The following is a 71,881-nucleotide window of genomic DNA, read 5'->3' on the forward strand; positions in this document are numbered from 1 at the left end:
TGTGTTTTTAACTTGCTTGACAAGTTGGGCATGCGTGACATTTTTGCTCCAACTTGAGGGGAGTGTTACAAGTTATATATTTATATATTAGTTAAAGTGTACATAGTAGTTTGTTATCCCACATTGACGAAGTGCATATGTAATACCAATTGAAACTTCTATATATACTCCACTTTGAAGATTAATGAATATATAAGAAATTCTCAAATATTGTCATATATATATATTTTTGGTATTTTACCATATTTTATTGAACTACACATGTGTATATATTCAGTGACGGTACATAAATCGACCTTCTTCATATATTAAATGTTATAATCCATCAACTAACATTTATCATGATGCAACGGAGAGATTATGGCGGCTCGTTATCAGTATCAATTTACATAAGATTTTCTTCATATATTAGCTTACGATACGCATCTACGTAAAATAACCGAGAAAAGAAAAATCTAATCAAAACTCCAACTAATTTCAAGGTTAAAGTATGCAACACTAAACTTTCTGCTAGAAACAAGACTCAAAAAGTTAGTCAACAACTAATTTTTGTGAATGACAGTAATAATTTATGTCAAATACTATAAAGTGGCCTCTTCTTATTTCGTTGGATGCTCATCTCTTTTACCTATAGCGTTATGAGTGTGTCTTATTGTTATCGTTTATTGTGTCGAGTGGAGAAAAACAACCATAAATTCAAGAATTTTTATCAACTAGTTATGATGGTTTCCAACTCAATTAAGTCCCATATTAAACTTCAGTTGAGCTCCCTAAAATCACTCATTCTGCTGCTAACTCTATTTGTGGTAATGGTTTGGTCCCATTAATTGGTAGTTAGTGTGCTTGTTTCTTGCCCTCTTCTAGGGTGCTTTGATGCAACTTTGGTGACGAAGGTAAATTGGACCAATCAATATTATTGAGTCTGGTTTGATCTTATTTAAAAGTTAAGGCCTTGTTTGACATGTCGTATGGCGCATCAGATATGATTATTAATACAGAAGCATTTGTTTGGTATATTCTCGTACTAAATAAACACTTGCTTCGTTAACCGATCCATCAAATTTTATAGGGTTGACACCGGACTATTAAAACACCCCAAAAGCTTGGGATAATTAGTCGGGTCCTTTCCATCTTCACGAAGCCACCCTTAACGACTTCTCAAAGTGGGCTTTCGAACTCCGGCTTCCTCTCCATGTCCCTTACCCTCCAACTTGTGTCCAACTCTATCGAATTCAAATCCCCCATTGCCACCATCTTCGCTCCGCCGGACGCTGCCTTCATGCCCTTGGGCCAACCCTTTCTCCCACTCATCTTCTACAACATCTCCCCGAGAAGAATCTCCGTGAACAAACTTCAAGTACCTCGGCCCCAATACAAAGATCCTGACTTTGTTTCCCCAAATACTCCCTCACTGTCACTGTCTCCCCAAATTTCCAAGGCTATTTGTCGATCAACGATTTGGGTATTAATCCTAACACCGTTCTAGATGATGGGTTAGTGATCATTTACGCAATCGATGAGCTTTTCAATTTGTCCTTCTTGGCCACCGACGCCGCTCAAGAACCGGTGGCAAATCAACCATCAATGAGCTCTGTTTCGCGTGTTCAAAGGTCGAGCCCTACTCCGAATGCGATCGTGAATTACAACATGGAGGCTGAACCGTACCGTACCGGCCCAGTCCAGGATCTTTCGGTTTCGTCGTCAATTTGCTGAGATCTAAAAGGTACTCAGTCTTTGCCGCATTTCTTGATACACAGCTGGTGGGGAAGATGAAGAAAAAAAGCCACACTGGGTTTCCTTTTTTTTTTTCCTAATTTTTTATATTAATTTTCTCCTTTTTATTCATTTTAACAACAATTATTTGGTGATTTTTTTTTGAAAATTATTATAGTCCGACGCATTATCCGATGTATAGATTAATTCGACATTCCATCAAACGCCTGATTAATTTAGTCAGTACAATCCGATGACTATTTATCATATCTGACTGAAATAGTCAGTACTATCTAAGCTATCAAACGAGACCTAAATGACCATTTACTATTGGCACTATTCTAAAAAAGGGCCTAGGCGGCGCTTAGGCGCTAAGCGGTGGTGAGTCGAGGCGTTTTCTTGCAAATCGGTTAGAAAAATAGAATTGGCTCTAGGCGGGCTAGGTGGGGCTAGACGGAGCTAGGCGGTTTTTTTTTATATATATATATTTTAAATGAAATTAAAAAATCAAATAAAAAATCCTATCTAAGTCTAAGTGGTTTAAAATTGTGAACTTGTTGTACATTTGTCATCCTACAATACTCCTCACTATGGTTATATGGCATATATGTTTAATGTGTTTTTAAATTTTGGACTTATTGGATACTCTTTTTGCATTTTATTATTTTTTTATTATCTTATCCATGAATTTCATGCAAGTATAGTTTTTTTGTTAGTGTCAATATGCACTTATTTACAATTGGATTAGGATTAGGATCTAACGGTGGGTACAATTTTCTTGGACCCTGGTATCTAGGATAAACAAGTTTGCAATATTATTTGACTCTATTTTAAAGTCTAGTCTTGTTTGTGTGAAATCCCATTCTTGGATTTCACTGTTATAATCTACGTACTTGTATTATTGAGATTTATATTATTTTTCGAGAATTTATATTAATTTATTTGAAATTAGATTTCAATTAAACTAGTTATGAAGAGTGAAGTTTGGAAAAATGTTATTTACTCGTTAACCTTTCGAGGTCACAAGTAACGTTTTCGAATAGGTCTTGAAGTCACGAATGCATAGGCAAAAACAGTTTGCGAGTTCGGATTATAACGGTATAGTTATGGATGTTTGAAGTTGTGTTGCTTAAAAAAAAAAAATGCGCCACAGAAGTAGCGAGAGAAGAAAAGAAAGGGGGGAAAGGATTCCCCCCCCATTTGGTCAACCCGTGCACCCACAAAAAAAGGTTTCGACCCGGCCAATTTCAGGCCAAAATCCTTCATTTTTCAAGCATTTTGCACCTATTCATCACCTGCAACCTACTCAGTTACCTTCCTCCTTCCATCTCCACCAAAAATCAAGGGTTTTTAAGGTCTAATTCGGGTAGAACTCCATCGGAGAATCGGGGGTTCTCGACGACGATTCGTCATTCCAGTGAATATCACCATTTACCATCACTCTTAATCAACTTCCCTTGGACCCAGAAACAAGACCCAATCGGTGGTTGGGGCGTTGGAACACCAAGGGAGACGAATTGAAGAACACCCACTTTAGGGTTTCGACGGGTGCAAGCCAATTTGAGGCTCTTCCCGGCCAAATTGGACTTGGCCACAGGTATAAAGTTTGCTCTACTCCTAGAGATCTTCATTTCTGTAATTTTTTGTAATTTTTAAAAATAGTTAAATTTTTCTAGCGAATCGGGGCGGCCGACCGCCACCCGCGGCGGCTCATGCGAAAGCGCGTGACCAATGGACCTATGTTGGTTAGATAGTGACTTGAATATATGAGATATGTTTATTATCTTAATTTCTTTTATTGGTATCAATTGTGAATAAGAATTGGTTTTATAAATATGATTTCTATTGAAATGTGATTTATATATATTTAGCCATCCTATGCTTATTAAATAGGATTTGGCTTGTGCACTGATGAAGGTTGTGATATATATGTGTTTAACTATCTTTTTAATAATGTGATTGATAATTATGATGAATGTTATGACAATTATGGGATTTAAAAAAATTGTTTGATAATATTTTGGATATGATTACCAACTGAATACCTATTGAACTTGGCATTACTACCTAGCATGAGATGGAGATGGAAGTCAGGAGATGAGTTAGGTACTTTATTAGATTTTTAGTAGAAATAGTAATTAAGGGAATTCCTTATGTTGTGCTCCATATGACTAGATGCTGGTTAATATGTGGAATTGATAGCGTGTATTGTATAATTATGTATTATGTGTGATGATGAGATTACACCATGTAGTAGTGGTACATGGATGGTCCTGCTTGGTATATCCGCGATGGGAGACCATACGCATTCTAAAGGTGATGATGATTAGTTGTACTTGGTCCATTTGATAGGCGATCATATTTAGTTTGGTTCCGTTGAGTGGTCAGGAACCCGAGGTTGTGGGATTTCGTGGAGTTGTCTAAAATCTCATTATTTGGAGAAGTAGGCTTGGCCTAACTATGTTACTCTAGGCTTAATTTTATATATATTGTGACAATGGTTCTGAGAATCATGTGAATTGATTCAGAAAAGATGTTGGACGTCTGGTGACTCCTTCAGGATCTTCTACAATTCGATTATGATTTAATAAAGTATGAATTTAGAAGATATGGAAATGATTGTTAGTGTTTTGATCAAATTAGTTAACTAATGTAGCTAAAGAACGGTTTGTGCTTCGTCAGTTCTTTAATATGATATATGTTGTGAATTGCGATATCATGTTAAGACATAATGATTTATTTGCTGGATGGAAGAGAACTCGTGATTCTTTATGGGGGTTTGCTATGTAGCCTTGAGTCCAGAAATTTATGTTGGTCAGGTTCTAATAAATGATCGAGGAATGCTATATTTTTCTGCTTAAACTCAATGTGATACATGTCTGTTTTTGTGAGAGACGAACTATGAATGGCTTGATCCCAAATGAGGGTACGTATGTAGTCTAACGAGGAGGTTAGATGCAGCCATAAAGTATACAAAAATTGTAAAGCAATTCGAGTATTGAATTAGGCTTTGTACATATCTCGGAGGCGAGGTATATCAGAGATACGGGTATTTGTTGGTGTCGCGTGTCGATCTTGAACGTATGTTGGGATCGGGGCATGACAGTTTGAGTCTATGATTGTATTGGATAATTCACTAAATTCAACTTGAACAAGTAATTCATTTCAACTCCCAAATCTTATCCAAGTTAAAGGTAGAAAATGAATTAGTGAGAACGGAAACTTCTCCCTTTCAATCCTACCAAGTTGGAAGTGACAAATTTCCTTCGTATCTAATCCGTCTTATACCTTCAACAAGGTAGAAAACTTATAACTTCCAACTTGATAGGATGGAATTAAAGCTAACGAGAAATCAAATCCAATCCAATACTTGCAGTGGTGGATCTAGGATTTTTTTTGGGGGGGGGGGGTGGGAGGGGGGGAGGGCCACATGAAAAAGTTTGCAAACATTTCTTAGACATATAATAACCTTAAAAATTAAATCATAGTTTCATCATTCATAACTTATAGAACAAATAACAATACAAGTTACAATAGTCCCCGACGTGTTTTCATATTTTGAAAACGTTGCATTATAGCTTCATTGTCAATGGAAGAAAAAACATTGCTCTCAATATAAACCATCATGCTATCAACCATTGATCTCTCATTCGGTTACGCAATGGAGTCTTCACAATATTCATAGCGGAAAAAGATCTCTCCACTGAAGCAGTAGCAACTGGTAGAACCAAAGCCAATGTAATTAGCAAATACACGTGATTATATACTCTATTCCTCCCCGTCTCCACCATTTTTTTTTTGCAAGTCTACCAATTTCTTTCAATTGAAAAAATTCACTACTCGAACTTATATCAAGAATATAATGCCCAAGTTGATCTTCAAGTGCCAAGAGTTGACGTAGTAATTCATTTGGATAAAATTGTACAAAACAAATTAGCTTTTGTTCATCAAGAACCAAGAATGAATAATTCGGGCTCAAACTTGCCAAACAAAGAAACAACTCTGTATTTACCTCATCAAAGCGACTATTTAATTCCACAAGTCGCTTATCAACGATAGCAACAAAGAGCTCCACATGATAATGATGGAAGGTTGTGATTCTTCGAGCTCCATGCCGTGATCTCCCTCGAGTAACATATCCATCTACATGCGTTTATTTTTTTGGCTCTTGGTGTTTTTTTTTTAAATTTTTTTTATATTAAACTAAGGGTCCAAAACTATGTCTTTTTGACAAAGTAATATTTATTAAAAAAATTAATAAGAATTGCTACTCTTACAGTTGGAGGGCATGTATGAAGCCAACTCCAATCTACAAAGGGGCACCATCCAAGTTATCTATGGGTATTCACCAAAGTTTGGGAAGTCAACACTCAAGTTATCCATACATTCACCAAAGTTAGGGGGGTCAGCTAACCCCCTGCCCCCTCAATGCATCTGCCTCTGAATACTTGTAAGATTATGAATATGAAGCATATGTTAGAACCGGTTATAGTGTTTGAGATTGATGTGGAAAAGTCTTGATTAAAAGCTATTAGTTATCCCTAGTGTTTTGGGATAACAGAATTGAGTGCAGTTCAATACTTTTGGGATTAGAACTTAGTACTGGAACTCTTATTAGATTCATAGATCTTTATGGTTTGTATATTCTGATAGGGAATAGTTGGAGGAACACTATATAAAGTTCAAACCACTGCTCTTGCAATCACCGGCTTATTATTTGTTCCAGAACCTATTGATTGAAAGAGCTATTGTTTTTGTAAAAGAGAAGGTTTGAGCACAAGAAGCTGCAATGGCTTCATCATCTGGATCGAATCCGGCACGGAACTGTTAAAGGTATTCATTCTTCGGTTTGCTTGTTGATTGTTTGATATGAGTTGTGGTTGATTGGTTGAATCTATATTCCTTGAATGAGAATTTATAAACTGTTCTTACAATACTAACCACCAAGCAAGGCCAAAAGTGTGCACCAAATGTTGCATTGTGAATGTCATGAAAGCCAAGTTTCAGCAGACCTGTGACATTACATTCATTAGAAGCATTGTTCATTACGGGTACACATGCAACATTACATTAAAAAAGTGGTACACAACATGAAATTATAATACAATCTTCCTAGCATTGTTCATTACGACTACACATGACATTATATTATAAGCAGCAAATGCTGCCATAGTTTTATTACCAATCACAAAGAGAAAAATTTCGACAGAAAATAACATACCATAATCTTACAATCATTTGTTCATTCAAATCTAGAAGAAATCGCACAAGACAGCCCCCCACCAATCTACAAATAACAATCCTTTACTAAGCATCCGCAAATCTGCAAAAGAAAAATGTTACACGAGTCAAATTTTCAGATTTATAAATAAATTGAAATACTCGAGAATAATCAAAGGAAAAACAACAAAAACTAGGGTTCTAAGTTTCCAGTACTCACCCAAGCTCGGAGAGTTTCAAATGTGCTTCGGCATAATCAGCAAAGAAGGCGTCTTCGTCCTAATTGAAGCAAAACCAAAGAAATCAAAAGTTGGATCAGACGATCATCAATGTGGCAGAGCATATGCATACACTGCATGGTAAAACCATAAGTTACTTAGATTAAGTAGAATTGCACAATTAGATACAAACCGCAGCATAAGTCTCTACAAGAGGGCGAAAGACTGGATCCTCGAGTAGAGCTTTATCCGATGGCAGCTGAAGAAGACCTTCTTTCTCCCCACTAAGAAGTTCCCTGTTTGGAAAAATGATGGTAAATCAGGCAGACAATACTTACTCTTTACAAATAGTTAGTAGTACCAAAATTAACATATGCACAGTATAAAAGGGATAATTAGATGACTTGCAGCGCAAGGTTCCATTTAATCTGCAAAGTGCTATTAATTCAGCAAAAGTAAAACTGAATGGAATGAATCTTTACTTGAAATAGGAGTTGTCGAAGATGAGAGGGTTCGTTGTCCAGGGTCCCTCAAATCCAGAACGCTCCTTGTGGCACCTACCCTTCAAAAAAAAGATCCCAAATACACAATACTTCAGTATTACATACTCTTATGGTAATTAGACAGAAGGACGAATGTGACGGTCATGCACAGACCAAGGTGTGTCCACCGGATAATGCAACAATGTCCTTGTCGCTAAGTCCCATGTGTCCAAAGACAGCCCTCAGATGATCCGAACCTAGAGCACATACCAACACAGAAAGAAATAATTAAAGACATTCGTCTTACAATCATACACTTGAAATTGCTAGATTTAGCAGCTACTAACCTTCGGTGGCATTTGGCAAACGACCTTCTGGTGGTGGTTCTTGTTTATCCTAAAATTAGTACACAAGGTTAGATGATTCTAGGAAGGAAAACAAGTTCGACCAATGATTATTATCTACTCTATCCTAAAGTCTGGCCTCGTTTAGTGGTTTGGATAAGTCACTAGATTAAACTTGAACAAGAAACGGTTGTCTAACTCCCAAATCTTATCCAATTCGAAGGTAGAAGATGAATACCTCTCCCTTCCTCACCTTCCAATCCTACCAAGGAGGAAGGCCTTTATATATAATCCATCTTCTACCATCAACTCAAACAAGGTCTGGGAGTTGGAATCCACTTTTTGCTACATACATTAAATCTAGCAAGCTATCAAATTCAATCCAATACAATATACCAAACGATGCCTAAGAGTGTAAACCATATATTGCATTGTGAATGTCATTAGAGCCAAATTTCAGTCGACCAAATCCTTTAATCCTACCAAAACTTCTGATTATTACCAAGGGGAGAAAAAATTGGTAAAGAAATCATAGTGTATAAATTATAAATAAGTCCACTAACAAGTTTCCATTCACAATACGGGACATTAAGTGTCATAAAATAAAATAAAAAAAGTTAAAGTTGCGGAGAAAAACAAGGGTTTACTTACTGGTCTACCAGGGTGGAAAGGGATCTCAGGCCCTCCTGTTATTTCTACGGCAACAACTCCAGCCAACTTCAATTCACAGCAAAACACATCAAATTTCATTAAAATAACAAAACTAATCACATCAAATAAAAGATTAGGATTCGATGATTAATTTAGTGTCGAACATCGCTTTTATAAGACGAATTCCCTTAATGGATATGTACCTGGTAGAAGTCTGCATATGAGAGGATCGGAAACTGCTCCTTGGTCGGCTCCAAAAGCCTAACCGCAATATCAAGACCATTGTTTGCTTCATGAGCGAGCTCCTCCGGGTGCCTGATGGTCCCAAATGGTCCTCCAGTCTTCGTTTCTATGTCAAACGTACCAGCTGAGTGCCATCTGCGCCCATCATTCAAAACATCCAACACTAAGCACCCACTCGATCATTGCCAACGACAAAAAGAGTCAGATCAATAAATATATAAATAGAGGTTTATGAGTTCTTACGCTAATCGGAGAATTATAGGAGCGCAGTTCTTCTCAGTGATGAGCCCTCGGAGTTTTCTTTTGCATTTTTCTACTGCCTTCTGGTATTCCTCGCTCATAGTCGGGTATTGTTTCACCATTTTGACGATCAATCCTTCCACGCATTCAAATTATACAAAGGTAGGTGTATTATCAAAATCAAATACTCATGAACATATAGATGGAAGTTTAATCACATATCCATTACGTAACGACCACATATCGATCAAATACTGAAAAACAATCATTTCAGCAATCGAAATTTATAAGAAAATAAGAAATAAAACTTACGATCCAAACAATCTAGCTAGAAAGTAGAAGCAAACGCTTCGGATTTGAGCACAGCACAGGTCTCAGCAGTGAGTTTCAGACACAGCAAAATGGATATATAGGAAGCGCTTTTCGGGGACGAAGGTTCTAGCGATGGTTTTAGTCTTCTGGTGCTGAACCAACGGCCAAGATCGTGCCCAGTATGCGAGGGCTGAGGTGTGGACTAGAGGCGGGAAAGGAAACAGAAATTTGCAATATGTTGGGCCACGTGTCGGATGGAGGGTGGTGTAGAGTGTGGCTACTTGGACGTACATGGATGATTGGATCATTAATTTTTGTTTTTTTCTTCATAAAAGGATTGAATCAATTGAGCAGTAGCTTCTAGAGACCATAACAATCAAAACGGAATTGGATTCCATCCAGATTCATTTTGTCGTGATTATAAGATTCTCACATCTTAGTCATTCATCGTGTATCGGGCAATAAAAATTTTTTTTTTTTTATTTAAAATTAAACACAAATAGTATCTAACGAAAAATGATCGCACAATCTACGATAAATGACTGAGATGTAAAGATCCCTAGAATCTTCACAAAATATATCCGAACAGGATCCACTTCCAATCAAAACCATCTTTATCAAAATATTAAGGTGGTTTAGCACAACACAAATCTAGCTTCACTCGTAGCAAAGTTGCAAACCCAAGGAGGCCACACAATCAACTAATTATAGTAATGCGATTTAAATTTATTTTTAATGAAAATATAAGATGTCTGTAAGGCCATCTCCAATCGAATGTTGGCCAGATAGCTCATTTTAACCATCTAGCCCTTCAAGATATTAATATTTTAATGAACAATACAGGGCTATATTTACCTCTATCTCCAACTAAGGGCCAGAGGGCTCATTTTAACCCTGTCACAAAAAATCATCTCCAACCGAGGGCCAAGGGGCAATAATATGAAATGTGAAGAATTGAAATAAAATGAGGTAAGACAGTATGAAATGGTGAAAAAATATGTGAGAAATGGTGTAGGAAAAAATTAAAAATTAAAAAATAAAAAACTTCCAAAAAGTAAAAAAAAGTGGGCTGATAAGAAAAAAACAAAAAAAATGGGCTGACACCAAAAAATTGAAGGCCCTAAAATGGGCTGAAATAACAAAAACACAAAAATGGAACCGGGCTGGGCAAGTGAAAAGAAAAGAAAAAATCAAAGTGGGCTGGCCAACCTTCTGGCCCTCTGGCCCGTTCAAATTTCGTGAGGCCCACGAGTTCTCTGGCCTAACCCTCAGTTGGAAACGATTTTCGAACTATTTTTAGATCTCTGAACCATTCGGTTGAAGATGGCTCATTACGTGACGGGCAAAAAACCACCAAAAAAGGCTCTTTACTTTTCCCAACCCTCAAACCCCGCCCCTCTCTCTCTCTCTCTCTACTTTTCCGTGCTTTATCCTGTCCAGCTCTTTCTTAGGCTCTCTCGAGTGGTTCATCACCTACACTTCATTTCCTGTTTCTCGTCTCCTCCTTCTTCGTCCCACGCTGTAAGTCTGTAAGTCTTTGCTTCAATGCCTCCGAGGGACTTCGTTTGGATAGTTTTGGATTTGAATAGTACATTATCAATGTCGATGTGCGATAACTGCTTTGTTTGGGTAGTAGTGGTTATGGCATTGTTTGTTTCCCAGGAAAATCATGAGTGAAATCGAAGAGAAAACGTGTCTGATATGTGCCGAGGAAATGGATTTGACGGATCAGCAACTAAAGCCGTGGAAATGCAGTTATGAGGTCTGAGCGAAACACTAAATTCACTTGCTAGTTTTATTTGTATGTAATTTCTTTGTGACAATGTGTGTATTTACTCGTCGATTATAGTGGAAATAACTTTGATATAAAAGTCTGGATGAATGAATGTGTAAATTTGATGACATTGTAATTCGTATAATTGGCGAAAGATTTGATTTCTTCGGGTAGTTTTTCATGGTAAGTAAACTATGTATTCAGATTTATGTGGCATTTCTTTGTGGACTTCCTCTAATCCTCTGATTGTTCGCCATTTGCTGGGGTAGGTATGTGTTTGGTGCTGGCATCACATTATGGAAATGGGAGAGAAGGATGGAAAGGAGGGCCACAGTCCAGTATGTCGTACACCTTATGACAAGAAATTGTTGGAGTGGCAGCACATGGTATCGTTTCAGGTTAATGTATGTTGTTATGTGACAACTGACAAGTTGAGGATAGAAACTGTTTCCCTCCTTGAACGGATTGGTGACTGAAATTAATGTGAAGCGGAAACAGAAAAAACCCAAGGGATCTGAAGTAAAGAAACAGCATCTTACTGATGTTAGAGTTCTCCAACGGAGCCTAGTGTATGTGATTGGAATACCTCTTCACCTTGCAAGTGAAGACGTGAGTAGTTATTATCTCATTGCTCTCAGAGTATTTAAGTTGGGACCTAGTTCAACATAATCTGATGTCTTATGGAATTTGTATAATACTCTCATAAATGTAGATCCTGAGATTTGTTTTTCTTTTCTTCGGTTTTACTAGCTTCTCAAGTGAAGGGAGTATTTTGGCTAGTACGGAAAGATTTTAAAGGTTTCTATCTCTTGTACAGCAAATGGGGCTATCCAACAGGCTCCAAACAACAGTTGCTATGTGTAAGTGAGGTTACCACTTTCAATGTTCTATAAGGCAGGGAGGTAGTTTACTATCTCTAGACAAAGAGCTGGGCACCACGTAGTGCTCTCTCTCTAGACAGATAGCTGGGTGCCATTACATAATCTCCCACTCTCTCTCATAGAGAGCTTGGTCTTCAGCCGCCACATAATTTCACCATTTTCATGCTAGTTGGGTCTTCAGCCACCGCATAACCTCACCATTTTCATGCTAGCTGAGCTTTCAGCCATGGCAACATCACCTATCACAGCATCACCCATCACCTCAACTAATGAACCATCCATCCCCTGAAAACCCAAAAACTTTGGCTGCTTATTTCACAACCCTGCTTGCTTGGGCTGTTGTTTGCTATTGGTACCAGTCCTCCAGGTACCTTTGTGATTAATGATGCCCACAAAAAGTTGGTTTGGGTTGTCGGTTTCTCTTTGGGTTCTTTTTTTCTACGAACTGGTATTCTTATCTGCAAGATTAAAATACCCTATTTACATATGAGCTGGGTTATCCCTCACTTGGATAATATTCTGGTTCGGCGTCCATCAAGACGGTCATCCCATGAAAGACTTCATCCGGATAGTGGAAGTCTTTCATAGGATGAACGTCTTGATGGACGCTGAACCAAAATGTTATCCAAGTGAGGGATTACCCAGCCCATATATAGAGATGGTATTTTAATCTTGCAGATAAGAATACCAGTCCGTAGAAAATAGAACCCATAAATCGACAACCCAAACCAACTTTTTGTGGGCATCATTACTCACAAAGGTACCTGGAAGACTGGTACCAATAGCAAACAACAGTCATCCAAGAGCAAGCAGGGTTGTGAAAGAAGCTACCAAAGTTTTTGGGTTTTCAGGGGGATGGATGGTTTAGTGGCTGAGGTGATGGGTGGTGATGTTGCCATGGCTGAAGACCCAACTAGCATGAAAATGGTGAGGTTATTTGGTGGCTGAAGACCCAACTAGCATGAAAATGGTGAAATTATGTCGTGGCTAAAAACCAAGCTCTCTGTGAGAGAGAGTGAGATTATGTAGTGGCGCCCATCTCTAAGTGTAGAGAGAGTACACTAACTCACTGCCCTCCTCCAATCCTCTTGGTCCTTTTAATTTTGTCCTATTATTCTTTTGAGCCAGATGCTAGGCTTCATATGCTGACAGACAACTTCTACCGCGCAGAACTTAGATTTCAAGACCATTTCAGGAATAGTTACTCTTACCTAAATGATGCACAAAGAATTACTCCACAGCAGCCAGATCAATTCCAGCCCAACAACCCATCTTCATTTGCACAACCCCCAATCAACACTCCAGTGATATGAATTTATCAAATAATGATTGGGCGCAATGGAATGGGGTCAATAGTGTTACAGTCTTGGTTTATCAAATCTACTGAGAAACAATCTACTGGCATTCAACAAGCTCATTTCCTGTTATGAGAATATGCCTTCTCCAACAAGTTACTTTAGTCATATAAACAACAGATCATTTGAAATGTGAGATTTTCTGTAGCTGGAGCTTCTCTTTCACGTTTGACTGGGGTCAAGTGTGACTGAGTGGATGACCTGGTTGATGTTGATTGTTTCTATGTGATGGAGCTTCATCCTTTGTCTCTCTTTTTGTTGGAATTTGATGTTTCCTGAAAAGACAAAGTAATGGGTTCAAGGATCACTGCATTGACAGAATGGAACAATCAGCTAGAAGGAATTTTATGCATTCATTTGCTAGTAAGAGGCCTCGAGTACCGACATTCCTGGTCTGTCTTGTAACTGTCAATGCAGTTAAACAGTCTCCATGTAGTGAAGCCACATGTTACCTAAGCAAGGATATGGATATGCTATCATTGATATGAGGGAACACTGATGGGCCGCTGCAACTTCTAAAAGCAAGGTGAGATACGTTATACATACATCACATATATTGAAACAGATAATGCCCGTTTTCAAGATTTATGTTAATTAGGTTTTGAATTGACCAATGATATGCATTGCAATGTGTTATAGACTATAGTGATTGCACTTACAGCATATGCTTAGTTTGTGCTAAAGAAAAACATAATACAGTCCAAATGTCTGAAAAATTGCCACTTATTTTTGTAAATTTGGATAGTTTGTGTTTGCGGAGGACAAATTAAAGTTCGCATGTCCAGAAAAATGCTTCTCAACATAGTAATTAGTTATTTGTGTTGTTTTCTTTTTGCAGGCAGAGTTGAGGGCACTGGTATTAACAAGTCCGTCCGTTTGTTTACTCAATGGATGAATCTGATGGTACCCAATATTGACCTTTGTTAAAGATTTATTACTTTCACTAGTGAGCAAGTGTATAATTGTCACAAATGAATGCTGAATTGAAAGTTAAGTTAGTGGTAGTGATTTGGCCGACTGTTATGGCATATACTATCAGAGACCGCTAAGTAGGGGAGAACCTTAGCTATTCCTGAGTGTATACACCCGATTACAATTAAGATTTTCTCTATTCAGTAGTACAACAACAACAACAACAACAAAGCATTTTCCCACTAAGTGGGGTCGGCTATATGAATCCTAGAACGCCATTGCGCTCATTTGTGTCATGTCCTCCGTTAGATCCAAGTACTCAAGTCTTTTCTTAGAGTCTCTTCCAAAGTTTTCCTAGGTCTTCCTCTACTCCTTCGGCCCCGAACCTCTGTCCCGTAGTCACATTTTCGAACCGGAGCGTCAGTAGACCTTCTTTGCACATGTCCAAACCACCGGAACCGATTTTCTCTCATATTTCCTTCAATTTTGTCTACTCCTACTTTACCTCGGATATCCTAATTCCCAATCTTATCCTTTCTCGTGTGCCCATACATCCCACGAAGCATCCTCATCTCCGCTACACCCATTTTGTGTACGTTGATGCTTCACCGCCCAACATTCTGTGCCATACAACATCGCTGGCCTTATTGCCGTCCTATAAAATTTTCCTTGAGCTTCAGTGGCCTACGACGGTCACACAACACGCCGGATGCACTCTTACACTTCATCCATCCAGCTTGTATTCTATGGTTGAGATCTCCATCTAATTCTCCGTTCTCTTGCAAGATAGATCCTAGGTAGCGAAAACGGTCACTTTTTGTGATCTTTGCTAGATTGCTCCGGTCATTAGTGTGGATAAGTATATAAATGGATAGAGATAGGAAAGCAAACACAAGATGTACGTGGTTCACCCAGATTGGCTACGTCCACGGAATAGAGGAGTTCTCATTAATTGTGAAGGGTTTACACAAGTACATAGGTTCAAGCTCTCCTTGAGTGAGTACAAGTGAATGATTTAGTACAAATGACATTAGGAAATATTGTGGGAGAATGATCTCGTAGCCACGAAACTTCTAAGTACCGGAGTGTGGTATCGTCTTGACTTGCCTTATCTGTCTCATAGGTAGATGTGGCATCTTCTCTGGAAGTACTCTTCCTCCATCCAGGGGTGGTATCTGTAACTGGTGGAGATGCACAAGGTAATGTATCAATTTCACTTGAAGCTTACTTGTAGTTTCATGCTTGGTCAAGCGAGATACAAACCATGTAGTAGGAGTCCCCCAAGTCGCCGAGCTGGGGGATCTACTGAAAGAGGTGACAGACAAGGTAAGCAATCAGAGCTCCGGCTAATTGTTCACATTCTCCCTATCTTGCAGGCAGCATGAAGGATAAAGAGAAGAAAAATGAGGAGAGATGATATGGGATACTTTTGCTTTTGAAGAAGTAACTTTCCACAGGCTTATTCTTGAACTGGGCTGGAGGGTTTTCTGGTTTCCTCCAGAGTATAAGGCCGACTGAAGAATTTGAGGGTCAAAACAAGTCCATCAAATCTAGAGTACGTTCGACCCTGCTGATATGGGATACTTTTGCTTTTGGTAGAGTAGTGGATGTATCGGCACGTGTGCTGTTACGCTTGTCTCCACATGCTTCCTTGTATCCTTCTCACTTGCCCTATCTGTTCCTCAGGCAGATGCGGTATCTTCCCTGGAAGCATAAGATGTTGAAGATGAGTACTCGAGAGCAATGCCAGGTAAGTAATCAGGTAAGGGGTTCCAGGCAGTCAGTTCCTGGCTGGAAGCTTGATTCCAAGTGCTGACTGATTGCTCTCTTTCTCCTTGTCTTGCAGGTAAGAAAAAGGCCAAAGGAAAAGACAGGGAAAAAGCATGATATGGGATACTCTTGCTTTTAACCCTGATGATATGAGATATTCTTGCTCTACTATAGCTTGTTTACAGAGGTATTATCGGGGGGAAAGAAAGCTGAATATTTCGAAAGGCTTTGTTGGGAGTGCCCTCTCAGATAAGAGAAAGGGTTGAGCATTTTTGCAGGTATGCCTGTCCGTTAGGGATGGAAGTCGACATATATAGGAGTCTCCCTAACATCAAGTAATAATGCTATTCCTTTACCCTACTTGGTTATAGCACGGTAGTGGGAGCTGCCAGCTTCACATGTTTTAACTCTGTCAGAGCACTTTGAAAAAGTGGTTTGTGGTATCTGGAAAGCTGATGTTGCGTGTGAAGATTACAGACCTGTCGGGGGTCTGGCTCTCGAGATTCGGAGAACGATGCCTCTTCGATTTTTGAGAAAGCAATCCTGCTGGGGGTCTGGCTCTCGAGATTTGGAGAGTGGTCTCTTCAATTTTTGAGAAAGTAATCATGTTGGGAGTCTGGCTCTCGAGATTCGGAGGGTCGTGCCTCTTCGATTTTGGAGCAAGCAATCTTGTTGGGAGTGTTTTCTCGAATGTGAGTAAAGGTTGGGCATGTTTGCTAGTCTACCTTGCCACGAAGCACAGAGGTTGACACACAGGGACTTTCCAATTATCCAGCAGTGGTACTGTTCCTTTACCCTCTCTTCGATTTTGAGAAAGTAATCATGTTGGGAGTCTGGCTCTCGAGATTCGGAGGGCGGTGCCTCTTCGATTTTGGAGCAAGCAATCTTGTTGGGAGTGTTTTCTCGAATGTGAGTAAAGGTTGGGCATGTTTGCTAGTCTACCTTGCCACGAAGCACAAAGGTTGACACACAGGGACTTTCCAATTATCCAGCAGTGGTACTGTTCCTTTACCCTCTCTTCGATTTTTGAGAAAGTAATCATATTGGGAGTCTGGCTCTCGAGATTCGGAGGGCGGTGCCTCTTCGATTTTGGAGCAAGCAATCTTGTTAGGAGTGTTTTCTCGAATGTGAGTAAAGGTTGGGCATGTTTGCTAGTCTACCTTGCCACGAAGCACAGAGGTTGACACACCGGGACTTTCCAATTATCCAGCAGTGGTACTGTTCCTTTACCCTTGTGGGTAATAATATGGTAGCTAGACCTTCAAAATTTATGTGTCTAAACTTTGTTAGTGTTGTTTCTTTGCAATTCTTTTACCCTTCTTGGTCAGAGCGATGTAGTGGGAGCTGCAAGCTTCACGTGTCTCAACTTTGTCAGAGAACTTTGGCAAAGTTATATGTGGTACCCATGAGCTACTGTTGCGTGTGGGAAGTGGGTGATTGAACAGTACGATTCATGTGCTTTCTACTTCGCCAGAAATCTTCAACAGAATGCCCATAATTTCCGCAAAGCTGAGTGTGCGTGTGACAGGTGCTGACAAGGCTGGAAAAGTAGGTGCCTCTTCGATTTCTGAAATCGGCCCTCGTGGTCTCTGAGCAGCCCAGCTTTTGAGAAAGCAAGCCTCTTCGATTTCTGAGATCGGCCTTTGTGGTCTTTGAGCAGCCCAGCTTTTGAGAAAGCAAACACCTCTTCGATTTCTGAGATCGACCCTCGTGGTCTCTGAGCAGCCCAGCTTTTGAGAAAGCAAACGCCTCTTCGATTTCTGAGCAGGCGCCTCTTCGATTTCTGAAGCTTCGTCGAGTGCAGATTTTTATAGGGGCTGACATTAAGTTCCAAAGCACACTTGAATATCCACCAGTAGAAGCTCCATTCTTGCACTTCTAAGATCTTGATTTGTCCGACCTCTTCTCTCTTCAACACCTTTGAAAATGTCTGGCCCCTCCGACCGTCGTTTTGACTTGAACCTTGTTGAAGAGGCAGCCCCGCCTTCTCCAGACAACATATGGCGCCCATCCTTCGTCTCCCCTACTGGTCCTCTTACCGTTGGGGATTCCGTGATGAAGAATGATATGACCGCTGCGGTAGTGGCCAGGAACCTTCTCACTCCCAAAGATAACAGACTACTTTCCAAACGGTCTGATGAGTTGTCTGTTAAGGATTCTCTGGCTCTCAGTGTTCAGTGTGCAGGTTCTGTGTCTAATATGGCCCAACGCCTATTTGCTCGAACCCGCCAAGTTGAATCATTGGCGGCTGAAGTGATGAGTCTCAAACAGGAGATTAGAGGGCTCAAGCATGAGAATAAACAGTTGCACCGGCTCGCGCATGACTATGCTACAAACATGAAGAGGAAGCTTGACCAGATGAAGGAATCTGATGGTCAGGTTTTACTTGATCATCAGAGATTTGTGGGTTTGTTCCAAAGGCATTTATTGCCTTCGTCTTCTGGGGCTGTACCGCGTAATGAGGCTCCAAATGATCAATATCTGATGCCTCCTCCTTCTAGGGTTTTGTCCAGTACTGAGGCTCCGAATGATCCCCCTCCGGTGCCTTCCCTTTCTGGGGCTCTACCGACTGCTGAGACTTCTCCTAAGCAACCTTTGTGAAGGCTCCCTCTTGTTTGTTTATTTTGACTCAAGTATATGTACATATTTGTAACTTATCGGGAATATCAATAAATAAGCTTTCCTTCATTTCAACGTATTGTGTTAAATACACCAAAGCCTTCTTCGCTAAGTTCTTTGAATTTTCTTTTGTTGAAGTTTGTATGTTGAAGCTTTGTGAGTGGAGCATATAGGTTGAGGTAGTGTTCCCTTAATTTCCCGAGTGAGGAAAACTTCTCTATTCAGTAGTACGCTCTAGAAATTTTATTTCTTTGCATCTTGGTGTTTTTTTTCCTCGTGTTTTTCTAGTCTCTCATCCATTTGTAGTTCATTTAGGTCTTCGTCCTTTTGTTATAGGCATTTTTGCTTGCACTAATCTAATTTAGGTTTTGCTTTTCTAGGGTTGGTCCCAAAAATTCACCTTTTCTAGGTCACTGGGGATTGTGCATGCCTATAAAAGTCCCAAAACCAAGTAGGACGAGCCTCAACAGGAAGATTTTGCCACCTCATATGAACATCAGAAGACAAATGGCCAACACTAGTTAGAGCATCCACCACAAAACTAGATTCACGAAAGATATGACGGAATGAAATGTCTTGAAGGTAGCAAGCAAGTTTCTGAATTTCGGCTTCCAAAGTAGATAGCTGCTAAGGATAGAGGAGTTCCCATTCAAAGCATCAACAGGGACCTTAGAATCACCATCTCCACATCCAAGCAAGAAAATCCCCTTGCGAGCAGCCTTCAGACCATCAAGGAGAGCTTGACCTTGAGCGATAAGATTGGTGGTCGATGTGCAGTGAAGTATGATGAGCACTCCAGACGTAGCAAGTTTCTCATGAGTTACTGATACATGTACAATGTAGCATATTAGAACCGACGCGGAAAACCGAACCGTTTGATCCCCATAATACAGGAGCTTGACGGTTAGCATCTCAAATTCACTATTGCCTTGGCATGATCAAGGTGAAAATAATTGTCTATACATACAAATTTAATGAGCACAACGCAAGCCTCGGCGATCACAACTTCTGGTCCATGAAGAAGTTGGACCAATGCACCGATTATCGTTGTTTCTGATGCCTCAAATGTCTTGGCCAAATTCCCAAGAGCTTTAATGCAGGGGATGAGGAGCTCCCCATTTGCTGCCTTCCCAATGAAAGGGGTCTCGTGTAATTGATCAACAACAGATTAAGAAGAGGGAGAATTAGGACTCGAGGCATATGTTCTCATACCAATATCTTTCTCTGCCATTTTTGCAATAACCAAAGCATTTTCGAAATACTCCACCTTCCTTTTGAGAACAAACCAATGCATTTTTTTTTAGAACAAATCAATCTAATTACTCCATCTTTCTCAATGGTCAATCACCATAACCAAAGATCCTGCCCCGGAAACAAAAAAATAAGAAGCAGTTGCTGCAGCAGATTGGTATTCGAGGGGAAAATTATTGCTACGATGAACAGCAATCAGTTTCACAATCGTAAAAAAAGTTACGTCGTTGCGTCCTATCGGAGGCAGCTCCTCGTGGGTTTTTTTTAAAAAGAGGATGTGATGCAATTGGATTCTCACTATTGATCATCCAAAAGATTAAATTATACCAAGTCATCAGTGTTAAAATCCATATGTCATTGCTAAAGTTTTCAACTATAGTTTTAGAGGAAGCTAAATCCGATGCCATTATGCGGAAATCGGACAAACTGGGAAGAGTAAGGTATCTACGCTAAGTCCCTAATATAACTTTACCGCCCATCATAAACAGTAGTGGAGTCAGAATTTTGTGTTAGTGAATGCATGAGAAGATTCTAATTCTTATTCCTATCTCGATCCACTTAAAACCACGAGGTCTTATAATTACATCCCTAACTCTCATAAGCTAATAAAATGAATCAAAACAGACCACTATAAGCACCGTCAATGGAAAAATTGAAAGTTAAACATACAACCATAAAAGACGGTTATCAAAGCATACATTAAAGTGGTGACGTTGTGGGTTGTTTCGGTTAAACTTAAAACTTGAAACGGAACATACACTCACACATGCTCATTATCATTTTGTTTCTAATTTTGTTTTTTTCCCAACTGATTCTGTCACCCCCCCCTCCCCCCCCCGACCCCGATATCCCCAAATACCAGGATGGGCAAGGCTAGCCGACACCCGAGGGTGACGAAGCCATATTAACACGCATACAAATAAAATAGGTAATTAGAAAGAATTATGCCAGTGCGGAAACATGTTCAGAGCATACAACTAATTAAGAATAATGTGAAAAAATTACAATTAAAAAAATGTAAGAATAATGGAGTGGGTCCTATGCTGAGAAGACTCGAAGATACCTATGCGAAAATGCCGTGACGTTGGGATTGAATGCCACGATTCTAACTCCTGAAGGGGCCGCAAAACAAAGGGTAAGTGGACCAAAGTTTATAATAATAATACTAATAATAGGAAAAACATTTTCTTTCTGAACATACTAACCTCCTATTTTGAAAACTCATATAATCACTAGTACAAAAACATGTTTGCGCGACGCAGCAAATTTCGTCGTGCAAAGTATGTTTGCGTGACGTTTTTTGCATCGCGCAGGATTTTGGTGCCAAACCAAGTTGCTTTACCCATTTTTTCCCAACTTTGCGGGGGCAAGGGCACCTAAGTCGCGCAAAGCTATTTTGCACGGCGCAGGCGTACCTACGTCGTGCAAAGTTTTTATTTTTTTCCCCTTTTGCTTTTCTTTTGGGGTTCTTGCAATACCTTTTTCTTTTGTGGTATCCACTTGTGTAAATGTTTTAAATTGACGGTTGAATTAGTTCATTGTATTCATATAAGATCAATGAGTGTAATTGTAAAAAATTATCAAAATCGGAGTTAAAATTACTGTTAAATCGTGATTTTTGTTTATAACCGTAAAAAAGGTTTGTCCCGTTACATAATCTCTGAATATTTGTGTTTTGCAATTTTTGGGGTATGTGATCTCAAAGCATATACAAACAATTTTGACAGTTAGATCGTTGAAACTAGTTTCATAGAATGCGTATCGCATCAAAACAATAGATTAACTAACATTTGGAGTTTATTTATACTTTCATTAAATATAACATAAGATTTTGTGGTACCCATTTGTGTAAATGTTTTAAATCGATGATCGAATTAGTTCATAAGAGAAAAAAAAAACACTTTGCACGACGTAGGTCTTCGTCGCGCTAAGTGTTTTTTGTTTGTTTTCCCTTTTGCTTTTCTTTTGGGGTTCTTGCATTGTCTTTTTCTTTTGTGGTATCCACTTGTGCAAATGTTTTAAATTGACGATCGAATTAGTTCATTGTATTCATATAGGGTTAAGGAGTGTAGTTGTAAAAAATCATCAAAATCGGAGTTAAAATAACCGTTAAATTGGGATTTTTCGTTTATCGCCATCGAAAAGGTTTGTCCCGTTACTTGATATCTGAATGTTTGTTTTTGCAATTTTTGGCATATGTGATCTCGAAGTATATATAAACATTTTTTACCGTTGGATCATTGAAACTAGTTTCGTACAATGCGTATCCCATCAAAACAATAGATTCACTAATACTTTGAGTTTATTTTATACTTTCATTAAGTATAACATAAGATTTTATGATATCCACTAGTGTAAATATTTTAAATTGACGATCAAATTAGTTCATTGTATTCATATAGGATCAATGAGTGTAGCTGTAAAAAATCATCAAAATCGGAGTTAAAACTACCATTAAGTGGTGATTTTTTGTTTATAACCGTCGAAAAGGTTTTTCCCGTTACATAATCTCTACATGTTTGTTTTTTGCAATTTTTTGCGTATGCGATCTTGAAGCATATACGAACAAGTTTGACGGTTGGATCGTTGAGACTGGTTTCGTACAATGTGTTTCCCATCAAAACAATAGATTCACTAACACTTTGAGTTTATTTATACGTTCATTAAGTATAACATAAGATTTTGTGGTATCAACTTGTGTAAATATTTTAAATTGACGATCGAATTAGTTCATTGTATTCATATAGGATCTAGGAGTATAGTTGTAAAAATCATCAAAATCAGAGTTAAAACTACAGTTAAATCGTGCTTTTTCATTTATAACCATTAAAAAATTTTATTTCGTTACTTGATCTCTGCATTTTTGTTTTTTGCGATTTTTGGCGGATGCGATCTCAAACCATATACAAATAAGTTTGATGGTTGGATCTTTGAAACTAGTTTCGTACAATGCGTTTCCCATCAAGTTCAATGATATATATATATATATATATATATATATATATATATATATTTACTAAGTAGATTTTAATTTATTTATTTTGTACTTATAACACTTAAGAAATTGAATGATATATTTGTAAAAAAAAATTATTATGGATTTTTGTTAAAAAAATATATTATTGTGGTATTTATGTAAACAAATTTAAATTTGAAAAGAATTAAGTCACATTTTCAACAATTTCTATAATATTTAAAAAACAAATACATTACACGACGTCAAATTGTATACCTATGTCGCGCTAATCGTGATTATATTGGCTGTGCAATAGTGAAACATAGGCCTTGTTTTTTCAATTTTCCAAGTTTGGCAACCTTGAAGCCCATAGACCTCTCTCTTCCCGTAGACCTCTCTCTTCCCTCTCGCTCATCTCTCCCTCTCTCTTTCCCGTAGACCTCTCTCTCCTCTTCACAACCTTGAACCCCAAATCTTGAACCCAGACCTGTCTTTCCTCTTCACAATCTCGAATCCAACCACCACCACTACTCTGTCGGTTGTCTCTCTCCCTCTCGTTCTAAACGACGGGCAGCCACGCGAATCTCGAAGCCGAAGCGAATCAAGTCCCAAAATCAAGGTAAGGGTTTCTGATTTTCAATGGGTTTTTGTTATTTAGGGTTTAGGGTCAAATTGCATGTTGATTTCTGAGTACTTTGTCGAAATCTCCAGATAAAATTGGATGTTGGTTCTGATTTGATAGGGTTTCAGATTTGTGAGGGTTTGAGGTTATGTGGGGTTCGAATTATGGTGGGTGCAGCCGTGTTGGTTTCAGAGACCGGTGTTTGTTAGGGGTCATGCCAGCTAGAATGTGTTGCTGTACAAGACTCCTTTCAGCTCAACTTGAGACATTTGAATTTGTGTGATGATTTGGTGGCTAATTAAAAGTATTATACATAGTTTAATGCTCCACGGTGGACCTCGGTTCTGGTCCCTGGTTTTCTTTGCCAGATTGGCTGAAAGGACCAGGGGAGGACCCATATTCTAAAACACTGGTGAGGATTTGGTGACTTCTTATTATTTTTTTGACAATGTCAATAGATGATTATATTACTTTTAATGCAAGTTGTGCAGGTAGCAGGGAGCAGAACATAATCCATTTGTGTATATGTATTGATATTTTTTTTCTAATTAATGCCCTTGTTTTTAGGGAGACCTTGGAAATGTCAAACCCGCCATGTTGCTACCTACAGGTGAAGCTATCTTGTTCTATTATTTGTATATTTGGATTTGGTGTTGCATCGCATGGTTGAATAGACTGATCCCCAAGGAAAGAGAAAGAGATGAAAATAACACTTGCTGCAACAGTAAAATGGCTAAAAATGCTAACAATTCAGAATTGAAAATGGAAAAGCAAATTCAACTTCACGAAGAACGTCCTGATGGGTGTGGCGGGGTTGGGTTTGGTTTGTACGACCGGCTTACATTTTCTGTTGAATTATGTGTGACAGTGATCAAAGTAAGACGTAGCCATTTCCTTGACATCTTCTTGTTGTTGTTCTAAGTTCTATTTTTCTCTTTTTTCCAAGTGAACAGAAACAAAATGATATACAGGAAGAGATAAATACATTGAGAAGGTAGTGATCAACTGATCATGATACGAAACTTTTTCTACTGCTCTAGCTCTCACTAAATATGGGTTTTCCTGCAGCGACGTTTGCAATCAATCTGAAGAGGCCTTGGAGAGCACGGAGACTATGAAATGGATAGCATTTGCAGCTATTTTTTATTTGATCTGCCTCCTCTTAGGAAGAGGCTTTCTGCTTCTTAACCTTTTGGGGATTTCAGTGGCGGGAACATCAGACACCTTGCTATTCATTTTGGAAGCTAAGGAAAATTGCAATATTTTTCTCTAGAAGATTTTTTGTTTGATGGACGTCGATACAGTGGCATTGGCCGGTGTTTGTATAGCAACCCCAGCTCACTATATGATCCCAAGAATGGGGGAAGATTGACCCGGGAAGGTCAGAGAAATCTAGAAACAAGCTTTCTCCGACTGAAGTTTGTTAGGGGGCATGCCAGCAAGATTGTTTGGCTGTGCCAAGATTCATTTCAGCCCAACTTGAGGTAATTTGAATTTGTTTGTTGACTGACTGCGATTGATTATGAATATTATCATCGATAGTCTAAGCGCCTCTTAACGTGAAGACGCGAACACGTGTGGGTTTCGAATTTGTGTGGGTGCAGCCGTGTTGGTTTCCAAAGTAGTATACAGTTGCAACATGGTGTGCTATGGTGTTAGTTTGATACACTTAAATCTGATGAGCGCTCTGGAGCAGCTCAAGGGTTGAGCGAGATCAGTTTTACTCTTTAAAATAAGAAATTATTTATTTATTTTTTTGTCTGAGCACTTTTAAACTTCCATTACATCTCATATTAATTGTTAATTTGTAAACGGAAATTGAATTGCATGCTTGAAAAGCTGGGAACATGGTCATATGCATATCTGGTAACTTAAATGTATCTTTTTGTATATTGAAAATAAGAGTTTTCTTTTGCATACTTGGTAACTGAAATATACATTGATTTCCTTTCACTCCATTCCCACTAAGTTTAGATCAGCTTTCATTGATACTGTTAATAATTACAAGCCAATTATTTATGCTGTGAATTATAATGTCATAACTTTTTAGGCCATTTATTTCATCCATCGTATGCTTTTTTTATCGGTTAATTAAATGATTCTCGACCCATTTTACTTTCAAGGTATTTAGTGAAATATGGTATTTTAGATGGTAAGTACAGTTTGTGGATGGTAGTCTGTAAAATATGGTATCATGTATCACTATAGGACTTTGGTGCACTATTTAAACTTATTGGGATCTTGTACTTGTACAGGTCTTGCGGATGAAAATGAGTCTGTACGTGAGGCAGCTCTAGGTGCAGGGCATATTCTGGTTGAGCATCGCGCAACAACGTAAGCACTGCCCTGGTCGATCATTGTGATGTCTCTCGAATGAATTGTTTGTTGGAGCCGGAGCCTTCTGATCACTCTTCTTCGTCCTCCAGAGTCGGGCACATTAGGGCCCAGGACGAGAAGATGAGTATGATTGTACGGGCCTTAGCGATGTCCGGCCTCCAAATCCTGATGGCAGCACCTGATCTTGCTCCACCTTCGACTTCCCAGCCGCTTCGCCCAGTCGATACCCAATAGCATGATGTATTGAACCTAGAAGACTTGTAGTTTTGTCTTTTTTGTTCAGACATCTTGTATGTACATTTTCATATATTTTATAATTAAATACTTTTTCTTGGTTTATTAATTATTGTTTAGAATTTAATTACAGTATTTATTAAAAATTAAATAAAAAAAAATTTTGCCAAAAAAAAAAAAAGATTTGCGCGATGTAGGTCAATTCTTCGTCGCGCAAACCTTACTGTCATTGCCTTGGCGCGACGGTGGATGCGCGACGAAGGTTCGTTGGACTAATTTTTGCGCAACTCTTTTTTGACTTTGCGCGACGAAGGACATATGTCGCGCAAAGTCTTTTTTGTACTAGTGAATACAACATAATAGGCTTTTCCTGAAAACTCTAGCATGCCAAGAAAAATGTTCATAAAACACGTACATATAAAACAGTGCTCAGAGATGGTAGTATAGCCGCTCAAAGGCAAATCCATAAAACATCTGTAAATCACATCAATTATGTACTCAACTAGGGGTATCATAGTCGCCCAAAGGCATAACCTGTCCATCACCCGAAGGTGAAGCTGTAAGACACTGGGTTACGCCAGTGAAGAAACATGGTAGGCCCTATCATCCGAATGTGAAGCTGTACAACTCTGGGTTATGCCAAAGAATATATATATAGGAATCATTTAAACAAGAGGGATCCCTATTTTTCTAAAAAAATGGAAACACCCTCTTGACCGTTAGATTGGCTTTTAATGAAATTGTGTGGCCTGTGATTTAATTTCAACCACACAATTTCATTAATGCCAATCCAACGGTCAAGAGGGTGTCCCCATTTTTTTAGAAAAATGAGGATCCCTCTTGTTAAAGGGTCTGATTGTGACGACTCGTCCCTACTTTTCATTGTAATTTTCTTTTTGTTGGTGTAATTTGACGGTCATACCCTTTTTGGACAAAAGTGGAATCTGACGTGGACGTGGTTTTCGGCTTTCAGTTTCATTTTCCCGATTTCATACTAAAATAGTACTCGTCGCTATGAATGCGTGAGTGCGTGTTAGACTTGAATCGGATTTGTAACGAAAGAGTTACGCTCTGTTAAAGTACGTTAGTCACAGGTAATTTTGTACACGCGCGTACAAATTTATGGTGTCGAAACATTGTTGAAAAGATATAGTTGTACATTAAAAATTGTACAAATCCATCCAATCCTTAAAAGGGATCCGATCCCTTCTTTCACACCCATCAACCATCAAACTTTTTCTTTTTCCTTCTTTTCCTCTCCACCAATCAAATTGTTTTCCCTCAACCTTGCACCTAATCAGAAATTAGAAGGTGCTCTCTTTCACTTAAAGCTCTCATTTCAAACTCTCTCTCTTGGTGAATAACCATAGGGACACCGCCACCACACAAACGTCGCTCCGACGAGTTCCTCCACCTCTGTCATGCCACATTACTATCACCACTACTAGCAGGGTTGCTCCGATGAGATATGCGAGTTTCTCAACCTAAGAACTAGGACTTACACTGTCAATGACCACTGCCACTGTTCACTTTCCTTCTCCAGCGAAACTTCATTTTCTGATCAAGGTAGGCCACGAGAACCCTCTTTCTTATACCCTTTTTGTTGTCATGCAACAATCACTAGGTTATAGGTTTTTCTTGTTGACGATTTGATGCAAAATCGATTTGAAGAAAGAAACACCCCAGATTTTTGGAGGAGAACCATGGCCATCAGGCCACTTTCAAACCATTTCCCCGACCAACACAGACCACGATTGAGCATCTAATAGGTATAGACTTATTCTCTACATTCTTAACTTCAAAAAGGCTTTTGAATCATCGAATTTGGTTAACTTTCGAGTTAAAACTCAACTCTGGAAGTTGGGAAGAAATTTCCAACTTTCTGGAAAAGTTTGGCCGTGGTCATTTGGCCACTTTCAGACCACGTTTCTGGATAACACGGACCACACTTGAACCTTCTGTGAAAATGGATCGATTCATCACATTCCTAACTTTAATTTGGCTTTGTAGAAGTGTTTTTGGTTGAGAATCGAGCTCATTAAGGCCTCGGGAAGTTGGCCCAAAAATCTGCAAAAACTGCAGAAAATCGTGGAGAAAGCGAGTACACGCGTACTCGTAGGCGCGTGAACGCGCTTGACCACCTATATGCCATTAGCGCGTGCAGCACGTGGCAAGTTGTGCAGCCCCTTATGGTGGCACGTGACGGCATGTCCGACCTCCAGCCGACATGTGTGTCCATGACGTCGAGTAAATCGATTTCATATATTTAAACCCTAGGTTTGAGCAAACTATGGGGGTTTTATTTAGGTTTCCGTATATGTGCTTTAATTAATTCTATTTTAGTTATTTCACATATAAGGGAAACGTATCCCGAGGAATTGCGGGGCCAGGCTAGGCTCGGGGGCTACGACCTAGCGACGTACTTGTGAGTGGGCAGTTTGTTTTTATACCTATACATATTATAGTTTCCATGAATGCGTATTTACTTCATTTTACGCTTATATTGCCTAGTATCATTATTGTGATATGAATTGTGATAAATGCTGCTATATGGTTGAGATATTACTATCATGACATTCATACGTATTTGTACATGCTCATCTTGCTGCACCAGTGTTAGTACTCGCCCTAGGGCCAAGGCCAGTCCTTCATGTGTATGTTCACATCACACCGTTCGATCTACTTAGATCCAAGTTAGGTGCCAGTCCTGTCGGGTAAATTGCATTAGGCAATCCGACTTGTATGTGATCGTGCTTCTGCACCAGCGTTCACGTGATCGTAGTACTAGAGCATATTGATTACACCCAGTCCTGTTCGTGTCAGAAATTATCTGTTCGAACTTGTGTGTCAGCTTAGATGGATGAGCACTTAGCTATACTTGATTATCACATGATTTTATTATTGTGGCATTTATATATCATGACTTGGCATATTTCCAGTTATAATGCTGTTGTATTATTGTTTACATACTTACGTAGTATGTTTTAAGGAAACTATACTTGTCTTACGGCGAGGGGTTAGTATATTCGAAAATAAAGGTTTTTACAAAACGTTGTGTTGCTAACCCACTTAACTTTGTTTTTCGCCCCTCCAGGTTTAGTAGATGTGCTTACGTATAAACGAGGATTCTGGTAAATCTCAGGTGATGGTTATCATTAGTGGTATAACCCTTATCCTATTCATTATATTGTCTTATGCTCTAACATCACGTGTGAAGCTCACTCCCGCACTCCTTTGTTTAGGCACTTTTAGGTTTAAATTTATTCACATTCTTTTTCCACTACATTACACTTTATGGTTTCGTCACCTTTCAGGTGTTGGCCAGCACAACTCGATTCGAAGTCCAAGTGAGACTTTCTAGGTCAGGGTGTGTCACTGATAATATGTATATACATATAACATAACACACTGACACTAGCAGTGGCTATTGAAACTGTCCGACACTGGTTTCACCAGTGAAGTTGGGGGTATGACATAAATATACTTAACTGTGTCTTATGGCCATAGACGTCTACATACCCGTGTTGTGTGTATGTGCTATATGATAACCCACTAGATAAGCACCGAAAACATATCTAAAAAATCATACCAAATCACCAAAGCTCAAAAGCTCACAACCTCATCTCATAAACCCATGATAATTCATATTCGTAAGTGCACAGAATTTCACATACGAATATCCCATAATTTATATCCTTTAGTAAAATGTACATTTGATAAATTATAAATATTTCGTGAAAGTAATTTAAATAAATCACATATTCTCCGTAAACCATAAATGTGACGACCCGTCTCGAATAAATATATATTTTCTCCCCGAATGTGTGAAAATGACAATTATGCCCTCATTTGCTTGGTGACGTGGATGTATGCATATAGTTTTAAATTATTTTTCTCACTGACGTAATTAAATTGTACACGTCGTCACGAGCGTGTTGACGTGAGTTAGGGCCGAATCGGGTTCGTAACATAAATGTTACAAATGAATAAGTGGAATTGGGGTTGGTTTTATTTCCATTTGGACTCAATTACTTAAGCCCTAAATTCTATAGCCCAATTAGGGCTTGAGACCATTTGAAATTGGCCAATCCCGTAACACACATACGTGCAACCCTCATCTCTCATTCCTTCTCTCTCACTCTCTCTTGTCTGTACGACCCGAGCTCTCCAACCTTCAAACACCATCAAAACACCACGGATTGAGGTTAGCATCTTCGTACTCCTCTCGACTTCCCAAGTTTGGTAGTACCATTGGCTCAAGGAAATGACTTAAAAAACCCGAGAATTTAAGAGCTCCGACGAGGTGGAAGTTTACTCCGATGTGATAGCCGAGGTTTTACAAGGTTTTAAGGTCCATAGAGGGTCCTAACCAACTCTATAGGGACCCTAGGCTAGTTTTGAAGTGATTTGGACGTTGGGAAACACAGGTTCACTGAGTTGTAGGTTTAGTCGGAATCTTGAAGGATTTTTTCGACCGTTTTCTATCGATTTTAGGACTTTAAATAGGTATGGTTGTGTTCTATACTTCAAGAGCTTCAAATCCGTATAAAATTCGTGAATTTTGGTTGAGAAATGAGGGAGATATTGAAGTTTTAAAAGTTTCCAGTTTCTGAGGTAACACAGCGGCCGGCGGCGGCTCTGGCGAAGCCACCGGAGAAGAAGGGGAATATTCTGTCAACTTTGACGGAATATACTGACGGCGTTAGGTAACTCCGTTAGTTTTTGAACGGAATATTCCCTAACGCCGTTAGGGATTCCGTCAATGTGCCAGGCACGTGCCTTGGTCGGCGTGTGACATCAGAATTTTTTTCTAAAAATATGGTAATGCTTGCGGTATTAAGTAGGCCATGATGGTATATTCAAACACCCCAATTGAGCAACGTATGAGAAGTTATTACACGGTTTTGGTTATGTGCTTAAATTTAATGTTAAATTAGTTGTTTCGCATATAGGTGAGACGTTTCCGGAGGACGAGCATAGCCAGGCGAGACTCGGGGGTTACGACCCTACTACATACCAATGAGTGGGCTTTTGGTTTTCTATATATACGTATATATGTTTTCCATTTTCCCATAAATTGTTTTAAATGGATTTACATTTTTAAATGCCATGTCAATTGCATTACATTTTAGTATATGCATTAGTATAGATATGCATATTATTGCATGATGTTGCGGGCTCCCAGGTAAGCTTCAAGTGAGTGTATATTGATGATAGTGATTGCAGTGTGTATGGTTATGTTTAGATGCATTTAGTGCTCATTATCCTACACCCCGGTGTTAGTGCTCTGCCCGAGGCCAAGGCCTAGCCTTTACGTGATCGTTCACCTCCCGCACCACACGCTCACCTTGGATCCAAGGTAGGTGCCAGTCTATCGTACATACCACATTAGGTGGTTCTAACTCGTAGGTGACTTGCGATACTTCGCACAGCCTTCTCGTGATCGTAGCACTTGACTTATCTATTTACACCCAACCTGTCGTACAGACCATATTAAGTGGTTCCGACTCGTGTGCAGGAATTGGTAGACGAGTTATAGGTTTAGCCGTACAGGTCATGTTAGGTGACTTCGGCTGACATATCAATTTACATTGATTTATTTCACATGGCTTACTTATTTCATTGATGAGATACTTGACATGGCATATTGTTGGTTTTCACTACTCTCGAGCATGATTTCTAAATATGTATGTATAATTATTTTCTGGGAAATTATACGGGTTTTACGGTGAGGGGTTATATTTTTGGAAAGAGAAATGGTTTTAAAAAGCTTTGTTTTTGCCCACTCATGTTTTCTGTTTTGCGCCCTTTCAGGTTCTAGTTAGACGTACGTGTTGGTGGCTTACGAAGACTCTACGGCGGTTCTGATAGACTTCAAATAATGTAGGAATTTCCTTCATGTCTTGTATACTTAATATTTAGCTGGATGGATTGCATCTAGGTTACCTATGCTTTGAGTACTTGCATTACTACTTTAAACACCTTTGCTCACTTTTATAGTTATCTTAGTGTAAATTAGTTAGTTTTGGTTTTTAATTACTCACATTTTTATATCACTATCACTTCTGCTCTACGCTCATGGCTACGTCACCCTCACGTGACGGCCAGCATGCCTCAATTTCGGTCGGGGTGTGTCAATAATATGGAAATCCGTAAAACATAATATAAAACATGCTCAATTCATGAAATATGATATGTATACAATCCTAATACTTTATAAAACATGCAATTTGAGAAGGGGTCCACTCACGAATATTCCGTTACCTGGGAGCTGCTCAAACTAGGGATAACAAGGTCGCTTCCACCGATGCACCTAAACACAATTAGAAACCATTTAGTAAAACTCTACTAAAACGATAGAATTTGGGAAAATGGACAGCGGATTCGGATGCAGCACATTGAAAACCCAAAGAGGGACCTCAGGTTCCTCCACACGCCGCAGCACGCGTCGCCACCGTATAGCTACCCGAGATGCCATGTGCTGCCTCGCGCCAAGATAGGTCGCCAAAAAATTCATTGGCACTGCCCTGGACGGTGAAAGAAGAGCGTGTGCTCCACGCGCTGACCACAACAATTCCTACGTGCGGATCCACGAGCTAATCGTGGAAGCTAGGTATCAGGCTCGGGTCGGGTCGGATCTGAGCTTGGGTTGTTGGGTTAGGCCGAGTTGCTAGGTTGGGCTGAGTTTGATCCGGTTTGGATCCGAGTTCTAGGTCTTATGAGTTGGACCGGTTTAGGGTCAAAACTCAACCATTTTTCACACTTTTCCTACCAAAATGAAGCTTAAGAGAAGAGGAAGAGGAATATACCAACACAAAGTCCTACCGTGGCCGAAAAAGTGGTCTTAAACCTATGGTTCTCGTCGAAAAATGTCGTCATGTTTAAAAATGAGTTGCAGAAGTTAGGAACCTTAATTCTACTTCAAATTCGATATATAAGGGTTTCAGGACATTACCTCAAATGAGAAATTCCATAGTTTAGGATGGGTTTGATTTAGAACTCGTTGGAGAGTTTTCACTTAGAGGGAATGGTTGGCTTTCTTCATTTTTGAGTACTTGATCTTCACATGCAATGCCACCATTCAAGTCCATAGGTCAAGCTACGCCTAAATCAAGGAATATTGGTATGGATTTCACTCAAAAATTGGTGTTGGTGTGGGTGGTTCGTGCTTGGAGAGTGGGAGAGAGTTTGAGAGAAGAGAGGTGAGGGAGAGGGTTCGAGAGATTTGAGGGAGATGACACAAGGAGGAAGAGAAAGTGGGGTGTGGGCCCCACACGACAAAAAATAATAAAATATATAACCCTAATATCTAAAATGGTGAATTGACTATTTTGCCCCTTGATTTCATAGTTCCGTAAAACGTTCATCGTAACTCCAATTTTGATTCCACTTGCACCCCCACGTTCGTAGTAATGAGTGCTACAAGTATACGCCAAGAAATGAATCTCACGTGACACGACGCGGCAGTCAACAAAAGTCAACGTTTTACATCAAAGGGCATTTCGTAAATTCACACTTTAAAAATCATAAAGCCATAAGATATGGGACGGGTCGTTACAGATTCATTAGGTTGCATGACACGTTGATATAATACAAACATAGATAAAAGTAGGGGTGGGCACGCTTTGATTTGGCCAGTTCCACCCTCAAATCGGAACTGAAAAATATCACCTGTTCGATTTAATGCAGTTTCGCTTAAATTTATTACTAAAATCATACGGTTCGGTTCATACTGATTCCGGTTCGTTTCATGCCAATTTATAGTTCTAACCAAAATTATATATATAGTTTTTCGAATCTTCTACTTCCAATACCAAATACATATTTAAACCACAAATTCATGTAAATTTGAGTTCTCACTACTAGATCTACAAGATTTGTGATCAGACTATAAAAAGTGTATGTATAAAATTTAATCAAAAGATGGAAAACCTCAATTCAAGACCAAAGTATATATCCTAAACTAAAATTAAAATGTACACAATATATATATATATATATATATATATATATATATATATATATATATATATATATATATATATATATTGGTTAATTGCTCCACGGTCTTTCAGAAATTAGAAGTATTGGGCTCATGTTCTTGGAAAAATGACTTCTTAAAAAAAAAAAACAAAATAATAATGGCATTTTATATTAGCACCTCACAAAATGTTGAATGTACCCCACATTAAAATTTAATATTAATAACTTATTTACCCTACTATGCAATTACAATTTTGACCTTATTAGGTTTAAAAAAAATAAAAAATTTCTAAATACACCCCAAATCACTTTTAACGTATTATTTATCTATTTCAACTATCAAAACCTCTCCCACCCTCCATTGTTGAATAAAACTCTAAGCAATGAAACTACAAACATGTTGATTGAGAAAAATTATTTTTGACCGGAACGTGAAATCAGTGTTTCGAAAGCTTTACATGAGGTAAGACTTCATATTTTTCTTTGTTTTAGTGATTTCGACGACATCGATAATTATTTAATCTCACTCAATCTAATAATTCAAGAATTAGCACTTATGAATCTCATAATTCAAAAACCATGGCATGCGAACTGATTGCAGATTGAGTCAATGACATTCATAAGGTGCTTTCTTGTAGGTCGACTTGGTTTGACCAAAATATGCACAAGAAAATGGAAACAACATGGTAGCTTTGAAATTATTATTATTTTTATTGAAAAACGTTCAAATGAACCTAAACATTTTTTTTCAAATCATTCAATTTGAAATCATTCGGCAAACTAACATTCAGATGGTTTGAAATCATTAGCAAAATTAAAAATGAGTGTTACAATATTTGAGAAATGTGGGGGTGTATGTAGAAAATGTAAGTTGTATATTAAGAATGTGGGGTGTGAGGGTATTATGGGGAAGGAAGTGTGGTGTATTAAGATCATTTTTAATTGAAAAAGTAAATGTGGGGTGTATTAAGTATATGAGGTTTATTCAACAACTTGTGGGGTGCTAATATAATTAGCCATAATAATTTATATTAAAAACCATTTGGTTCGATTCCTCTGGTTCTTGGGCCATCTCCAACCGGGTCGGCCATAAGGTAATAGGCCGAAGGATATTCCTTTTTGACACAAAACCCTTCTCCAATATAATTGAGGTATGGGCCAAAAATATTGAGACCCACCTGGCCAAATTCCAGTGATATAGCCAGGGGGCTGCCCATCTTTAGCCCGTCCTTTTATTTGGGCCCAGCTGCAATTTTATTTTTATTTTTATTTTTACTAAATAAAAAAATTAAACTTCTAATTTTTTTCCTATAAATACCTAAGACATTTCTCACATCATTTTCACAATTCCATACTATTTTACCTCATTTTATTTCAATTCTCCACATTCTATTCACCTTTCAATTCTCCACATTCTATTCACCCCAAACACTCTTTTAATACACATCCCTCTTAGTTGGAGATAGTCTTAGTATTTTCAAACTGGAACCGAAACCGATTTGAGACAGTCTATTCGATTTTTGTCCCCATTTTTTACTATTTGGATCAACACAATTTTTTACAGTTTTATTTTATCATAATTCGATTTCGTTTTTTACGGTTTGGCCATTTTTTATGCCCATTCCTAGATAAAGGTGTTTTTGGTCAGCAGCATAGTTCTCAAACATACCCTTAAAATTCAAAATCAGAATTAGTCTTAGGTTTGATACAAAATTCTGATTCTATCCACCTAATGGACCCTAGTGGGAAAACCTAAGTCTAGGGGTGGGCATTTGGAGCCGAAAACTGAAACCGAAACACGAATCAAATTGGACTGCACTGAACGATTCGGTTTTGCAGTTTTGAAACGGTTCTGGTTTCGAAACTGAACTGCGGCCAAGAAAACAGTTTGGTTTCGATTTTGGGTTTTCAAAACCGCACCATATATTGAATGTTATGTTCTAATTGGTTCTTTATTAGAGTCCATACATTTATGGTATGGACTCAACTACACTAGAATAAAATGTCATCAAATTTTGCACCTCTATTCAAGTCCATACATCTCTCTCTCTCAAAACTCATGTTCATCTATTTGGACACACGCAAGAAGCTGTGCAGTCAATAGTACTCATATTGCAGTAGAATTACTAATTCCAACCCTTGATCACAACACTTCACTCGATCTAAATAACGCACAGAGTTCATAGATGTGCTAGAAGCTTGAACTTGATTAATGCAGCACACCTGTAAATAGCAACATTCTTTCGCTTGAGAAATGTGCTTCATAACAATGCTTATCTTGATATATAACTTAAACAAATTGTGCAGTATGAAAGATGTATACATATATACTTTCTTTAATGCTTGTGTATTCTAGATTGGTGCTACTATTGCATATGGTTAGACAAATCTCTCTATCTCTGACTTCCGTTGCTGCAGTATTTTTATTTTATTTTGGTGAACTCTTTTGCTGCAGGTTTATTTATTAATGTATGATGATAGGTGTAAATTTCAAATTGTAATTTTTTTTTTCAAAAAATCGAACCGAAATCGTTTGAAATTGCATCGAACCGAATCAAACAGTTTGATTTCATTCGTTTTGGCTTCAAAACCGCACCGTAAAAAGCTTCAATTTTAGTTGCGGTTGTGGTTTCACTCAAAATCGTACCGAACCGCACTGCGTCCACCCTAAGTCTTAAATTGAGCTGGTGAGACACATAGCCATGGAAGCTATCTTGAAACCCTAGAGTTGAAGGACGAGAAGACCTCTCCTCTCCTCTCTAGAGGGTTTAAAGGAGGTCCTCATGAACTGTCACTCCAATAATTCAAATGGTCACTCAGATGGTCCGCATGTAGTCAAACTCACTATTGGGGACCTTGTTTGCCTTTAAAAAGTGAAGCTTTCCCTCTTGCTGATCCGCCGAAGAGAAAAACCAAAGAAAAATGATGGGTAAATATGTCAGTCAACATTCTTTCTGGGAGGTAGATAAATACACAGTAAAAACAGAATGCTAGGTTGGTATATAGGCTGCTTTGATGGTGACTCATCAACGTTTTCATCCCACTGAAGATTCGATCATATACAGAGGTACAGAAGAAAAGTGAATATGATGATGCGTGTCACGATGTTGGGGAGTGCATTATTGTGAAAGGAAACCTAGGAGGAACCCAGGTTTATTTGCATGCAAGGTTGAGAGGGACGATGAATGTCCACAACTGTTCAACCCTAACCCTAATGATAGACCCTCTTGACTGGACCACCTTACTCATCTCTCCTGCTGCCACACCACCATCTACAAATATATATATGTATATATATACAGAGAGCTTAAGGGGAAGGATCCCTATTTTTTGAAAAAAATGGGGATTAGGTGTGGGGCCCACTTCACATCTAATTTCAACGATTCGAACCGTCTATTTTGTTAGTCTCGATTCATAGATCATCTTTGCAAAATATTAGCTAAATTGGAAATGTTTAAGATATCTAATTGGGTTCAAGGAAATGAACGAATACTTTGTTATATAAGAAAATATGAAATTTGATATTGATAATTAAATAGGCAAATGGTTTCGGATTGAATTGAATTTTTGCAAGGATGATCTATGAATCGAGACTAACAAAATAGACGGTTCGGATCGTTGAAATTAGATGTGAAGTGGGCCCCACACCTAATCCCCATTTTTTTCAAAAAATGGGGATTCCTCCTCTTAAGCTCTCTGATATATATATATATATATGTATGTATGTATGTATGTATGTATGTATGTATGTATGTATACATGTAGAGGTTTAGGGTTTAGAGAAAGAGAGTGAGAGAGAGAGAGAGAGAGAGTAGTATAAGTACTTGTTTGTACTACTGCATTATTTTTCTGTATCAAATAGTTTGCAAGGACGTACGTACAATGTGGTAATGCATTCCATTCCAGACATCCCAGCATTGTGTGTTTGTTATTTGCCTATCGATCAAATTGTATGCACCAAATTAACGATACTTATTTTTTGACTTTTGAAAAAGGTAAATTGTCATGACAAAACCATTAACTGTTTTTTTTTTTTAAATTAATTAATTAAATTAACGACAGTTATCAAATTGGATGCACCAAATGTGAAGATTTTAGCTAATTTTTATTTATTTCTAGAAAGTGATTTCAAATTTTGACAGAAAAAAAAACAAAAAAAAGATGACTTCAAATTATTTATTTACCCTCCCCCCTTACTAAGACTACATAATATTATTGTAAATTATGGCCTATACCAAGTATATGTATATATAGTGATTTTCAAAGATTAAGTATACACTAGCAACTTTACTTCGGTAGAGTTTTAGCTTTTTGAAGGTTAGTGGAAAAGTTGACAAACAAGTCATCTTTACTGTGCCAATCTACATAACTGTATATGACGGCTCCTCATTCATTTTTTTTTTGTCATTAAATCCTTTTTCTCATTTGAGAAGATCTCTTTCCTTAATATTTCATTTGACTATCTTAAAATCTAGGATGCTTATATTCTTAGACTATATGATTTGAATCGTTGATTATTGTCTAAGTCTGTGATTCAGACTCATATATTGTATGAAGACGAGCACTTGATTTCGTGGCGTAGTTTCGAAAACAAATTTATTGAGTCTGGTACTGTTGTGTACAGTTCGTGTGGAACAAGCTATTCATCTCCATATGCATAAATAGTGCCACTCGAGAGTAAAATACTCCCAACTGCCATGCAGTGAATGCAAACATTACCCTTCGCGTGCAGAGTACAGAGGTTGCTTTACTAGGTAGAACATTTTTGTTATGAATTATCGTTAAGAAACTATTATTAACACATCAAAATATATTCTTTTAAGAGAAAGCGTTTTAAGCAAGGATTATATCTTATGCAGATTTTTACTGGTTATTGAGAATAAGTTCTCAATTCTCTTTGTGAATTAAATCAAGCGATTATTGTCTAAAAATTTTCAATATGCCACGGACCATTTCATTATTCAATCTCTCTAGTCTCTGGTGATGAAAGAACAAAAAAACGAGAGCAAAGTAAAACAGTTACACTTCAAAGTTTTATTCTAAGATTTTATTTTAAATGTGAAAAGTACACTATCATAATTGTATTTTGATTTAATAAGACAATATCATATAAAGTAAGAACAACATGTGTCCTTATGTTATTGAATTGAAATCTTAACATGACGAAGTACTCAATCTATCTAAGTTTCTTCTCTTGTTTTCCCACGATAGTGCATCCTATAAATGGAAATGAGATTCACTCTCAGAAAGATTTGAATGGTTCAAGTTTTTTATTTTTTTTTATTTTTTATGAAGTGGATCAATGGATTGAGGTAAAATATATGATTGAAATTGAGGGAACTGAATCTCTCTCGATCAATGATATATGATCTTTTAGTTTGTGAGCTCCGGAGACCGAGATTCAAAAAATGATAGACAAAAGGGGGTGAGATTAAGATTGATAGGGTAGGGCAGGAGCTAGGGTTACTTTGATGAGTTGATTATTCAAGAGGTAGGAAGACAACACCAGCAATGGCAGCATCAATGAACAGTAGTGAATTAAGAGATTGGTTGAATACCCCATGTGGAAACTGATATATATAAATATATATAATTGTTATTGGTACTTTAAAAATCTTATTCTACACTTCTTATAAAATTATTATTTTTTTTAATATAAAAAATTTGAAATATAAAATAAAATTTTTAAAATATTAATAATAATTCCATGTATATATATATATATATAATATGTAAGACTGCAAATTCTATAAAAATAAAATAAAAGAAAAAGTGGAAATGAGGAGGCGAAAGGCTAACAGAAAACCTTGCTGTGAAGCGCCAAATAAAGCTATGACATGACGTCAGGTTCAGGTTGTACCAAGATGCCAGTCATAGCCCACAGCCCTATCCTATCCTGTCCTTTCCTATTAACCCCTACAAGTTTGCAGAGAAACAGAGAAACAAAGAGAGAGAGACAGAGAGAGATCTTAAAAGTGGCTGAGAAAAAGATATTTGTATAAAAAGGCTTACAACTTTGGCACTTTCTACTTAAAACAAGAGTTTGATACCCATAAATCAGATAAGCTCTTTTAATTTATCGACTCAAATGCTTGAAGAAAACATACGATAACCACTTTTTATTTGCAGATACAGTAGTTAGTTTTGAATTACTCTTGAATACAAACAATATTCTTATTACTATGAAGGAGAATGTTCGAATTTGAGACGCAATAGGTTGAGTAATGCCTCAACCACTAATACAATACACCATTTTAAGATTTTGGTTCTTAAACTAAAAGTTAGTGAATATTATTCTTTGAACTTGTTATAATGTGAAGCAATGATTTGTTTAGCTAACTCTGTTATATCTTCCATCTAATATATACGAATTTTAACAGAATTAGCCAAAATACTCATTACTCAACAATTCTAATGAATCCAAAAACTAATATATACGAATTTTTAATTCAGAAATTAAAATTTGAATTTGGCTAAAGTTCACGAATCATATTTGCAATTGCCTCTTAATAATATAAAGGGCAGGTAAGTCGAAAAGGCTGGTGCCCGGCGATGGTTCAGACTGGGGACTCTCTGGGGTAATGATGAATGGTTTTACAGTTTTAGTATTCGAGACGTATAAAAGTACAACAGGCTTTTCATGCTGCTCGTTAATCACAAGCACTAAATTACACAAAATAATAACACCATATTAATATTATTATCTTACTCTTTTGTTTTGTTCTTCTAATTTTACAGACTGGACGAGGATTCTATCGGTCCTTTGATCCCCTATTTGCAGTGCAGGGCCTGCAGGCAGATAAAGCATCACCACCTCTTCAGCCTTAAAGCCCAGGAACGCGGATACTTTTTACTTTACCTTCTACTTCCAAGTTTGAATCCCCCAGCACAGATATGGAACATATTTACCAACATAAATCTCTTCCTCATATTTTTAAATTAGTTTCAAATTGAATATATGTTTGAATTTTAATATCGTAAAACTCCGTACCAATATATAATTTTTTGTACAGGTGATAATTTATCCTTAACTAATCTATATATTACGGAAAAAGAACTTCGAACTTTAGTGCAAAGGGCTTGCTAACTCATAATACATACACAAAGTTTGAAAACAAGGACCAATCTGGGATATCAGAAACATATTAGCATTCCTGCTAAAGTACTACAAAGTACAAACGCTTCATAAGTAAAACAAGATTTGAAGTTTTATTCTAAAGCTGCAAAAAGTACACTTTGCTCCGACTGCGTTTCGGCACCCCAAATGAAGCATGGAGAACAATGTGTGACCGGAAGTCTATGATATTCGCTGGCCGAAGGCAAAGATACCGCAGTTTTTCCATGCCATACCAAAATGCTCGATTTCATAAGCTTTACATAATGCAAGCAAAATAAAGTTGACAACTACTAAACTTACTTTTCTCATTCCTTGTTACCTTGCCTCCCTAAAGAGTCCGAAACTACATTCTAGATTAAAATACTAACCTATCATGACCTGCTTCTGGTTTTCAGCTTCTGCAATAGAAATGGGGGATGTTGTTGGTGAATGATGGTGAAAAATGGTGGTGGAGAATGGCCGTGTTAGGGAAATGAAGTTGAGTGACAGCTGATGACGATGAAGTGGCTGTTGAAGAGGGGAATCCTGATGATGCTGCAGCAGAGAAGAGTGGCATGGAGGTTGCCCCGCCATTCAGGCCTTGGACTTGCCATGCCCAATTGGGAAATGAGTTAACATCCATACTCTTCTCCGTTGCTCTTTCCTGAAAACAATAGAGACATTGAATTGTTAACGGACAAAGTAAAATGAGAATTGTCAGTAACTGGCAATAAACATGAAATACAAAGAATTTTGTCACGTTTGCATTAGGGAAGATTGCGATGCTTCTTCCACAAATTAAAAAAGAAAGGACCAATAAGGTTTAACAAAAGAAAGAAATGAAAACCCGAAAGGTAATATTTCACTGAAGATTTAACAAAAAAATTTAACTGTGACAAGAACATTAATCAAATGAAAATTTGCAAAGGTCAACAAGAAATACTTAAGGAAGAAGAATTAAGGTTTTATAACTTCATATCCGAATAAAAAGTTATAATGACTAGAAGTGACGAAATATTACCATATGAAAGGGAAAGAAACTGGAATTCATGTTGCTCATTATAGGAGGCTCCTTAGACGCCACAATTGAGCCATGAGAAAGATGAGACCTCATGGGTGCTGGAACAGAGATCTCATTCTGTAAAGAGAACAACGAATTGCTTAAAACGGAGTAGCTTAAGTTGCAATGAACATATAGATACAAGATCACGGATTTCTACACAACATAAAATGCGAATTGAACTGATAGGGGTATTCAGAAATTGATCTTAACATACCCTTGCTCTCAAGTGAATGGGAATGTCGTCGCAGCCTAGCTGAAAAGGAAAGCTTCTCAAATTCATGTTCTCCTTTTGGATTTCAGAAACCAAAGGCGGAGCAATTCCTAAGTTCAGATCAAGACTCTGGTGGCTGCCTGTACCAAGAGGATATTATATACATATTTACTGACAAAAACAAAAAAGAATTGTTTGATTTGGTTTCTGCTAAATTGATGTTCTCTAACAACACTAATACCTTCGTTATTGGCCTCAGACATTATCTCCCCATCATACGAGCTTCGATCAAAGTTGGTGACCGCTTCTCGTCCATTGCATTTGATGGCAGCCTTGTCGTATGCCCTGGTTTCAAAGAGCAACACTATACTGACTTAAGTGAATCCCAAGGTCATTAAGATCTCAAAGTCTAGATATCGAGTAAAATGGTGCCTATATAATATCGTAACGACCTTGCAGCTTCAATCTCGCTATCAAATAGGCCAAGGTATACATACCTGCAGGCAAGCAATGAAATACCATACCCAATGAAAACCAATTTCCCAATTCATCCAATCAATTTACATAAAACCAAGTCCCAACTATTTACTTGGTCCTCGATGAACACAATTCTTTGTATCGTTCCCTTGTTCACTGATCATAATCACTTAGACCACATACATAAAGGACTATGAACATCCATATTCCGAAAAATAAGGGACAAAATGATACTTCAAATAAGAACAGTGAAAAAGAAAAGGGTTCTTACTTCTTGCCTAGAAACTGGCCCATACGAGCTTCCCAGCGGCCGCATTTGTGCAGAGTGACTCCCCTGAATTTTGAGCTTCCTCTGGAGAAACCAGTACTCTGGCGACGCAGGATATGCACAAACTCTTCCTTTGTAAAACTACTCATCTGCATTGCAATCAAAATCAATCCCAAATCGAAAGAAACAAAACAAAACCAGTAGAGCTCTCCACATTACATCCACAATGCACTCAGAAAACCGACCTGCTTAATATCATCCTCATAATCACTGACACTGAAATTAATATCAGCCTCAATTCCGCGGAACTTGATCGCAGCTCGATCATACGCCCTAAGATCATTTTACCACAACCACAAAATTACCCAAAAAATTAACCGCTTGAAAACCAAGTTTTACATTGAAATATTTACTGTTAACACTTCTGAGTTTCTTAGTTCTTACCTAGCAGCAGCATGGGCAGTGTCAAATCCTCCTACAAAATATTCAAAAATTAAAAATAATCCGCTAGAAATAAAAAAAAAATAATAATAATAAAGATTAAATGCTGGATTTTGATTAATTTTTCTTACCCAAGTACACTTGTTTCCCGCAATCCCTACAAAATAATCGACAGCGAGAGGACTCAAATTCAGTACACAATCAGAGTATCCAAACAGAGTAATAGTACATCAGTATCACTGTAACCAAACACCAACCAAATATGGGATTCCCATCTCCCGGTCCTTCGATAAAACGTAACGCCCCGATACTGCGAGCTCCGGGACCTGGGCCCTCTCCGGCTCTTCTTCACCTGCTGCGGGCGAGCGATCCTCGGCTCCGCGGGAGCATAGTAAGTCGGCTCAAGCTCCAATCGGGAACCGGACGATAGTCCCAGCCAATGCTTTTTAGAAGCCGCCGACGACGAAGAAGAAGAGCTTACGGATTGTGCGAGTGGAAAAAGCTGGATGGTCCTCCGACCGTCTTGGTGATTGGCGGATACGCCGTCGTTCGGAGCAAGGAAATTGAGAGTAGTGGAGTCGTCATCGTCGTCGCCGGTGACAGTGAGGTTGGAGGAGGAGTTGAAGCTTCCGGAGCATTCGACCGGGGAGGGGGTGAGAAGCTTGTTTTGGGACATGGAAACGTCGTCGCGGGAGACGAAGCCGAGGTTCAGATCTAGCATTGCTGGTGGTTTCGGATTGGGACGTTGATTCAGAGGGCGGTGGAGGAGGAGGAGGAGGAGGAGGAGGTGGGGAGGAGAAAATGAGGGAGGAGGGGGTGGGAGGGAGGCATGGAGGTGCTTTGTTTTGAACGTGTTTGATGAAAGTACCGAGAGAGAATTTTAGAGACGGAGAATCTGGAAGCGCCGGCGCGGGAGAATCGTAGGGAGGCGGAGGCCAGCTGTGTGAGTGAGTGAGTCACCGAGTCTCTCTTTGTCTTTCATTCATGCATACCCACAAGAAATAGAGGAGTTTATAAAGTTGTTAGAGAGAGAGGTTAGATTAACCGCTTGGTGATGGAGGAAAGAACAAGTGTCTCTCGTTTCTCACAAAAAAAAAAAAGAACAAGTGTCTCTCTCCTAGTTTCCAAATTTCTATTCTTCCTCCTTTTGTTTTTGGCGCGTGTAGCTTTTGCATCTACTACAATATACAACAGCTAACCAAGATAAAAAATATCGATATTATCCCAATATTTTTATCGAAATTTTCATGTTTTTGGATTACCGATATTTTTGATATTATTGATATTTTAGACCTTGATAGGAGCTCTATGTAGTACTACGTCACTCATGTATCTTACCATGCAATGTATGAAGTGTAAAATATTGTACTAATTCATTATATATAAACGATTATGGTGTGTTTAAACTTCTTTCATTAATTACTACATATTTTATATACTCATAATGTTTATCAGCTCGTTATATAATCAACTTAGATCAGTTAAATCCATCATGCAATGCATTTCCTTCTAATTTTTTTTTTGTGATAAACTAATAGATAATTAACTAAATAAACATCCTGCAAAGTTTCAATAAAAATTTCCAAGTTTTTCTTACAATTTCCGTGGTTTTTATTCAATTTTTATCGATATCGATAATATCCCGATATTTCCATAAAAAATTCTATATTTTTAGACTACCGATATTTCTGATATCATTGATATTTTATACGTTTATAACTCATGAGACAGGGTTAATGGGACGTGCCACTCTTTCCCGCATCCCACTTCTTGCTCACCCATAAGTTTATTCTTCAAGTGCTTGGCCCAATTAGTATTCTGGATTCAAACCTCCCAACCCCCTTTTTTTTATTCCCATGTTGAAAAATTTGAACCAAGTGTGGAACTATTTACGTCGTAATAAAGGTGTTTTGCACACAGCGTTTTACCCTTCCCCTTTTCTTTTCTTTTGGTTCTCTGGTTCTCTTTGCAGTTGTTGTATGACATCGGATCTCGGAGGTTCGATTTGATTCGGTGCTTCAAGATTAATCTTATGGTTTGTGTGTGGTTTTGGATTTGGTGCAAGCATGATGTGCAGTGCAGGCGCAACGGGCTACTCTCCGGTGTTGGAGATTTAGAGGTTTTTGTTGCTTTTGTTTTTGTTGCTAAGTTTAAGCTTGTCTGAACCTCCCTAGTTATTTTGGGTTATTCCTCACCTTTTGTTTTGGCCCTTTATTATTGTACTAGTTCTTCTTTTTAATGAATTTCCTCTTTTTAACCAAAAAAAAAGATAATGGAACGTGGTCTCACATACATCAACGGTTATAAATTGTTCGCTTGTTTGGTTGTCTGATTGTACTGCAACTCAAACAAAAAATAATATTATGTAACTGAACATTGTCGTTAAGTAATAATAGTTCTTGTACTTGAGTAAGTTTCAACGCGCATTTCAACCATTGACGATAGCACTTCTTAAAAACGTTAATTTCAAAACGATTATTCATAAAATATATAAGATACTTGATTAGAGAACAATCATTTTTTTTAAATAACCGATATTATCTACACTAAAAAAAAATTAGAGAAGAATCATTAACTTCTAATTATTTAAGACAACATTCAATAATAAGAATCGTTGTATTGCCTTCTAGATGAAAAACTTGGACTTGGGGGTTTCAATGGTGGGATTTGGATCCTCTCCTGAGCGTCCCGGGGGGGTCCGAATCCTCCTGAGCAGATAACAAGGGCTATTGGATTTTAATCCAACAGCTACAAACATGAGATCTCTCTAAAAATTATAATAATTATAGCAATTTGATCAAAATTCAACGATCCTTGTTATATGCTCAGAAGGATTAGAATCCACTGCTCATGAGAGGATCCAAATCCTCAATGGTGGGCTGAGAATTGAGAGGGGGGGGTTAAATCAGTCAAAAAACGGGGTGTGAAAATGTGTCGGATCTTAAATATGTGGTGTGAAAAGACATTTTCTTGTTCATATTGCACCCAAACACACACGCGCACACCTCTTTCCTGTTCAGATTTCACCCTAACACACTCACACCCACAACCACACCCCCACCCCTCTCTCACATGGCTGACACTTGGCCATTCGCATATATCGATAAATAAAGACTTCGTCCAAAACATTATGAGCTTCTTTAGAAATGGTTTAAAAATAATTGAAAGCTTTTTCATGAAATTTATTTTAGGATCAATTTTTGATAAAAATACAAGTAAATTTAAAAAAAAAAATACATGAAAGTGCTTCCTGTAAAATGCACTTTACTTATACTTTTTGCAATATTTCAAATGTTTTTGAAACTCAAAAATATTTTTTTAAAAACATTTTCAATTATTTAAAAAACTCTTTCGTACAAGTTTTATAACTTTTTGATTTTATTTGGTCGGGGTTAAATTGGACACACATTATGCATTTTCTTTTTTATCTTTTTTTTTTTAATGTTTGCTTGTGAAGTTACAACATAGGATGAGTGAATCAAACATTGAATTAGATGAGTTATTAATAGTTGTTAAATTCACGTACTATGATTCCTCTTAACTTGTAAGTGAAAGGTCCTAGGTTCGATTCTCGCTAAAATGAATTTAAACCACATTATTGCTAACTCATTATGAGGCTAAGCCCACCCCCACCCCTTTAGATCATCTCCAACCACGAGGATAAAGCTTAAGTGATTGTTTGGATGTGTTTTTAAACTGACTGAAAGAACTTTTAGAGAAAATGATTTTAGGTTCCAAAAGTACTTTTGCAAAAAGCACCAGTTATGTGCTTATTCCAGGAAGCACTTTAAGTGCTTTTCCAGGAATTACTTGCATTTTTACTAAAAATTGATTCCAAAAACATTTTTACCAAAAGCGTTTTCAATTATTTTAAAAGCACATCCAAATAGCTATAAAAATTTAAGCCAAATTTTTTTTTTGTCATAACTCAGAAACTGATTTTCTTCTCCAATGATTACAGCTTCAAATTTTAGCCTGAGATTATTAAACAATGATTTTAGCCTATTTTTTTTTGGTAACTTTTTAAAAATAAAATTTATGTATATTATCCTAATTTATTTTATGAACATTTTAACCTAAAAATATTTAAATTTCAATAAATAATTAAGAATCACATAAGTTTTAAGTGAAATTTGATTTAAATACTTTTTTTTTAAATTCTTTTAGACATTAGATTTAATTTTGGGTCTTAGATTTTTTTTTTGTATTAGATTTAATCTCATTTGATCACAGCCATTGGATTCTAAGTAAAAAAAATGTTTGAAATATGATAGTTTGGTGGATCCAGAATAATTTAAGTCAGCTTAATTCTAGGGAGAATCTAGCCCAAATATATATTTTCTCCCCAAGACTTATTTTAGTCCAATGGTTGGAGATGATTTGGGGGGAGTTTAAAATTTATATTTTAAGTTTTATCCCATGAGTTGGAAATAGTTTTAGTGTAAAAATATTGTCCAGAAAAAAGAAGAAGGAAAACTAATGAAAATGGCTTGAAAACTTTGAGTTTGAACAATAAAGACAAAATAAAGGGTAAAGTAAATAGTAGCTGTCACAGCCCGTCTAGAGAAATAATTATCGTTGATGTGAAAAGACTAATTTACCCTTGGACGTTAAAATGTGTGGCGCATGATTTGTTTTGAGATGGATTAATTAAGCTTCTCCTAAGTTTTTGGAACCACTTAGGAACTAAGAAGCTTTGGTTGTGATTGGGTTGTTGACTAGTTTTGGACCACACACATCACTCCTCCCTTTTCTCTCTCACTCCCGTACTCTCTCTCTCGGTTTTCACTCTCTCTCTTCCTTTTTTCATACGGACAAGCTTCAACTCCCCCCAAACCTTGCAGATTGAGGGTGTAATTGTCACTATTGTGTTCCTCGTGGTGCTACGAATTGTTTGACACCAGTTTCTGAGAAATCTAAGCTCATAGGAAGCTTAATGAGGTCCTCACGAGTCTCGGGGTAGTTCGTTCGAGGAATTTGGACGTCGGGATCGCGAGAAACGGCGAGTTGCAGTTTTGGTCAGAATTTTGAAGTTTCCCCGACATGATTTCGTGAGATTTGAAGCTTCAAATAGGTATAACGCCATTATTCTCACTCTAAGCTTTCATATGGTTTAAATTTCATGAAAATGGTTGAAAAACGAGTGAGAACAAAGGTTTTAAAGTTTTACCTAGTTTTCCGGCGATCGGCGACTCGCCGAGGACGAAGACAGAATCTTCTGTTAGTTTTGACGGAATATGATGACGCCGTCAGTTAGTTTGGACGGTTACCGTTGGACTTAACGAAATATTCCTAACGACAGTTAAGGAATCCGTCAGGATTCCCTGCACGTGGCCTCGCGTTTTGCCATGCACTCGCCGGCACGTGGTGGCGCGTAAGGGGTCCAAAAATTAATCTAAAAATATGAGGATGATCCTGAGGTTGTGTAGGTCACTGTGGTATATTCATATACCCATTTTGAGCTATGTATGAGAAGTTATTAGCTTGTTTTGTCTATGTGCTTTAAAATAACGTTTTTATAGTTAATTCGCATATAGGCGAGACTTATCTCGAGGACGAACTTATCCACGGGTGACTCGGGGGTTCCGACCAGTCGACATACCAGTGAGTGGGCTTTTGGTTTTTAGTATATATTATATACTTGATATTTTCCCAGAAAAATATGTTTAAATGTTTATGCCTTGAATGCCATGCATATGAGTCTATAATTCGTTTATGAATTGGTGTGTGATATGTTATATATAATTGTGGTGTTGTGGACGCTTAGGTAGGCCCAGGTAAGTCATGTTTGGTTATATGAATCATCGATGATGTAATATGTGATTGAATAATGTTGAGCTCATAAAACTACACCTAGGGTGATTGTGATTTAGCTAGAGATATGAAGTACATGCCTGTTTATTTATGTCACCTCCCACACCATATGCTCATATTGGATCTAACTTAAGTGCACAGTCTTGTCGTAGAAACCTTAATTATGGTTCCGACTCGTAGGTGACTAGCGATTTATCGCCCGACTATTATGAGAGAGTAAAATTAAGCATAACTATATTACACCCAATCTTGTCGTACAGACCCTTTTAGTGGTTTCGACTTATGTGCAGTATATTGCCGTATAGGTCATTGTAGTGACTCCGGCTAGATTGACTTAGAGCTATGAATTCAGTCGTACAGACTACCGCAGGGGTTCCGGCTAACATATCATATTTCTATGAATTTATTCTTACTTGAATTGCTTACTCTATTATATACTTGCATGACATATATCTGAATATGATTATGTGATGCATGAATTGAATTGATATGATTATATATATATATATAGATATATATTATGTATATGCTTATATTCTGATTCTGGGAAAAATTATACATGTTTTATGGTGAGGGGTTAGTATATTGATAAATGCAATGGTTTTGTAAACATTTTTTTTTTTGCCCACTCACGTTTTCTGTTTTGTTCCCCTGCAGGTTTTAAGTAAGCTTGTTGTTGGTGGCTCGAGGACGTCGGTAGTTCTGACCTATCTAAATAATAGTAGGACATCCTTGGTACTGTATAACTAGTACTTGTCCTACTGGACTGCACCTAGACTTATTATGCTTTGATTAGGAGTGTTTACGTTTGTAACTAACTCCTATCACTTCCTGTTTAGTAGTGCACTCTAGTAATTCGGTTTTTAATTATTCGTATAATTCTTATCTTTATTGCTTCCACACTTTGACGCCCAGCATGCCTTGATCTCGGTTAAGGTGTATCAGTTTGGTATCAGAGCCTAGGTTTAGCAGTCTTGTATAATTCTTGAATATTCTAATCCTTGTGATGTCTTATGTCAGAACTATGCCGCCTCGTAGAGAGCCCCGTCAATCAGCTGAATCTAGTTCCCCTGATATTACTCAATTAGGGGAAGCTATAGTTTCTGCCATTCAGACATCATTCAGTACTCCCCAAATGACATCTTTTGAGACAGTTCATAATCTGAAGTAAACTCACTTCATTGGAAATGAAGGTCATGAGGGGGCAAAAAAATGGATGAATCATGTAGAGAAGACCTTTCAGGTGATGCAGAGTCAGAGGAATCTTTCTTTTGATAGGTGGGTTGAGACGACTACCTGGTTTCTGGGAGAACAACCTGCATCCTAGTGGAGACAAGAGTCTTACCAGTTGACCCCAAAAGAGATTGTGGACTAAGGAGTGTTTAAGGAGCTGTTTCAGAAAATGTTCATTCCTCCTGCGTATATCGATAGTAAGAAACATGAGTTTACTCATCTGAGGCAAGGAAAGATGTCCGCTAATGAGTATTACAGGATGTTTACTGATCTGTCGAGATATGATCCGGAGGTTGCTGCTAATCCGGTAGAGATGCTTCGCCGATTAAGTTTGGGTATTGAGAAGAAATGGCGTTCTATAGCGACATCGACTTATTGTGCCTCTTACTAGGAGTTTTATGAGATTTTATTGAGGATTGAGGCCTCAGAGAACATGTCTAGTTAAAGTGAGGATGAGGAAGGAAAGAATGGGGGCCAGAGACGAGATGACAAAGAAAAAGGGCAAGCATTTCAGGGACCCCGTAAGACTCAGAATTTTAAGAGGAGTGGTGGCAGTTCCAGCTCTTTTAGCGGGGGATTGAGTACTAATATGTAGAGGAAAGGTGGTAGATTCACTGAATGTCCGAGGTTCTAGAGGCATAGAGATTTTGGTGGTTCAGGTGGATCGGGTACTCCCTTATGCAGCATGTGTAATAATCGGCATTTTGGGGAGTGTAGGAGAGGCAGCAATGAATGTTTTACTTGTGGACAGATGGGTCATAGGGCTGCCCAATGCCCTCAGAATCAGCAGAGACCCCAGCAGCCTTCTTCCCCACCACTGCACCGACCCAGCAAGCTTTAGGATCTGGTGGTTATTCTCACACTGGACGAGGAGGTGCCTACCATTATCACGGCGACGCCACTCCCTACACATCAGGACAACATCATTACTCTCAAGATCTTCAGTATCACAGTGGGTATCCTCAGTATCAGGGAGGATCTATGTCTTATCAGCCACATTCAGCCGGAGGATCTCAGTGGTACCAAGGGGGACATCCCCAGCTGGGAGAGATTGCTGCTAGTAATGCAGGATATTTGGGGCAGTCGGGTCAGCAGAGGCAGGGACGTGGTGTTCATGCCACCATAGGTCGTGGTGGACGACAGTAGAATCAGGGGCGGATCCACAACATGTCACTGCAAAATGCCCAGAATAATCCAGATTTAATTATGGGTACGTTAAATATTCTTGGTCATTTTGCTAGAGTATTGATTGATTGTGGTGCTACATATTCTGTTATTTCTCATACATTTGCTCAAGTGACACAACCTTATCCTACGCCTCTAAGATATAATTTAGAGTTTTCTATGCCTAGAGGGGATAGATGTTTTGTGGATCGGGTATATCCAGGATGTGCAGTGGTAGTAGAGGATGTTATTATGCCGGCTAATCTTATGCCGTTGGATATTATGGATTTTGATGTCATTTTGGGCACTGATTGGTTGCACTATAATCGTGCCAAGATAGATTGTTAAGGGAAGACAATCATATTTCATTGTCCTGGATTACCTGAAGTTACATTTGTAGGAGAGCCGAGTGGGGTGAGGCATGGTATTATTTCAGCCATAAAAGCAAAGAGACTGTTGTCGAAAGGTTGTCAGGGATATTTGGCTCATGTGGTGTTGAATGATGATGCTCCTAGTAGTGTGAAGGATGTTCGGGTGGTCAGATATTTTCCGAATGTATTCCCTGAGGATTTGCCTAGATTGCCACCAGATAGAGATGTGGAGTTTGTTATTGATCTGCATCCAGGTACGAATCCCATATCTTTAACTCCTTATAGAATGGTTCATGCTAAATTAAGGGAATTAAAAGTCCAGTTGCAAGAGTTAGTGGATAAAGGTTTTATTCAACCGAGTACTTCACCTTGGGGAGCTCCAGTTTTATTTGTGAGGAAGAAAGATGGAACTTTGAGGCTGTGCATTGATTACAGGCAATTGAATCGGGTAACCATTAAGAATCGTTATCCATTGCCTTGTATAGACGATTTATTTGATCAACTCAGAAGTGCCTACATATTCTCTAAGATTGACTTAAGGTCGGGATACTATCAGTTGAAGATTAAAAATGAAGATGTCCCTAAAACCGCATTCAGGACTCGATATGGTCATTATGAGTTTCTTGTGATGCCATTCGGGTTCACTAATGCACCAGCAGCTTTTATGGATTTGATGAATCGAGTATTCCAGCCATATTTGGATAGGTTTGTTATTGTCTTCATTGACGATATTCTGGTATACTCTAAGTCTAAGGCTGAGCATGCTAGACATCTGAAGTTGGTGTTGAGCAGTTTGAGGGAACACCAACTATATGCTAAGTTTAGCAAATGTGAATTTTGGTTGAATCAAGTGGCATTTTTAGGACATGTCATTTCTGCTCAAGGCATTCATGTGGATTCTCAGAAAGTGGCAGCTGTGGAGAATTGGGAGCAACCTCGAATCGTCACCGAGGTACGAAGTTTTCTTGGCTTAGCAGGCTATTATAGATGGTTCGTTAAGGATTTTTCAGTGATTGCTTTGCCATTGACGAGGTTGACTCGAAAGGATGTTAAGTTTGAGTGGGACAATAAATATGAGCAAAGTTTCCAGCAGTTGAAGTATTATCTCACTCATGCACCTATTCTAGCACTTCCTGATGATAGCGGTAATTATGAGGTTTATAGTGATGCTTCTTTGAATGGTTTGGGTTGTGTATTGATGCAACATGGTAGGGTAATTACTTATGCTTCGAGACAGTTGAAACCTCATGAGAAGAATTACCCTACACATGATTTGGAGTTAGCAGCTATCATCTTTGCCTTGAAGATTTGGAGACATTATCTTTATGGTGAGAAATGTAAGATCTTCATAGATCATAAGAGTCTTCAGTATTTGTTTACTCAGAGAGATCTTAATCTTCGACAGTGGAGATGGATTGAGTTACTTAGTGACTATGATTGCACGATTGAGTATCATCCTGGTCGTGCAAATGCAGTGGCGGATGCACTTAGTAGGAAGATTCCAGTCAGACTTAATGCCATTTATGATTGTCACGTTCCCCTTCTAGCAGATTTGAGATCCACTGGAGTGGAGTTAGGAGTGGAAGATCGAGAAGAAGCTTTGCTTGCTAATTTTCAGGTTAGGCCAGTTTTAATTGACCATGTACTTGAGGCTCAGATGAATGATGAAGAGACTCAAGAAATAATTCAAGCTAGGAACCAAGGCAAAAAGAAAGATTTCGGAATTCGAGAATCTGATGGTATGCTTATGCAAGAAAGCAGACTGTATGTGCTGAATAATGTAGAGTTAAAGAAAGAAATTTTGGATGAAGCACATATTTCGGCATATGCAATGCATCCAGGAGGCACTAAGATGTATCATACCATTAAACCATTTTATTATTGGCCAGGTGTGAAAAGGGAAATTGTCGAATATGTGAGTAGGTGTGCCATTTGCCAACAGGTTAAAGTTTAAAGAAAGAAGCCGTTTGGGTTGATGCAGCCACTTCCCGTTCCACAATGGAAATGGGAAAATATTACTATGGATTTTGTGTACAAGCTCCCTCGTACACAGAATGGTTATGATGGCATTTGGGCGGTAGTTGATCAGCTTAAGAAGTCATCACATTTTATTCCAGTGAAGGAGAAGTATTCGTTAAGCCGATTAGCTAAGTTATTTATATCGCAGATTGTGAAGTATCACGGTGTGCCAGTTAATATTATCTCGGATTGGGATCCCAAATTTACTTCTAAGTTCTGGATAGCATTCCAGGAAGCTCTTGGTACGAGATTGCTTTATAGCACGATATATCACCCTCAAACAAATGGACAATCTGAAAGAACTATTCAGACATTAGAGGATATGTTGAGATCTTCAGTGCTGCAGTTTGGAGATAGTTGGCATGATTGTTTGTATTTGATGGAGTTCACCTACAACAACAGGTATCATTCGAGTATTGGTATGGCACCATTTGAGGCACTTTATGGGAAATATTGTCATACACCTCTATGTTGGTCAGAGGTTGGCGAAAGAGTTTTAATGGGCCTTGAGATTGTGGATCTGACTACTCAAAATGTTTAGGTAATTATAAAGTCTAACCTGAAAGAGGCCCAAGATTGACAAAAAAGCTTAGCAGACAAGCATGCCACTGATCGGAAGTATGATGTAGGCGATTGGGTATTTCTGAAGCTATCACCATGGAAATGTGTTGTACGATTTGGAAAGAAACGAAAGTTGAGTCCTAGGTACATTAGACCATATATGATCACCGAGCGAGTTGGTGAGGTTGCTTACAGGCTTGAGTTACCTCCAGAGTTGTCCAAGGTGCACGATGTATTTCATGTTTCGATGCTTTGACATTATGTTTCAGATCCTTCACATGTGATTCCTCCTTAGCCTTTGGAAATTCATTCGGATTTGACTTATGATGAGGAACCAGTGACTCTTTTGGATTGGAAGGATAAGGAACTGAGGAACAAGACAGTACGCTTGGTGAAAGTTTTATGGAGAAATCATTCAGTAGAAGAAGCTACTTGGGAGACAGAGGATCGGATGAGAAAGATGTATCCACGCTTGTTATATGATTATTAGTGAATGTATTGGTTGTATGTAATTTCGAGGATGAAATTTTATAAGGTGGGGAGATTGTCGCAGCCCGTCCCGAGAAATACTTATCGTTGATGCGAAAAGACTAATTTACCCTTGGACATTAAAATGTGTGATGCGTGATTTGTTTTGAGATGGATTAATTAAGCTTCTCCTAAGTTTTTGAAACCACTTAGGAACTAAGAAGCTTTGGTTGTGATTGGGTTGTTGACTAGTTTTGGACCACACACATCACTCATCACTTCTCTCTTTCACTCCCGTACTCTCTCTCTTGGTTTTCACTCTCTCTCTTCCCTCTTTCGTACGGACAAGCTTCAACTCACCCCAAACCTTGCAGATCGAGGGTGTAATTGTCACCATTGTGTTCGTCATGGTGCTACGAATCGTTTGACACCAGTTTCAGGGAAAATCTAAGCTCATAGGAAGCTTAATGAGGTCATCACGAGTCTCGGGGTAGTTCGTTCGAGGAATTTGGATGTCGGGATCGCGAGAAACGACGAGTTGTAGTTTTGGTCGGAATTTCGAAGCTTCCCTGACATGATTTCGTGAGATTTGAAGCTTCAAATAGGTATAACGCCATTCTTCTCACTCTAAGATTTCATATGGTTCAAATTTCGTGAAAAATGGTTGAAAAACGAGTGAGAACAAAGGTTTTAAAGTTTTACCCAGTTTTTTGGCGACCGGCGACCCACCGAGGACGAAGACAGAATCTTCCGTCAGTTTTGACGGAATATGCTGACGCCGTTAGTTAGTTTGGACGGTTACCGTTGTACTTAACGGAATATTCTGGGGAATATTCCTTACAGCAGTTAGGGAATCTGGGATTCCCTGCGCGTGGCTGCGCGTTTTGCCATGCGCGTGGCGGCGCGTAAGGGATCCAAAAATTAATCTAAAAATATGGGGATGATCCTGAGGTTGTGTAGGTCACTGTGGTATATTCATATACCCATTTTGAGCTATGTATGAGAAGTTATTAGCTAGTTTTGTCCATGTGCTTTAAAATAACGTTTTTATAGTTAATTCGCATATAGGTGAGAATTATCCCGAGGACGAGCATATCCACGGGTTACTCGGGGGTTACGACCCATCGACATACCAGTGAGTGGGCTTTTGGTTTTCAGTATATACTATATACTTGATATTTTCCCAGAAAAATATGTTTAAATGTTTATGCCTTGAATGCCATGCATATGAGTCTGTAATTCGTTTATGAATTGGTGTGTGATACGTTATATATATAATTGTGGTGCTGTGGACGCTTAGGTAAGCCCAGGTAAGTCATGTTTGGTTCTATGAATCATCAATGATGTGATATGTGATTGAATAATGTTGAGCTCATAAAACTGCACCTAGGGTGATTGTGATTTAGCCAAAGATATGAAGTACATACCCGTTTATTTATGTCACCTCCTGCACTATATGCTCATATTGGACCCAACTTAAGTGCACAGTCTTGTCATAGAGACATTAATTATGGTTCCGCCTCGTAGATGATTAGCGATTTATCACCTGCTATTATGAGAGAGTAAAATTGAGCATAACTATATTACATCCAATCTTGTCTTATAGACCCTTTTAGTGGTTCTGACTTATGTGTAGTATATTGCCGTATAGGTCATTGTAATGACTTCGGCTAGATTAACTTAGAGCTATGAATTCAGCCATACAGACTACCACAAGGGTTCCGGCTAACATATCATATTTCTATGAATTTATTCTTACTTGAATTGCTTACTCTGTTATATACTGGCATGACATATATTTGAATATGATTATGTGAAGCAATGAATTGAATTGATATGATTTCATATATATATATATATATATATATATATATATATATATATATATATATATATATATATATATATATATATATATATATTATGTATATGCTTATATTCTGATTCTGGGAAAAATTGTACATGTTTTATAGCGAGGGGTTATTATATTGATAAATGAAATGGTTTTGTAAACATTTGTTTTTGCCCACTCATTTTTTCTGTTTTGCGCCCCTCTAGGTTTTAAGTAAGCTTGCTGTTGGTGGCTCGAGGACGTCGGTAGTTCTGACCTATCTAAATAATAGTAGGACATTCCTGGTACTGTATAACTAGTACTTGTCCTACTGGACTGCAGCTAGACTTATTATGCTCTGATTAGGAGTGTTTACGTTTGTAACTAACTCTTATCACTTCCTGTTTAGTAGTGCACTCTAGTAGTTCGGTTTTAAATTTCGTATAATTCTTATCTTTATTGCTTCTGCACTGTGCACATAGTTACGTCACTTTCACGTGACGGCCAGCATGCCTTGATCTCGGTCGGAGTGTGTTAGTAGCAGGTTTGACTTTTTAGTGTAAAAATGTGATTTTTCGTTAAAGTGAATAATATCGTAGGCTTTTCGTTAAAACTAAAAAAAAAAAAAATGGTTGATGACGAAAAAGATGAGATATTAAATGGACTCATTAGAGCAAGCAAATCATATTGCAAATGTTTTTCAATAAAAAAATGGTTTGGCCCCCATTTACCAACCAAACCAAATATCAATTAACTACATTTTTCAAAATTAGGATATGCCATCAATAAATTTGTCAATATTATTGATTGCGTCCCAACGTCAATTGATCTTGAATTTGTGAATTTATGGTCCAACTTCGATAAACTTAACTGTGCTATTTTAAAATAGGAATAGCATCAAGGGACAAATATTTTTACAAACATTTTTACACTTCTTTGGAGCCTTTAGATTTTATAACATCCAAAGATTCTTATTTATTCATTAAGTAACTTGGATACTTATGTGGATTTTAACTAATATTAAAAATTAAAAAAAAATTAAAAAAACATAAAATCTATAAGAAAAAAAAAAAAAAAAAAAATATATATATATATATATATATATATATATATATATAAAGGAAGAAACCCTAATCGTGAAAATAAGAAAGGAGGTCTGAAGGCTACAAAGAAAACCAGACCTATGTTCTTATATTTTACAATAGGAAGGAAGTGCATGATGATTTTTTTAAAGTGCTAATAGTAGCTTCCTGTTTTTTTTGTTTGAATTTCATTGGCTAATGTTAATATTTTATAAGGAAAACTAATTAAAATAGCTTGAAAACTTTGAGTTTTAATGATAAGGACAAAATAAAGGGTAAAATGAATAGTACCAGGATTGGTTTTTTAGTGTAAAAATGTGGTTTTTCTTTAAAGTGAACAGTACCGTGAGCTTTTCGTTAAAGTCCCCTATTTTCTAATCCTAGGAAACAAATAAAATTAAAGGCATCAAGTTACAGATCCCTGAAGGCTCCGAATGAGTTGAGACTCCTTCATTGGCATGAATATCCATCACAATGGAAGTTGCAGACTTGGGGATTGGAGATAGAGGTTTCAGACCTCCTCTCTTATTTTCACTATTAGGGTTTCTTCCTTTATATATATTATTTTTTTTTTAATTTTCTTCTAGATTTTATGTTTTTTCAATTTTATTTTTATTTTTAATATTAGTTAAAATCCACATCAGAAGCTAAGTCACTTAATGAATAAATAAAAACTTTTGGATATTATAAAATCTAAAGGCTACAAAGAAGTGTAAAAATGTTTGTAAAAATACTTGTCCCTTGATCCTATCCCTTTAAAATATAACTAACATACGTTTTCATACCACAATATTACAAGAGAGGTGAATCAAACTAGAGATTTCATGTACAATAATAATATTTTTATTTAACTGAGTTACAAATTTCTTCCAAGTACTAATCTTGTCGGACACGTATTCTACTAAAAACAAACGGCGTAACACATAAATGTTAAATGTAGTATATTCTTACAACTTGATGGGAGCATTTTTGCTCACCACCATAAACTATGATGTATGCTCACCATACACCTAATCAATTGACAAGTGTTCTTTCATCTAACTCTAGTTAACTTTCACATTAAATGTTAGTTTTTCAATTTTGAAAAAAAAAAACCAAGATTAAGTGAAATGACACGTGTCAATTGATTAAGTGTATGGTAGGTATACACCATAGTTTATGACGGTGAACAAAAATGATCCCCAACTTGATAAGTTGTGTTTCCAAGTTGGATGGGGCAGTATTCGTACACGTCCTCAAAGTACCCAAAAAAATGCTTGACGCCATAACTAGTCGACCAAGCCAAATGAGCCCAAACGACACCTCAATCTAAAGTACATAAATATCCCTCACATGACTCGTCCTAATAACACAGCTACCTCTAATTCTTCGTCGTTTAACTTGTTATATATGAAAAGATCGAAATACACAACGTGTCAGGTAACCTAATAAACCAGTTCGGAAAATAAATAAAATTAGAATAAGAATAATAGTACGAGGATGTGCCGGTGAGCGAAACAAAAAGTTTTGAGTTTAACTGAAATAAAGCAGGACGTCACCACTTTAACATATGCTTTGAAAACCGGCTTTTATGGTTGCGTTTTTAACTTTCAGTTTTTGTGTTAGCAATGCTTTTAGTGGTCCATTTTGATTCATTGTAATAACTTATGAGAGTTAGAAGTGTAAGAGAACCTCCATTCATACTCGCTATTTTTAGTTAAATTTTAGCTAAAAAGGATAAGAGCTTCCTGAAAAATTTATGCTCCAACCATACTTTCTAATTTAGCAAGTCAAAACAAATATAAACCAATAGAAATAAGGTTTTTTATTTAGAGCATCTCCAATGAGCTTCTTAAATGAGCTCCTAACTATAATTTAGTGAGGATTTAAAATAAAATAAAAAAATCAGCTCCAATCATTCTCCTTATCCACCTCCTAAGATAGGATTCATCGAGAAGTTGCTAAATATAGGGTGCAAGAAAGGAGCTCCTAGTGACTCTCTATAGTTAATGTTTATGAGAAACATGACACGAATGCTAAGTTTAATTATGACCTCTAAAATAGAGAGTATGGTTGGACTGTTGGAGTAAAAAATTTTTTAGAGAGCTTCTAAAATAACTTTTTGATAGTTTTAACTAAAATTTGCTATAAAATAAAGAGCATGATTGGATGCTAGTTATCAAAACAATCATAACTAATGCTAGGAGCCCTTGAGAGCTCATTCCTCACTCCCAAAATTTAGGAGCACCTAGCAGTTTTGGTATCGTAGGAAAATAATAGGGAGTGTGATTGGAGATGAAATTTCCAAATCTACCCTATACTTTAGTTAGGAGCTCATTTAGGGAGCACTGGATATGCTTTAATTACAATACATTGTGACTTTAATTGTACCGGGATATTAACGGTAGATGAAAGTCATCAAGGTACATAATTTGTTTTTTTTTTTTCACTTGTTTATTTTATGTTGCATTTGGTACAATGTGCTATTATAGATTTTCTAAAAATATTAGACCATGTGACATAAGCTTTGTTATTTTTGAGCAATTCCTACTAGTTTTATGAGGTGGTATAATGTAAGTGGTAGGTTTTATCTTATTTTCAAGTTTATTATTTCTAATAAACCAACATCAATAAAAATGATAAAAAGCATTTACTAATCAATTCAAAATAGACTTGAAGTTGCTGTCAAATTTGACAGTGACCATCTTTCATGTCAATTCATGTCATGCCACATAAGAATTGGTATTTCAGTTGAAAAACAATAATGTTGTCTTTTTTTTTTAATATTATTGCTTATGTTGACTTTTTGATATCTCTTTGCTATCAACAATTTGGACACGATTAGCGATCTGGCTTTTTTTGTAAATGTAAAAGACATTTTTGGGCAGTTTTGTAGATATTAAAACATCTAAAACCTAACAGTTTGCTGACCTCCTCTTCATTCATCTTTCTCTCCAATTAGAGGCTGTGATCTTTACTAATGACAACAGAGAAGTTCAAGAGGAAACAAAAGAGAGACTTGAAGATCATTGAGACTTGAATCTTGTGTTGTTTTAACTATTATATTTGTGTTCAAGAGGAAACAAAAAAATTCTTACCTACAATTGAAAGTATAACCCTATGAGTATCTGTGGAATCATTACTATAAAAGGGGACATCACTGGCGCTTTAAAACTGACAAGAAAAATCCGACATTAAATCGTGCAATGTCGGATTTAGTAACTGACACCAATACTACCATCACAAAAGGGCAATGACGTCGCTTAGACCCCCTTAATCCGCCACCAAGAAGACAGGTAATATAAAATAAAAGGGTAAAGTACAAAAAACTACCTCAACTATTGGTGTCACGACACTTTCATATCCCATCTTTTAAAATTGACAATGTCATACCGCATCTTACGAATTTGTGACAATGTCATCCTTCTGTCAGTTTTTCTGTTAATTTCTCTATTAAATGCTAACGTGGCCCGACAGGTGTCCCACTCACTAATCCAATTGGATTAAAAAATAATAAAATATATTTTTAATAATAAAAAATAATAAAATAATAAAATATATATATTAAATCTCTCTCACTCTCTCCTCTCTCTCTCCCCCCTTTCTCGCCACTCTCTCTTCTCTGCAACCCAAAACCCCTTGCCACCCGTCCTCCACCACCCTCTCTCTCTCTCTCCCCCCTTTCTCGCCTTTCTCTCTCCCCCCTTTCTCGCCACTCCCTCACTCTGCCAACCTAGTTCGTCCCCCCCCCAACCCAACACGCATTCATCTCTCCTCCCCCATCTTCATCTTCTTCCCCTTTTCCCTCTACCTGCAACCCAGAAACAACAAAAAAAAAGAATTCGAACCCAGTTTCGGCCCAAGAAGAAGAAGAAGAAGGAAAAAAAAAAAACGAAAAAAAAAGTGACTGATGTTTCGGCCCACGAGAGGAAGATGAAGAATAAGAAGGAGGAGAGAGAAGAACAAAAAAAATTGAAACGAAAAAAAAATGAAGAAGAAGAAGAAGAAGAAGAACGAAAACGAAAAAAAAAAGTGACTGGATGTTTCGGCCCAGGAGAAGAAGAAGAAGATGAAGAAGAAGAAGGAGGAGAGAGAAGAACAAAAAAAATTGAAAACGAAAAAAAAAAGTGAAGAAGAAGAAGAAGAAGAAGAACGAAAACGAAAAAAAAAAAGTGATTGGATGTTTCGGCCCAAGAGAAGAAGAAGATGAAGAAGAAGAAGGCGGAGAGAGAAGAACAAAAAAAATTGAAAAAAAAAAGTGAAGAAGAACGAAAAAAAAAGAAAAGACTGGATGTTTCGGCCCAGGAGAAGAAGAAGAAGGAGGAGGAGAGAGAAGAACAAAAAAAATTGAAAACGAAAAAAAAAAAAAGTGAAGAAGAACGAAGAAAAAAAGACTAGATGTTTCGGCCTAGGAGAAGAAGAAGAAGATGAAGAAGAAGAAGGAGAAGAGAAAAGAACAAAAAAATTGAAAATGAAAAAAAAAAGTGATAACTCCAGTTTTGGCCTAGGAGAAGAAGAAGAAGATGAAGAAGAAGAAGGAGGAGAGAGAAGAACAAAAAAAATTGAAATTGGTGCAGGAGAAGGAAAGGATGCCGCACTTCTAGGAATTTTTTTGTTTGTTTTTTATTCTTAATTTTTTAATATTTAATTATTAAAAATATATTTAATTATTTTTTAATCCAGCTGGATTAGTGAGTAGGACATGTGTCGGGCCACGTCAGCATTGAACAGAGAAAATAACAGGAAAACTGACGGAGGTATGACATTGTCACAAATTCGTAAGATAGGGTATGACATTGTCAATTTTAAAAAATGAGGTATGAAAGTGTCGTGACACCAATAGTTGAGGTAGTTTTTTGTACTTTACCCAAAATAAAATTAAATAGCAAAGTCGCTTAAAAGTGACATAGCGTCTAACGTCGCTTTTAAGCGACATTACCATGGCACATTATGTCGATTAAAACCGACATTACCTAATAAATAAATAATTAAAAATCACACTTACTGTCGGTCAAAACCGACATCATGTAAGTTAAATAAATAAAATTCTTTAGGTACTGTCGCCCATAAAGCGACACCACATACATTAAAATAATAAAAAATAATGTTCTCCCTCAATGTTCCGCTATTAACAAATACACCATGTTTGTACCATACTTGACCAATCCCGAAACTATTAAGCACCGGTCAACGTTATACCGTCAAGGACCCAGAAGAGTTTCCCTCCAACCAAAAGGCCAATCACAACGCAACACGTATCGACATCAGAAGCCAATCATAGCGCGACATGTGTCAACATCAGAAGCCAATCATAACACGACACATGTCAATGTCAGAATGAAACTAGAAACTCTCTTCTATAAATAGAGATCATTCTCTCACAATATTTCCGAATATCATTTGTACTAAATCATTCACTAGTACTCACTAAAGGAGAGCTTGAACCTATGTACTTGTGTAAACCCTTCACAATTAATGAGAACTCCTCTACTTTGTGGACGTAGCCAATCTGGGTGAACCACGTACATCTTGTGTTTGCTTCGTTGTCCCTATCCATTTACATACTTATCCGCACTAGTGACCGGAGCAATCTAGCGAAGGTCACAAACTTAACACTTTCTGTTGTACCAAAGTCCCCACTGATTTTGTGCATCAACATTTGGCACCTTCTGTGGGAACGACACTTATTCCCATTCTTTTCAGCTTTGTTAAGCTGGTTTTCACCATTCGTACACTCTATTTTGACCAGGCATCCCTTTCCAACATGGGGAGCGAAGGAAGCCACAGCACACAGAATGACACCCCTCTTGCACCTGGTGCAAAATAATGAAGGAAGGAACAAAAGAAGTTTGCTCTTCAGGCTAAAGTCGATGAGCTGGAAACTTAGAACAACAAGATAGCGATGAATAATGAGATCCTCCAAGAGCAGTACGAGAAGGTCTTCGAGATGCTCCACGAGGCTAGATATACTAAAACACATGAGCTCATCACCCTTGTGGAAGTCAACCATCAACTGGGTGCCCCCCAACACAAAGGGTCATTTGCCTCGACATGGGTATTCCTGTTGAGGAGCGAGCTACTCATTGAAATGGCGACCAACATGATACTTCTCTCAACCCAGCTGCTTCGACTCGAAGCAGAAGGAGTGGAGGAAGGCACCTCCTTACTGAAGGAGTGGAAGGATCGAAAACCGTCTTTCGCGACTGTCGAGACTTCCTAAAGCAACGTCGAGAAACCCCATCCATGTAAGCTCGAAGATCAATGACCTAAGGGTCTCTAAAAGACTCGGTCCCCTCCCATGTCCCAGGTTGGCTACCAATTTGGGGAAGGGGCAACAAGTCCTAGAGAAACACGAAGGTATAGGGGACTCGGAGATGTTCCGACAGACATACCTTGGAAGTCAGTACGGCAAGTCCAAGGAAAAATCACATGTTCTTGATCAAACCTTCCTACTTCCAAGAGGAGATGGAGATTTACGAAAGAAAGCTCCAGTAGTACATGACTTCACTCAGAACCATCTTGTCCTACAGCTCATTAAGGAAGTAAACAAGTTGAAGGCCGAACGACAAGCTGAGATACCTAATTAGAACCAACCTAGGCCTGGCCCTCTTACAAGGATGATCATCGACACTCCCCTCCAAGAAAAGACAAAGCAGAAGCTTGGCTTGCAACTATATACTCGAAATGAGGACCCGATTGAACACCTTAACCTCTTTGAGTCCACTATGGCATACCGGATGCACACCGACGAAGAGCGATGTCTTTTCTTCCCCTCCACCCTCTCTAGCGGAGCTCTAAACTGGTATTGCCATCTTCCACCTGAGACGGTAGACTCATTTAAAGAATTGAGGAAACTGTTTGTTTCTCAACACATTTTCTAGACCGATCGCTTGCAATCTGCGGATGACTTATATATTATTCGCTAGAAGCCAGAAGGAGTCATTACGTATGTATGCTGGCTGATTCAGCCATGAGTATTCCCGTTGTGCCGAGGCAGACGACAAGACTGCCCTCAAAGCCTTCACGGTAGGCCTACGTGATTGTTTCTTCAAGTACATGATCAATGCCAACACTTAGAAGACTTACTCTGAGGTGATGGCACAGGCTTACAACCATGCCTCTACCGGGGCAAGGACATATCAAGGGAAACCCCCCACAACCACCCCTTATCAACAAGTAGGGAGTGGAAGCCAGATCCAACCAAATGAGAAGACCTCAACCTTCCAAATGGCAGCAGTGCCTCTATCTGCCTTACTTAATACTTCGCCAAGTCAATAAACATATCAACCTTAGGGAAAAAGGAAAGATTTCCATCCTCACCGGTCTCATTTTAGTGAAAGGAGTAAGGGACACTATCGTGATAACCAAAGGTATCGCCACAATAATGCCCGCCCCTAGGCAGTCAACACAGTGGGCCAAGCACGTGTCAGGATAGGCCCTACCCCGAGGTATGAGACATATACATATTTGAACGCCATATGCGTAGCCATTTACCCCAACATAGCACACTTGATACCGAAGCCAATGCCGAGGCAGTTGGGTTACAAGCCCATAAAGAACACGGATACGTTTTGCTGCTACCACGAGTATAACGGCCATGACAGCGAGAAGTGTATCACCCTTCGTCATCATATTGAAGCTTTGGCTCGTGAAGGAAAAATTGATCGATTCCTTCTTCACTTTTCAAGGGATAACCATAACCAACACCAAGTGAATGTGATATATTCCATAAGCGGCGACAACCCATATCTGAATCTTCCAATAGGGCCATGAAAAACAACGAACGAGCTTTAAGGCCTAGTCACCAAGTGTTTCACGTGGAAGACATCAGGGGAGGCAAATATCAAAAGCCTAACTGGGATCTAATATGTTTTTACCCTGAGGAAGAAAGAGGTATCATCTACCCTCACAACGACCCATTGATTGTGGAGGCTCACATAACCAACTTTGAAGTACGACGAATCCTGGTAGACACGGGGCCTTCAGACAATATCATGTTTGTTAAAGCTTTCAGGGCACTTAATGTAGCTAAACACTTACTCGATCGCTCGATTTCTCCTCTGATAAGCTTCTCCGGTGATATCGTGCAACCTTTAAAGAGCATACACTTACCTTTCACCATTGGTACAGGCTCTTACACATCTACCATTACCACTAACTTCCTGGTGGTTGATTGCCCAATGGCATACAATGTCATCTTTGGACGCACATGCATCAATGATCTCAAGACCATGGTATCCACACATATGTTGTTGATGAAATTTTCAACCCCCTATGGCAAGGAGATCAACTTAGTGCATGGTCATGTTACAACACTTCGGTCAAACAATAGCACCTACCTGTGCCCAAGGAAACATTTTCTATACATGACCAAGTCATAAAGACTAGCCCGGATGAAGCCAACTTGGATCTTCATTGTGGCAATTGTCAACCTGACGATCCTCGAGATGACTCTTTCACCCAGCAAGCACAACCCGCTGAAGAGCTGGAGAAGGTCCCTATCTCAAAAGATTATCCAGATCCCCGGGTGAAGATTGGCACCACCTATTCGGTTGGCATTGATCTCTTTTTTGCAAGAGAACAATGAGGTCTTCGCCTGGTCATACGAGGACTTGCCAGGCATCTTGCCCGATATCATATGTCATCGCTTAAGTGTTGACCCCAAGACCAAGCCAGTGAGACAGAAACGAAGATCTTATAACGCTGAATGGTACGAGGCAATGAAGGCAGAAGTTGAAAAACTCAAAGGCATAGGCTTCGTCCGCAAAGTCAATTATCCAACGTGGGTAGCAAATGTTGTCTTTGTTAAGAAAAATCTGACCAAGGAAAGTTTCCTACTCCAAAAGGTCTTTGTGAAGAATGTGTGTCGATTACACCGACCTAAACAAAGGATGCCCGAAGGATAGCTTTCCTTTTCCTCTCATAGACAGACTTATAGACTCTACGGCAGGATGTGAACTCCTGAGCTTCATGGATGCTTACTCAGGATACAACCAAATCCTCATGAACCCTCTGGACCAAGAACATACAACCTTCACTACTGATAGGGGACTATATTGCTATAAAGTCATGCCCTTCGGCCTAAAGAATGCAGGAGTAACTTATCAGAGACTAGTCAATTCAATGTTTGCTGAACAGATTGGGAAAAGCATGAAAGTTTACGTTGATGATATGCTAGTCAATACCAAACATGCTGACTAACACATCACCAACCTATCTGAAATTTTCACCATTCTGAAGAGGTATCAAAAGAGGTTGAACCCCAACAAATGTGCCTTCGGCGTAGGCTCTAGAAAATTCTTAGGCTTCATGATAAGCCAACAAGGCATTGAGGTTAATCCCGAGAAGATCAAAGCAATCCTCGACATGAAGGAACCAGTAACTTCAAAAGACATCCAGAGCCTTACTGGCAAGGTGGCAACCTTAACTAGGTTCATCTTTAAGGCCATAGATAGATGTGCTCATTTCTTCAAAACACTTAATGGAAGTAAGACGTACATTACATGGAATGATGAATGTGCCGAGGCATTCAAAAACCTCAAGGACTACATGAGTAAAACCCTTCTGCTCTCCAAACCTGAGGTTGGTGACACTTTCATTATCTATCTATTGGTATCAGCTTCAGCAGTAAGTTCTGTTCTCATTCGAAAGAATGGTAATATCGAACGGCCTGTCTATTACGCTAGCAAGGCCTTACAAGATGCGGAGACACGATACTCCAAAATTGAGAAATTGGCTTTAGCATTGGTCATGTCTGCTCGAAAACTTCACCCTTACTTCCAAGCACACTTCATCATTGTGCTTACCAATCATCCTCTTCGATAGATACTTCAAAGTCCTGACACTTCCGAGCGAATGATCAAATGGGTAATAGCATTGGGTGAGTTTGACATTTCCTACCAACCAAAATGAGCTGAGAAGGCCCAAGAAGTGGCAGACTTCATCGCCGACTTCACATATCCTGTTGACATTGTTTCTATGCCTAAAGAAGTGGTTTCATTACCTTTGGAATCTCAGAAAATAGAACCAACAGCCCCAGCATGGAGTCTATATGTTGATGGTTTGTCTAATCAACAGGGTTGTGGAACAAAACTAGTCCTTACGACCCCTGACAAAATGGCGATAGAGTATGCTATTTGTTTCAAATTTAAGGTGTCGAACAATGAGGCCGAATATGAAGCCCTCCTAGCAGGCTTACGTTTGACCAAACACCTTGGGGTTAAATGAATTGATATATTCAGTGACTCCTAATTGGTGGTTAACCAGGTCACCAACAACTTTGACACTAAGGATAGCTTCATGGCAGCATATCTGGCACAAACACAATTGTTGCTCAAACACTTCCACTACCAGATCACCCAAATTCCTTGAGCGGCAAACAGTCATGCAGATGCTTTGACTCGCCTCGCCTCAGTGGTTGAAGACAAGATTGGGAGAAAAATTCAGGTCGAATTGTTAGCAGCACTAAGCACCATGGCTGCGAAAGTGTGCAACTTACAACAGGGGTATAGTTGGATTACCTCGATTTATAGATTCCTTGCTCATGACACCCTTCTAGATGATAAAGTCCAAGCTAAGCAGATTCGATACAAGGCTACCCGTTACTTGATCATTAATGACCAACTCTACAAGCGGAGTTTTAACTTCCCATACCTAAGATTCCTTACGCCCGCGGAGGCGGAAACTGTCATTCGGGAAATACATGAAGGAGTCTGCGGAGATCATGCTGGATCTCGATCCCTGCCAAGGATATTACTAGCCAACATTCCACCAAGGATATTACTAGCCAACATTCCACCAAGATGCCATCAGAATATCTCGCTCATGTGATAAGTGTCAACGCTACGTAACTATTCCTCACTCTCCTCCCGAGCCACTCACTCTTATGATCAGCCCTCGGCCTTTCGCCTAATGAGGACTTGATTTGATCGGCCCAATGCCTACAGGGAAGGGCAAGGTCCGTTATGCAATCGTTGCAGTTGACTACTTCACAAAGTGGGCTGAAGTATAACCTTTCGCAACCATTACTGAGGCAAAAATAGAAAACTTCGTATAGAGGAACATCTTTTGCAGGTTCGGCATTCCCAATGCGATAGTCATTGACAATGGGCGACAGTTCGACAATAATAAGTTCAAGATGTTCTGCTCTAAGTTCAACATTAACTTATGTTTTGCCTCCCTAGCTCATCCCCAGTCTAATGGACAAGTCGAAGCCATCAACAAAATAATCAAGCAAACTTTGAAAACCAGCTTGGACAAGGCTAAAGGTTGTTAGCCAGATATGGTTCATCTAAACCTTCGACTACTACAAGGTGTGGCTTGCATCACAATCTCTTGCTCAACAATGTGGAAGCAAAATTTGTATATGTTGTCTCTCCCACATTTTCAAATTTCTAATTTTCCCAAAAAAAAGAATAATAATAATAATAATTGGGAAATTCAACAAAGCTTCATCAATGGAGGACAACTACAAATTCTCAAAAGCTTCACACTATCTTGATCAAGATATTGTGAAGCAAAATCAATTCATGGTACCCAACAAAAGCTTCAACTCCAAAGCTTCAACTTCAAAGCTTCACCTACAAAAGCTTCAACATAAAAGCTTCAACTCCAAAGCTTCACCTACAAAGCTTCAACACAAAAGCTTCACCCACAATAGCTTCACCTACTGCACCTTGATACTCGGAAGTCTCATGACCACTCAGTGACTTGGATTTTTCAAGTCTCCAATCGAGAAGTTTTCCTCACTCGGGAAATTAAGGGAGCACTACCTCAACATACATGCTTCATTCACAAAGCTTCAACATACAAGCTTCAACAAAAGAAAAATTCAAAGAACTTAATGAATAAGGCTTTGGTGTATTTAACACAATACGTTGAAATGAAGCAAAGCTTATTTATTGATATCTCCGATAAGTTACAAATATGTATATATACATGAATCAAAATAAACAAACAAGAGGGAGCCTTCACAAAGGTTGCTCAGGAGAAGTCTTAGCAGTCGGCAGAGCCCCAAAAAGAGTAAGCACCAAAGGGTGATCATTCAGAGCCTCAGTACTAGGCAGAACCTCATAAGGAGGAGGCACTGAAGGTTGATCATTTGGAGCTTCATTACGTGGTACAGCCCCAGAAGACGAAGGCAATAAATGCCTTTGGAACAAACCCACAAACCTCTGATTATCAAGTAAAATTTGACTATCAGATTGCTGTAGCTGGTCAAGCTTCATCTTCATGTTTGTAGTATAGTCATGTGCGAGCCTGTGCAACTGTTTATTCTTATGCTTGAGCCCTCTAATCTCCTATTTGAGACTTATCACTTCAGGCGCCAATGATTCAACTTGGCGGGTTCGAGCAAATAGGCGTTAGGCCATATTAGACACAGAACCTGCACACTGAACACTGAAAGCCAGAGAATCCTTAACAGCCAACTCATTAGATCGTTTGGAAAGTAGTCTGTTAGCTTTGGGAGTGAGAAGGTTCCTGGCCACCATCGCAGCGGTCATATCATTCTTCATCACAGAGTCCCTAACGGTAAGAGGACTAGTAGGGAATAAGAAGGATGGGCGCCATATGTTGTATTGAGGAGACATGGCTGCCTCTTTACCAAAGTTCAAGTCAAAAGGACGGTCGGATGGGCCAGACAGTTTCAGAAATGATGAAGGAGAAATGAGGTCCAATAAATCTCTGAAGTACAAAAATAAGGGGAAAATTCCTACAAGCAATAACTCTCTGAATGTACTTCTTGCACACAATTGGTGCCCTTATAAAAGAAAAGGCACAGGGCCGTTGGTTAAAAAATCGAAGAGGTACCACTCTCCACACGCAACATCAGCTCTTCGGGTAATACATATAACTTTGCCAAAGATCTCTGACAAAGTTTAGATACATAAATTTTGAAGGTCCAGCTACCTTACTATTACCCACAAGGGTAAAGGAACAACACCACTGCTTGATAACTGGAAAGTCTCTATGTGTTCAACCTCCGTGCTCCGTGGCAAGATAGACTGGCAAAAATGTCCAACCTTTACTCACATTCGAGAAAACACTCCCAACAAGATTGCTTGCTTAAAAATCGAAGAGGCACCGCTCTCCGAATCTCGAGAGCCAAACTCCCAACATGATTACTTGCTCAAAAATCGAAGAGGCACCGCCCTTTCAATCTCGAGAGCCAGACTCTCAACAATATTACTTTCTAAAAAAATCGAAGCGACACCGCTTTTCGAATCTCAAGAGCCAGACTACCAACAAGATTACTTTCTCAAAAATTGAAGAGGCACCGCTCTTCGAATCTCAAGAGCCAGACTCCCAATAGGATTGCTTTCTCAAAAATTGAAAAGGCACCGTTCTCCGAATCTCAAGAGCCAAATCCCCGACAGGATTGCTTGTTCGAAAACTGAAGAGGCACCGCTCTTCGAACTTCGAAAGCCAGCTTTCCTTGGATAAAGCTTGTCTGCAATCTTTACACGCAACATCAGCTTTCTAGATACCACAGACCACTTTTTCAAAGTGCTCTGACAAAGTTAAAACACGTGAATTTTACAGCTCCCATTACATTGCTATGATCGAGAAGGGTAAATGAACAGCGTTACTACTTGCTGTTGGGACAATTCTTATATATGTCGACCTCTATCCTCCACAGCCAGGCATACCTGCAAATAAAAAAAAATGCTCAACTTTTTTATTCAC

General features: G+C 38.4%; 2 protein-coding genes and 5 long non-coding RNA genes across 16 annotated transcripts; 5 read left to right on the forward strand and 2 right to left on the reverse strand.

Moving 5' to 3' along the window:
* Positions 1 to 1,114: 1,114 nt before the first annotated feature.
* LOC139195293 (uncharacterized) lies at positions 1,115 to 6,653 on the forward strand. Its single transcript, XR_011580075.1, has 2 exons — positions 1,115 to 1,723; positions 5,993 to 6,653. It is a non-coding gene; the product is annotated as an uncharacterized lncRNA (long non-coding RNA).
* On the reverse strand, positions 6,303 to 9,575 carry LOC103413542 (L-ascorbate peroxidase 2, cytosolic). Of its 3 annotated transcripts, XR_003772653.2 has the most exons (11): positions 9,424 to 9,575; positions 9,115 to 9,247; positions 8,832 to 9,006; positions 8,629 to 8,694; positions 7,981 to 8,029; positions 7,808 to 7,890; positions 7,634 to 7,713; positions 7,345 to 7,447; positions 7,154 to 7,212; positions 6,935 to 7,036; positions 6,303 to 6,725 (listed from the first exon to the last, which is right to left on the reverse strand). XR_003772653.2 is itself a non-coding variant. In XM_070820580.1 (10 exons), the coding sequence occupies exons 2-10, from the start codon at positions 9,231 to 9,233 to the stop codon at positions 7,021 to 7,023; spliced, it is 750 nt and encodes a 249-aa protein (XP_070676681.1). In that variant the 5' UTR covers positions 9,234 to 9,247; positions 9,424 to 9,575; the 3' UTR covers positions 6,810 to 7,020. The 3 variants fall into 3 exon arrangements, 2 of the variants coding, with proteins under 2 accessions (XP_070676681.1, XP_028956953.1); XM_070820580.1 differs by lacking the exon at positions 6,303 to 6,725 and having other exon boundaries at positions 6,810 to 7,036; XM_029101120.2 differs by lacking the exons at positions 6,303 to 6,725; positions 9,424 to 9,575 and having other exon boundaries at positions 6,810 to 7,036; positions 9,115 to 9,380.
* Positions 9,576 to 10,780: 1,205 nt separating this feature from the next.
* On the forward strand, positions 10,781 to 11,706 carry LOC103413541 (uncharacterized). Of its 2 annotated transcripts, none has more exons than XR_001787330.3 (3): positions 10,781 to 10,944; positions 11,086 to 11,185; positions 11,467 to 11,706. It is a non-coding gene; the product is annotated as an uncharacterized lncRNA (long non-coding RNA). The 2 variants fall into 2 exon arrangements; XR_001787329.3 differs by having other exon boundaries at positions 10,820 to 10,952.
* A 2,065-nt stretch (positions 11,707 to 13,771) lies between these two features.
* Positions 13,772 to 14,456, forward strand: LOC139195170 (uncharacterized). Its single transcript, XR_011579804.1, has 2 exons — positions 13,772 to 13,959; positions 14,272 to 14,456. It is a non-coding gene; the product is annotated as an uncharacterized lncRNA (long non-coding RNA).
* An 8,809-nt stretch (positions 14,457 to 23,265) lies between these two features.
* Positions 23,266 to 26,239, forward strand: LOC103433337 (uncharacterized). Of its 5 annotated transcripts, XR_011580079.1 has the most exons (6): positions 23,267 to 23,560; positions 23,684 to 23,975; positions 24,131 to 24,173; positions 24,517 to 24,557; positions 24,632 to 25,047; positions 25,819 to 26,239. It is a non-coding gene; the product is annotated as an uncharacterized lncRNA (long non-coding RNA). The 5 variants fall into 5 exon arrangements; XR_011580077.1 differs by lacking the exon at positions 24,517 to 24,557 and having other exon boundaries at positions 23,266 to 23,560; XR_011580076.1 differs by lacking the exon at positions 24,517 to 24,557 and having other exon boundaries at positions 24,131 to 24,439.
* Positions 26,240 to 27,784: 1,545 nt separating this feature from the next.
* LOC139195171 (uncharacterized) lies at positions 27,785 to 29,648 on the forward strand. The gene is made up of 2 exons (XR_011579805.1): positions 27,785 to 27,903; positions 29,229 to 29,648. It is a non-coding gene; the product is annotated as an uncharacterized lncRNA (long non-coding RNA).
* Positions 29,649 to 41,224: 11,576 nt separating this feature from the next.
* LOC103433249 (APETALA2-like protein 3) lies at positions 41,225 to 44,710 on the reverse strand. Of its 3 annotated transcripts, XM_029101121.2 has the most exons (11): positions 43,931 to 44,710; positions 43,805 to 43,830; positions 43,677 to 43,707; positions 43,478 to 43,565; positions 43,236 to 43,381; positions 42,940 to 42,984; positions 42,729 to 42,832; positions 42,491 to 42,627; positions 42,235 to 42,351; positions 41,603 to 41,877; positions 41,308 to 41,488 (listed from the first exon to the last, which is right to left on the reverse strand). In XM_029101121.2, exons 1-10 carry the CDS (start codon positions 44,392 to 44,394, stop codon positions 41,626 to 41,628), a joined length of 1,410 nt encoding a protein of 469 aa, XP_028956954.1. In that variant the 5' UTR covers positions 44,395 to 44,710; the 3' UTR covers positions 41,308 to 41,488; positions 41,603 to 41,625. The 3 variants fall into 3 exon arrangements, with proteins under 3 accessions (XP_008369704.2, XP_008369705.2, XP_028956954.1); XM_008371482.4 differs by having other exon boundaries at positions 41,225 to 41,877; XM_008371483.4 differs by lacking the exon at positions 42,940 to 42,984 and having other exon boundaries at positions 41,225 to 41,877.
* Between the last annotated feature and the right edge of the window lie 27,171 nt (positions 44,711 to 71,881).

Source organism: Malus domestica, chromosome 04 (assembly GCF_042453785.1).
Source record: "Malus domestica chromosome 04, GDT2T_hap1".
Taxonomy (NCBI): domain Eukaryota; kingdom Viridiplantae; phylum Streptophyta; class Magnoliopsida; order Rosales; family Rosaceae; genus Malus; species Malus domestica.

Excerpts from the sequence above, each read along its gene's own strand:
- LOC103413542 (XM_070820580.1), bottom strand. The coding sequence starts at position 9,233 with ATGGTGAAACAATACCCGACTATGAGCGAGGAATACCAGAAGGCAGTA. Across the intron at positions 8,030-8,628 it reads CTTTCCACCCTGGTAGACCA|GATAAACAAGAACCACCACC; the intron begins GTAAGTAAACCC and ends TACTAATTTTAG. Across the intron at positions 7,891-7,980 it reads TTTGCCAAATGCCACCGAAG|GTTCGGATCATCTGAGGGCT; the intron begins GTTAGTAGCTGC and ends TATGTGCTCTAG.
- LOC103433249 (XM_008371482.4), bottom strand. The coding sequence starts at position 44,394 with ATGCTAGATCTGAACCTCGGCTTCGTCTCCCGCGACGACGTTTCCATG. Across the intron at positions 43,708-43,804 it reads CGGGAAACAAGTGTACTTGG|GAGGATTTGACACTGCCCAT; the intron begins GTAAGAAAAATT and ends AATATTTTGTAG. Across the intron at positions 42,833-42,939 it reads AGCGAGATTGAAGCTGCAAG|GGCATACGACAAGGCTGCCA; the intron begins GTCGTTACGATA and ends CTTTGAAACCAG.